Source organism: Sus scrofa, chromosome 3 (genome assembly GCF_054392235.1).
Source record: "Sus scrofa isolate SSC_HxYL_T2T_F1_AM1 chromosome 3, Sscrofa_HxYL_maternal_Yorkshire_Landrace_v2.0, whole genome shotgun sequence".
Classification (NCBI taxonomy): Eukaryota; Metazoa; Chordata; class Mammalia; order Artiodactyla; family Suidae; genus Sus; species Sus scrofa.
Window position 1 is genome coordinate 26550093 of NC_139385.1, and position 60948 is coordinate 26611040.

The 60948-nt window shown below is 45.0% G+C and overlaps 1 protein-coding gene, 1 long non-coding RNA gene and 1 pseudogene across 2 annotated transcripts; 1 reads left to right on the plus strand and 2 right to left on the minus strand.

Moving 5' to 3' along the window:
* Nucleotides 1–3054: 3054 nt before the first annotated feature.
* On the minus strand, nt 3055–17385 carry LOC146404490 (uncharacterized). The gene is made up of 4 exons (XR_014842592.1): nt 17210–17385; nt 13527–13650; nt 6570–7027; nt 3055–4972 (listed from the first exon to the last, which is right to left on the minus strand). It is a non-coding gene; the product is annotated as an uncharacterized LOC146404490 (long non-coding RNA).
* A 6569-nt stretch (nt 17386–23954) lies between these two features.
* Nucleotides 23955–26990, minus strand: LOC146404491 (thyroid receptor-interacting protein 11 pseudogene; annotated as a pseudogene).
* Nucleotides 26991–27001: 11 nt separating this feature from the next.
* Nucleotides 27002–57193, plus strand: LOC110258602 (uncharacterized). Its single transcript, XM_085020101.1, has 7 exons — nt 27002–27055; nt 28091–28214; nt 31576–32083; nt 40001–40092; nt 44190–44311; nt 49292–49368; nt 56432–57193. Exons 1-7 carry the CDS (start codon nt 27002–27004, stop codon nt 56439–56441), a joined length of 987 nt encoding a protein of 328 aa, XP_084876227.1. The 3' UTR covers nt 56442–57193.
* The last annotated feature ends 3755 nt before the right edge of the window (nt 57194–60948 follow it).

The following is a 60948-nucleotide window of genomic DNA, read 5'->3' on the forward strand; positions in this document are numbered from 1 at the left end:
TTTCTTTTTGTGGCAGTACGGTGCCATTTTGATTATTGTAGCTTTGTAGAATGGTCTGAAGTCTGGGGGGTTACACCTCCAGCATTTTTCTTTTCCTTCAGGATTGCTTTGGCAATTCTGGGTATTTTGTGGTTCCATATCATTTATAGGATTATTTATTCTAGTTCTGTGGAAAATGTCATGGGTAATTTCATAGGGCTCAAAAGAAATAATCCAAGAGCATGGGATAGTTTTCCATTTCTTTGAATCATCGTCAGTGTCCCTTATAAAATGAGGGAGAAAGGAAAAACCACAGAAAAACAGCTAAGCGAGGAGGAGATTCTCAGCCTCCAGGAAAAAGTCTGTTGATGCTGAAGATGATGCAAGACATTGGAAATAAGCTGGAGGCAAAGATGGATAATTTACAGGAAACACTGACCAAAGAGGTTTGCCGGTATTTTGTTGAGGAGGTTTTCCTCTATGTTCCTCAGTGACAGTGGCATGTAATTTTATTTTTTGTGGCATCTTTGTCTGGTTTTGGTATCAGGGTGATGGTGGCCTCATAGAGTGATTTGGGAGTATTCCTTCCTCGGCAGTTTTTCTTGGAAGAGTTTCAGAAAGATAGGTGTTAACTCTTCTCTAAATGTTTTTTCATTTGTTTTTGTCTTTTTAGGGCTGCACATAAAACCCCCCATCCTCATGGATACTGTGTTGAGTTCTTAACCTGCTGAGCCACAGTGGGAACTCCTGTAATCAGGTATGTACTAGAACATTTAATTGTTAACAATTTTATGCCTGCGTGAAAATCATGTGACTGGAAGGATGAACCTCCATGTGCCATCACCAACTTCATTGCCAGTGTCATTTCTTCTGTACCCATGGTTCTAAAAGTATAGTCCCAGGAGTTCCCATTGTGGATCAGTGGGTTAAGAATCCAACTACTGTCCAAGAGCATGTGGGTTCCATCCCTGGCCTCACTCAGTGGGTTAAGGCTCCAGCTTTGGCATGAGCCACATCATAGGGCACACAGGAAGGTTGGATCTGGAGCTATAGCTCCAATTCAGCCCCTAGTCTGGGAACTTCCAAATGCTGCAAGTGCTGCCATAAAGAGCAAAGAAAAAGGGGAAGGGGGGCAACATGACTACTCTGTACCCACATCTCAGCAAGGCAACAAGCATCTGGGGCTGCAAGCAAGTGTCCTCTTTACATGAACATGGACTCCCCAGTTCACTGCAGTGCTCACCTCAATCTCCCAGATACCAGTAGCACCCTTCCCCCAACCGAGTCACAAGATCAAAAAAAATCTCCAATTCATTACAGTACTATTTAAAAGAAGCAAGAAACACCAGTGATTCTAAGAAATAGATAAATAATGATGAGGCCAATGAGAACACCTCTATGGCCCCCAGGTGTGTAGTATGGGGCTGTGGTTTTTTCATTTGTCTTTTACTTTTTTTTTTTTTAAGGGCCACTCCTATGGCATGTGGAAGTTCCCCAGGCCAGGGGTTGAATTGGAGCTGCAAATGCTGGCCTACCCTGCAGCAACAGCAACACCAGCTCCGAGTAGCATCTGCAACCTGTACCACAGCTTGCAGCAATGCCAGATCTGTAACCCACTGAGTGAGGTCAGGGATTAAACCTTTGTCCTCAGAGATACTAGTTGGATTAATTATGCTGAGCCACAATGGGAACTCTGGGGCTGTGGTTTTAATAACTCACACATCCAGACCCTGGAAGGATGGAACAGGGCTTCGTAGCCTCAGCTGTCTCTGCATTTGGGACCAGGTATGTCTGGTGGTGAAGCTGTCAGCTGCATTGTGGGAGGTCCAGCAGCCTCCCTGACCTCAATCTACCCAGATGCCAGTAGCAACCCTCCCCCAACCAAGTCATCACAATCAAAAAAATGTCTCCAATTCATGACAGCACTCTTTAAAAGAGGCAAGACATGGAAATAGCCTAAATGTCCATTGACAAATGAATGGATTGAAGTCCTGCATATATACAGTGAAATGCTACTCAGCCAATAAAAAACAAATACCATTCACAGCAACATGACTGCAATTAGAGAGTCTCATCCTAAGTAAGTCAGAAAGAGAGAAACAAATATGATATGATATAACATATGGAATCTAAAAGAGGGCACAAAGGAAGCTATTCACAAAACCAGCAGACTCATGGACATACAGAAGAGGCTTGTGGTTGCCATGGGGTGGGGGGAGGAGGAAGAGGGATGGACAGGGGATTTGGGGTTGGTCAATGGAAACTCCTACATTTAGAATAGATAATCCATGAGGTCCTACTGTCCAGCACAGGGAACACTCTCCAGTCTCTTGGGCTAGAACCTGATGGAAGAGAGTATGAGAAAAAGAATATGTACTCTGACTGAGTCATATGCTGTCTAGCAAAAGTTGACCCAACACTGTAAATTCACTCCACTGCAAGAACAATGAAATTTAGAAACATGTCTCCTGACATTGTCACATGTTCCCTGGGGAGCAAAACCATACCTGGTTAGAGCCATTGGACTAGAGCCACATCCCCCTCTCAGCCTCCAGGATTTTATGAAGGCATCTGTCATGATTCCAGAGATTTCTCACAAGGAGTTGGACGCATGAAGGATGGATTTATAGCAGCTCTGGAATCAGAATTCTGTGTGTCTGAAACAACAGCTCTGTCATTGGCTTGATGGCTTCTTCTTAATTCCAGCTTCCTCAGTGTTAAATCAGGAACCAATAACATTTCCTCTTAGAGTTCCTGCAAAATGCACTGAAAAAAATGGTATGCAAAGCACTGAGCCTGGCAGCTTCATAAGCATGAAAGGTGTTTCATAACCCCTAATCCTTCCCTGGTGAAAATCAGCCCAGATTCTGTAGTTGGAAGCACATGGGATCCAGATTCAAAAGCCCCGAACCCAAGTCATACCTTGGCTGCTTAGCAGAACGGACAACTTGGCAAGTCATTTGTCCCTCTTTCTAAGACAGAAATGTGCCGAGGTCCAGCCCCAGCAGCCAGGGAGTGCCGAAGGAGAGGATGGGCTACAAATGGCGCGGAAAGAATTGGAGCCAACTCCTCAGCTGCATGCTGCAGATGACCCAATTTATTAAATGAAAATCATCAGTTTTTATACCATTTCACAATCAGATTTCGTGTAAGATTTAACATTAACATTTGATTTAAAGCCCTTTTGTTCCCTCCACCCGAGATACAAAAAAGAAGGTTAGTTAAAACATGTTCCTTTCAACTTCAGATTTTCCTACAAGATTACAAACTTAAAGTTTCACACTGTATTTTTCTTAAAAGGTCAACAACAGTAGCTATTCTATTCTATATTAAGAACAAAGCTTTAATAAGTAATAAACTATGATACCTAACATTCTTTAACTAAAGGTGTATGTGGTTAACAAAACGCATGAAAGCTTTGGGCTCATGGCATTCTTAAAACCACGATTTATTTGGCGCCAGCAAGCTAAGCATTTAACCTATTGTGCTGATTTACGTAAGTTCCAAACCACCAATTTCAATAGAAAGGAGTATTATACCCAAAAATTAACAAATGCCCCCACAAGGGATGAAAGTTACAAGTGACACTGTTAAAAAATATATCTATTATAGAAAATAGCAATTTATAGGCCACACAACATTTTCCCAGCCCCAAACTTCTTTTTAAGTAAAGGGACTGAAATCATAAGTTTCCCCTGAATACTCTCACAAAATAGGTGCCATAAATTGTTACTCCAAAACAAAGGCTTTTTCCATTACATTGTTTAAACAACTTCATTCTGTTTTGGTTCAAGTGTTTTACGTACCCAGGGCAAATCTTTAGCAGTAAGAAAGCTGTGAATAGAGATAGAAAAGGAAAGATAAACACAGAAAAATAGATTAACATATTTTTAGGGGATATCATTTTTATTTTCCTGGAACCGATGTCTTTCAAGGGATTGCTCTGCAATCCTTCTTTCTTCAGCTTGTCTGTAGCTCTGCTAACCAGACAAGCCTCACGCATCCGCAATCCTTCTTCTTTCTTCAGCTTGTCTGTAGCTCTGCTAACCAGACAAGCCTCATGCAGGTGCCGACTGTGGCTTTGCTTTCTTTACTGGAGCAGCCCTATGGCTCCCGACAGAAATGATTACCACCAGGAGGTGAGAAATAAGCTAAACAAACTAGAGGAAGGATGATGGTTAGGACTATGAAATCTTTGAAATATTCCTGGAAAGGAAAGTCAAACCTCTTTAACAAGTACAGAGAAGTGAGAATATAGCAAAGGCAGGGTAAGGTACAGGGAAGAAAAGAAACATAATACCAGGGGTCCTTAACCTCTAGTCCTGTACCAACCAACTGGTGACCCATAGGCCAGACCTGGCCACTCCTAACCTCTGTTGAGCCCCACATAGTGTCATGGTGATTGTTTCCTGTGCATTAAATGCCATCTAAGTGTCATTAAAATCCACATTTCAGGCCTTTCTGCAAACCTGCAAAGGCCAAATCATGCTGGGCTCCTATTCCCAAGGGCCCTTTGGGGAGGCAGTCCCCATGGGGAAAGGCAGAGGACCCTCCCCCAGCCCTTACCTGGCCTAAGTCCTTCATTTATTTTACTAGCCTTGCCCCTGGAGGCCCTGGAGTTTGTGACCTTGGCTTATGTCAAGAGAACTGTCTGGGAATGTCCTTCCGATTCCTTTTCTGCTGGACTCCTCCACCTCGCAACTCAGTGTTCCTTCATCATCACGTGTGTCCACTGGATAGACTGCCTCTAGGATTTTCAGAAACAACCTAGCTTTCTTTGTAGGAGGACTAGGAGGGATACAGCATGATGTTTCTTGTTTCCTGAACAGCACCCAGGTTTCCTTGGGGATTCAGGTGGGAGCCGGAGTTTGCCACCTGCTATCAGCCTCTCCATGGATGAACTCATGAACCTCTGCAGATGCCAACCCACAGCAACCCCTGAGTGAAGCTCAGGCTGGAGACCAGGAGTGAGGCATTCTGTGCTCTGGAAAAACTGGAAGAAAAGTTATTCAGGTAGATATTTTTAGGGGATTTTTCTGAGCCCAATTCTTGTACCTCCTCATATCTAGAAAACCTAAACTCCTGGATGGAGACTGATGTCTGTGGCTAGTAGTCTCCTTCACGAGGCCAGCAGCAAACTTCTATAAAGTGTGTGCCTGACTGCATGCACCTCCCCCTTCACCCTTATCACTTAGATCTAGATAGCACCCCGTTCCTCCTTGGGGCAGTATTTCAGGGCTCTTTGAAATACGGCCTCCTGGGCTGTAGTGAAGTGGACAAAAGATGTCACAGTCATCTGTGAGCACAGCCACTCCCAAGGGTGGGCCAGTGAGCCCTGAGGGAACTCAGGGAAGAAACAAGGAAAATGGGCACACAGTTGAGGTGTCTATCAAAGGAGTGGTTCCAGGAAGCCCAGACCTTCACATCTCCCCATAGAAACTGCTTTTCTGTAAATCTGGTTTTCTAAAATTTTTTGGTTCCTGCTACCTGCCTATATATCTTAGCTCCCCCCACCCCCTTCACCTCCTCAGAGCAATTTCTCAGTGCTTCCTGAGATGCTGTCTCCAAAGTTCAAGTCCTGCTTTTGCCCCAAATGAAATTCAACTCTCAACTCTCAGGTTGTGTTTTTTTTTTTGTTTTTTTTTTTTAGGTGCCTGTGGTTTAGGGAGGGTTGAGTCCATACCCATTTCCAGGGAAAAACTTGTGACCCAACCAGAAGCCCTTACAGTTGGTCTTGAGCCTTGGGCAACATTCACTGGGAAAAAAGTGTGCTCTCTCCATCTGGGACCAGAAGTGAGTGGAAGGCAGAAGGGGGTGCTCTTGTGCACACAGCCTGTTGAAAGAGTGGATCTGAGATCCAGCCAAGCCTGCAGCCCTAGTCCTTCAGGATTCTTTTGGTCTCATCTAAGCCAATTAATTCCCATCTTCTCTTGAGGCCGTTGAATTGGTTCTTCTTACAGCTAATCAATATAAGACAAATTTGAAAGAAGTGCTTGAAGATGGAAACAAAGCCAAAGGATACTTCCTGTTGTCACTCAGTGGGTTAAGAACATGACTGGTATCCATGAGGATGTGGGTTCAGTCCCTAACCTCATTCAGTGGGTTAAAGATACAGCATTGCCATGAGCTGTGGCATAGGTGACAGATGTGGTTTGGATCTGGTGTTGCTTTGGTGAAGGCTAGCAGCTGCAGCTTCCATTTGACCCCTAGCCTGGGAAATTCCTATGCCACTGGTGAGGGCTTTAAAAAGCCAAAGGCTTGGAGTTCCCATCGTGGCTCAGTGGTTAACAAATCCGACTGGGACCCATGAGGTTGCGGGTTCGATCCCTGGCCTTCTCAGTGGGTTAAGAATCTGGCATTGCCATGAGCTGTGGTGTAGGTCGCAGATGTGGCTTGGATCTCGAGTTGCTGTGGCTCTGGTGTAGGCTGGCGGCTACAGCTCTGATTCAACCCCTAGCCTGGGAACCTCCATATGCTGCGGGAGCGGCCCAAGAAATGGCAAAAAGACAAAAAAAAAAAAAAAAAAAAAAAAAAGTCAGGTCATGCTGAGTATGCAGCCCCTGTGTCAGTAAGAATATAAATGGGCTTACCTGCCCCAGTGAAGTCACCCTGGGGTCCAATGGAGCTGTAGACATGGGAGCCAGGGGCCCCGGCACACTCAGTCTTCTGCAGCCAGGCCAGGGAGGCTCAGCATGCTGAGGTTCGATGATTCCAGTCTCTCTGTAGGGAGGGATGTGGCCCTCCCCTGGGGGGTGGGCACAGTCAACCTTCAAGTTGCCGCTCTTGCCATGCTGTGCTGGGCCTGGAGGGGCCTTGGGACAGCTGTTTTTGTGAGGGAGCCTCCACTAAGCGAGGATGAAAGAGGGCAGTGTTTTCATCTAAGCCTTGTCCAGTGTCCTTTAGTTTTTCCTCGTTAACAGCTGGGCAGTCTACCTGATAGTCCCAGAGTGGATCCCGTCTAGGGACAGCTACTGCTCCAACTGGCTGGTGGTTATCTTGCTGGTGGAGGTGGTCAGCGTGGGCCTGAGCTGCTATCCAGACCCTTTTCCTGGGGGAAGAGGGTGGAGGATAATAGAGATGTCCTGCCAGGTAAGGTCACAGGACTGAGCGAGATTCTGGAATTCCTTGATGTAGGCGGAGGGGTCAGAGGAAAAGGAGCCTAGCCTTTCTCAACTTGAGAGACATCAGATGGAGAAAGAGACCGGGACCCGGCCCATCCCCCCTGCTCCTGCATCTTCCCATAAAGGGCGTAATGGAGCTGGTTGGGGATGTCTTTGGAGGCAGGAGGGTGGCTCCGGGACCATGTATGAGGAGAGAGAGAGGCGCCAGGGTCTGGATCAGGACCAGGAGGAGCTGAAGAAGTGGAGGGCAGAGGGGAGGGTTACTGGGAATTGGTGGGAGAGCTGGCAGCTTGGAGAGGTTTCCAAGGGGGAGGGGGAGAGTCTGCAGGATGAGAGGGGGAGACACAGAATCAGAGGGAGGTGGTTGTGAATCATTGGAGGGAAGGAGGGGGGTTTGAGAAGTAGCGCAAGATAAGCAGAGGGAGACTTGGGATCAGAAACCAAAACAGGTCTGAATGTGGGGAACGTCAGACTACGTGCCATTATGGTGACAAAAGATATCAAGGTCATATAAGATATTACACTTGAAAGTGCATTTTCATGCCTCCAAGACCCATTCTCCAATGTATATTGTGTCCAGGCGACATCGCAAAGAATTCCAGATGCTTGTGCCTGATGTCTCCTCTTAGTCCAAGAGTATTTAAAGTTTGTAAGATGCAGCCCTGGGGTGTCTCCCTGGAGGAGTGAAGGAAATTTTCCCCACAATGAGAAGGAAAGAGAGGACTAAGAGGGGACAGAGGGTAAGTAAGGGACCGCCCCTGGGAGGGCCACTCCTCAGGCTGAGCATCCCCAAGGTCTGAGTAGTAGACCCAAGAAGACAGGGGGTTGTGCTCTGTTGTGGATGTCCCCAGGTCAGGGGAACCGGGGCACAGTGGCCGGGCTGACAGAGGCCTGGGAAAAGTGGCAGTTACTCACCCGAGAATTAACAGACCAGTGGCAGATGGGGAGTGGATAATGGAAAGGTGACTTTCCCACTTCAGCATTCCTGCCTGGCTTGGGTTCCAGAGGGTTGGTGGGAGGAGCCTAAGTCAGGGACCCAAACCTGGTTGGGATCAGGAGGTGAGCCCAGGAGGAGCTGCTGCTTCCTGCTCTCCGGACAGCAAACCCAGGAGATTTGGGCACCTCTGACAGGCTTCCTATCCCCTTGCCATTTTCTCCTGGGTTTGGGCCCCAAATGTTAGATTTGCCAAGGGAGGAATGTTGCAAGGCTCAGTCAGCAAAGCAAGAGAAATTGATTACGGCATCTGAAACGAATGGGCTGAGCTCAGCATGGGGCCAGCAGCACCTGCAAGGCAATGTGAGGATTCTGAAGGCTCCCTGGCAGGAATCCTTAGTGGGACTTTATGGCAAGAACAAGGAGAAGGTAGCAGAATTCAGAGGAGGGGTAGGAGGTCTGCTCCTATGACCTAGCAATGGTGGCACCAGGAATTGACCTAGAGAGAAGGTGACCTCTGTAGGTGGTTCATCAATGCAGGCAGTTATTTTCTGAAGGCCATTGTTTCTCACTGCCCAACTGGAGCAGCCACATCTTGGGGTTGGGGGGTTCTGTCATCATCCCCATGGGAACCTATCCAATACCTTGCATGAGAGCACAGAGTTTGGGCCAAACAAGTGTCTGTTGAATGGGTGAATCAGCCAATGGCAGGGAGACAAAAGGCACCCTCCGAATTCTCTTCTTTGGGATGCTCATGGCAGGAGACCACCCCCTAAGCCTTTCCCCTGTGGGACATAAACCATCTTCTGAGACAGACACATCCACCCATCATATGCAGACTGCATCCTGAGAACTCACTCTTTCCAGCCATTAGGAATTCCCCCCAATGTCCACCCCATGGACCCTCACGGTGGGGTTCCTCACAAGGTCCTCCTTCTGGAAGAGAATACTCCATTGCAAGCCACCACTTAGAACCCTGTGAACAGAGAGTGTGCACTCTGGGCAAACCATGCACACAGGTAACTTCATTCATTAGCATGTATGCTTGTGTGCCTTTGTGGGGACTTTGTTTTTTAACTTTTAATTTTGTTTTCATTCAAGTTTAGTTGAATTATAATGTTGTGCCCATTTCTGTCATACAGCAAAGTAACGCAGTCACACACATGTGTACATTCTTTTCCTCAGACAATGTTCCATTATGATCTATTCTAAGAGACAGGAGATAGTTCCCTGTGCTTTACAGGAGGACCTCATTTCTTATCCATTCGAAATGGAACTGTTTGCACCCACCAACCCCAAAGCCCCATCAAGCCTTTGTTTGGACTCAAATACAGCCAGAAGCCCGATTCCATTGCCCACCAACCATCTCCTTCTGCCCAATAACAATTCTAGTCTCTCTTCTGCTTCAGTTTTACTGCCCTAGCCTTTTATAATCACTTAAGTGGGGAAAAATACATATATATCCAGGAAATCAACAGCAGTAAAGCAACCATTTCCCCAGTAACAACAATTTTGACTTTAGGGGCACAATGGCCACAACCTTAATAGCTCTGAAGTAAATGCAGCTTCCAGTGCATCTTGCCAGAAAGATTTTCACCCAGAGTCCAGGGTCAGGGCCAGAATTTCTAGTCCTAGGATGAATCACACCATTTCCTCTATCCAAACATCACTTTCCCATACCTGGGCCCACACCACCAGCACAATCTAGTGAGAACTGGATGGACATTAGTTTAAGAATATTTGTTGAGTATCTACTGTGTGAGGGGAACTATAGCAGAGCCTGGGAATCAAAGGAGAAGGAGCAGAAAGTCTCTGAGCACTTAGTCCCATGGAGAACCTGGCCAGTGAAGAGGCAGTTACATTAGGAAAAACACAGGTGCTCTGTGGACTTGTGACAGCACCAAGAAGGGACATCCAATCTTTGCTGGACCAGAGGCAGAGAGCAGCTTTACAGGAAGGCCTATGGAATGCATAGGAGGTGACCAAGGGCAGATGTGATGACAGAGGCTTCCCAGGGTTGCAGGTAGAGACAAGAAAGCATCCCCTCCTCCGGAGACTGAACATAGGGGAGTATGGCTAGAATTTAAAAGTGTAAAGAGAAAAGCTGCTCTGGAAGAAGCAGGGGCCAAAGAGACCCTGAAAGGCTTTGTAGCTTTTAAAGCCTCAGAACTTTGGGACACCCTGTGTATGGTGTCCAACAGCCTCCCAAACTCATCTGTGGGACTAGACACCCAAGTGGGACAGCGTGGGGGAGGAGGGCTGAGGAGGAACTGGAGAGGAGCTCTGGGATGACGGAAATAGTCACAGTCTTTATCAGGGTCGTGCTGATGCTCAGGTGTAGACATTTGCCAAAAGCACAGATTTGTACTCTTTGGAGGGTGGAGGGATGGGGACACTATGAGCATTTTACCTCCGTTTAGAAAAAACTTGTTGCATGAGATTCACAAGCTGCAGGATAGTGTGTGCTGTGTGATACCACTTAGTAAAAAAGTGCAAGGCAGTGTGTGCTGGATTAACATATACACAGTATTCTACCTAAAATGCCCAACGAGGACCTGCTGTGAAGCACAGGGAAATATACTCATTTGGTAATATCCTGTATGAAAATATAATCTGAAAAATAATATTTATAAGGAACTGAATCAGTGTGCAGTACATCCCAAGCTAACCCAACCTTGTAATTTACTGTTTTCTCACTTTTTCTAAAACATTAAAAGTTAAAGAAAACAAAGGCAAGGTATGTTTTCTACCAACACACACTCAGAGATGGCACCTTCAGTGCAGATATGTTGCTGGCTGTGGGTCCAGGGCATCCGAGTGGCACAGTGGCACTGGGAAAATCCCATAGGTGGGTTTGCTAGCAAGGCCTGGGGATGAGCCTGGTGGGTGGGGACATGCCACATTAGAAAGAAACTCTGTTCAGTGCCAGGCCAGGCCTGGGTGCATCCAGGCGGGCCCTTCTGGCCCACAATGACTAGAAACCCCTCATTGGGTTTCAATTCTTAGCCTCACCCACAGTTCAGGGACACATGGTGGGATTGTCCAAGTACACGGGACACTTTTCACGGAGCATACCAGGTCAGTTTTATGACCCACAGCGATGGCCCCCTGGTTTGGGAGCCTTGGCTCTGGCTTCGGCAGGTCCCTGGGGCAGGTGGATGGTAGTGTGGCCTCCTTCACAGGCCACATCTTGAATGTCACGGAAGCTGTGATGAGGAAGGGAGATGAACAGGGACCTGAAGGTGCATATGATGCTGGCCTTGGGTCCAGGGCATCCGAGTGGCACAGTGGCACTGGGAAAATCCCACAGGTGGGTTTGCTAGCAAGGCCTGGGGATGAGCCTGATGTGTGGGGAAAGGTCACATTAGACAGAAACTCTGTTAGGTGCCAGGCCTGGGTGCATCCAGGCAGGCCCTCCTGGCCCACATTGACTAGAAACTCCTCACTGGGTTTGGATTCTTAGCCTCACCCTGGCAGCAGTTCAGGGACACATGGCAGGATTGTCCAACTACATGGGATGCTTTTCACAGAGTGGACCACGTCAGTTCTATGAGCCACAGTGATAGCCCCCTGGTTTGGGAGCCTCAGCTCTGGCTTAGGCAGGTGCCTGGGGCAGGTGGGTGGTCCTTCACAGGCCACATCTCGAATGTCACAGAAGCTGTGCTGAGGAAGGGAGATGAACAGGGATCTGAGGATGTACCTGAATCCACATCAAAAGAAGATGAAGACTCTCAGGCTGTCTTCAAATCAGGGAATGAGAGGTTGAAACCCTCTGTTAGGAAAGAGAATGATACAGTAAGAGACAAGGAAAAGGTTCTTAAACAGAGAGCATCATTGGAAGAGCTGCCTGAACAGCAACAAGCAGGGTCTGATGCTGACAATGAAGTCATGAGATTGAGCAGCTTATATCTGAACAACAGTCTTATTAAAGCAAACCCAATACTTCACAAATGACTCCAGTTTGGGAAGAAAGAAAATGCATTCGTACATCAGGACAAGGAAGAACTTCAAGTGTCACTGTCAAATTGCACCATGAACACAGAGTCATTAAAAATACAACTGCAAGAGTTGTGACTCCAGATTCAGACAATCATTTAAGATGTGATTTGGGAGTTCCCGTCGTGGCGCAGTGGTTAACGAATCTGACTAGGAACCATGAGGTTGCGGGTTCGGTCCCTGCCCTTGCTCAGTGGGTTAACGATCCAGCGTTGCCGTGAGCTGTGGTGTAGGTTGCAGACGCGGCTCGGATCCCGCGTTGCTGTGGCTCTGGCATAGGCCGGTGGCTACAGCTCCGATTCAACCCCTAGCCTGGGAACCTCCATATGCTGCGGGAGCGGCCCAAGAAATAGCAACAACAACAACAACAAAAGACAAAAAGACAAAAAAATAAAAAAAAATAAGATGTGATTTGAAGAGAGTTCCCATTGTGGCTCAGTGGGTTAGGAAGCTGACTCATATCTATGAAAATTCAGGTTCCATCCCTGACCTTGCACAGTGGGTTAAGGAGCAGACATACCATGAGCTGGGGTGTAGATCTCAGACATGGGTTGGATCCCTCATTTCTGTGGCTGGGCCTAGGGTCTGTTAAAATGGATATGTCTAAACTAAAAGAGGATATTGAAAACCTAGTAGAGGCCTCGAGGGAAATGTAAACTGAAAAGTAAGCATTGCAGGAGACAAATATCCACCTTTCTATGATGCAGAGAAAGAAGGAATTGGAGAATGTCACAGGGACGGAAAAGGTTCTTGCTTTTGAGCATCTGATGAAAGAGAAAGAACAAGGCAAAATAGGAATTAAGTCAGCTTTGAGATGCCTTGACCTCCATGCGGGCGAAGACAGTTCTGAGTCCAAAGGAGAGCAACAGCATGATGTTGGCATTGAAACAGAAACAAATGGAAAGCTGTGCCCTCCAGGGTGAGGGTCCACATTTATGCCACAAAGAACTCCATTTAAAGCAGGAGCTGGAGAGGTTGAGTAACCAGGCTTTCCAATCTGAAGATCCTATAACCTCAAAGCTTTGTTTGCAGAGGAAAGAGCAGCGAAACTAAGAATGAAAGAAGCCACCTTGGAGGAAAAGCTCCTTCTATGCTTCAGTGCAGTGGGAACTACAAGCCATCAAGTGAGTATGCAGATAGAGTCACTGAAGGAACACCATAAAGTCACCACCAAGCATAGAGAGGACACTTCTCTGGAGCTTTCATTGTCCCACTTCCTCTCCTGTGAAAAAAATTTTTTAAAAACAGAAAAGCAGGACTTCGTGTTGTGGATGAGTGATTAGCGAACCCGACTAGCATCCATGAGAATGAGGGTTTGATCCCTTGCCTTGCTCCTTGGTCTAAGGATCTGGCATTGCCGTGAGCTCTGGTGTAGGTCTCAGATATGGCTCGGATCCTGCATTGCTGTGGCTCTCGTGTAGTCTGGAGGCTACAGTTCTGATTGGACCCCTAGCCTGGGACAAAAAGACCAAAAATGAAAGAAAAGCAGTGCTGACCTGAGGGGCTGGCCTAGTGCTTTATGCAGGATTCATGCTGTTAGATGCTGCCTGGTGCTCACGAAGGCCAGGCTGTCCTCCTCTGGCACAGAAACAATCTCTCAGGACATCTGCCCGAAGCACACTGCAACAGATGAAGTGGGATAAAACAGGACCACTTTATGCTTTTGCCTGTACATATACAAACAAGGGCATCTTGCCAGTCATGGAATAGTAAACTTTCCTCTCTTGCAGCTCCTTTGAGTGCCCGGGGCTTCTTAAAGAATGACAACCTGTTGGACTCTGCTTATACCTTCTTCAAGGAACTGCTGAGCTCCCCAATCACAGAACCACCCCTCCTCCTGTCAGCACCCCATCCAGAGCACACCCCTGCCTCCTTGAGCCCTCCCCCAAATCATCCACCCAAAGCCCACATCCTGGAAGTCCTATTATCCTTTACTGAGAGGCTCCAAAGCCCCCCATGAGGTCAGCTCTCCCCCATGAAAATGAGTCATTCGGCTCATGTCACAACAGCTGTGTTTCTTCTGGTCTTTTCTGAAGGACAGTGACAGCACAGACAGCAGGACAGGAGGGGGAGGATTCTGGAGGGGAGTGAATGGAGTGCTGATGTGAAGGCTTCCATTTTTCTAGGTTCTGAAACACCCAGACCGTCACCCCTGTGACCTTGAAGATGAAGAGAGGGGGGACTAAGTCAGAAGGTTGAGGAAAGTAGGAAATATCTGCTCTAAGTCTTCTGGAGATGGGGAGGGAGCTGACCAGAGGGTTGTACTGGAAGGAGCTGGCCCTGTAAGGGCACAGGTGCACCTGGCTGGCCACTTCAGGGTGATGATGGAGATGACAAGGAGGGGGACAAAGGAGGTGGGGATGATAACAATGACCAATTCTGAACACCTACTATGTGCTAAGCACGGTTGGAAGAGCTTCACATTTCATCTCACAACTACAATCTGAGACAGATCATGGCATTTATCTTGCACAGAAGGGCTCTGTACCAAAGGATGCAGCAAATTCCAGCAGAAATAACCAAACTGTAGGAGCCCTGGGGAGCAAACTGGCTTTTTAACCATGACTGTATGGATCTTTCAGCTGCAACTCATGGTGGCAGGAACCAGCCTGACTTAAAGCTATTTTTGGTAACTTCAAACAAATAATATTCAGGCTGGTGGCAAATTAAAACTAGCAACAAGTGGAATTCTTGTTGTGGTGCAGTGGTTCAGAGGTGTCTCTTCAGTGCCAAGACACAGGTTCAATCCCCAGCCCCTCACAGTGTTAAAATTTCTGGCACTGTCACAGCTGAGGCTCAACTTGCAACTATGGCTCAGATCTGGTCCCTGGCCCGGGAACTAAGTATACCTCATGGCAGCCACAGAAAATTAGTGTAATTTTTTTTGAAAATGAGCAGCAAGAAGACTTCTCATTGTGTCTCAGTAGAAATGGAGGTGACTAGTATGAGGATGAAGGTTCAATCCCTGACCTCACTCCAGTGGGTTAAGGATCTGGTGTTGCCATGAGCTGTGGTGTAGGTTACCTTGGCTCTGGCATTGCTGTTGCTGTGGCATAGGCTAGCCTCTATAGCTCCAATTCAACCCCTAGCCTGGGAACCTCCATATGCCATGCGCACAGCCCTAAAAAAAAAACAAACAATAACACCAAAAAACTAGCAACCACAACAAAAAATCTTATTGAAGATTTCACTTAGTGCCAGAGCTGGTGCTGAACTTCGCATGGATTATCTGTCACTCCTCACAAAAGGCAGGTCACCATCACTATACGCATTTATTTTGGCCCCACCCATGGCATGCAGAAATTCCCAGGCCAAGGATCACAGCTGAGCCACAGCAGTGACAGCACCTGATCCTTAATGGTTAGGCCCCCAGGGAACTCCTGTATCCCCATTTGAAAGATGAAGAACCTGAGGCAGAGAGTCATGTGTCCACAGTCATGCAAGGAATCCCTACTGAACAAGATGACTTTTTGACAAGATGAAGGGTTTACTATGGTACAGAGAAGATGCAGATGTCATTGAGTCCTGAAAAACATCTTGAAACATTAAATTATGGTTTCTCACCATCACTTTGCATGTTTTCTTCAGATGAGAGAAAACCCAGTGCAAAAAAAGCTTGGATGAAATGCATCCAGGTGGTAAACCTATCCAGTATTTGTGGGCCTGGAACCTATTCCAAATGGTTCTGATTCAGCAGATCTAGAGCAGGCCCTGAGCATCTGCCTTTCTTTTGAAAGTTCCACAGGCTATGATGATGGCACTTAGGGCTGAGCACTAGATTCTCTGCAGGTCCAAACCCAAACTTCCTCCTGGATGCCAGTCAGGTTGGTTACCGCCAAGCCACAAGGGGCACTCCTAACATGGGTATTAGTATCATCCCCATTCTACAGATCAGGAAACTGAGGCACAGAGAGGTTTAGTCCTTTGCCCAAGTTAACACAGCTAGCAAATGGCAGAGCTGGGACCAGCGTGACAGTCTGGCTCCAAAATCCATGTTCGGACTCGCTCTGCTTGATCTCCAAGAATCTTCAAAAATGCAAGCCTTAACCCAAAACTTTTCTCCCCACCCCCAGTCCCTCTGGGTCTCCAGCTTCAGGGCACTCATTCAGTTCCTCTAACCATCCATCCTCCTTCCTTGCTCTTTCAGAACACTTTCTCACATCGCTGTTTTCTTTCTTTTTTTTTAAGTCCTCTGTTCTCTTAAACATTTTCAACTAAATGACAGACTCTAATGGCATGCTGTATTTCTCAGCCCTCAACACACCTGTAATTAGGGTACTTCCTAGGTAATTATTTGCTTCCTGTCTTTTCCAGCTGGAGGTGCATTCAGACACCACCTCAATCTTGTTCATCACATGATCTCAGTCATGGAAAACCCACCAAACCAGCCAAAAGGAAGGTCCTGGCACAAAGTAAGCTCTTAATTTGTTGTTCAATGACTGGATGAGTGGAATACACTCAAGCCTCATGCTTTCTTTTTCTTGCTTTCAGTACATGACACACCCCTGTGCTCAGAACACCCCCCATATAGGCCCCACTACACTCCCATAGCACAGGCAAGGGCTATGGAAAATAAAGGCTCTGCAGGCAAATATGTGGCCCTGGACAAGTCATTTCCCTCTTAACTATCCTGGGTTTCAGAAGTGTGATGGGGATCCTAACAAGTCCCAGGGGGATGTAACTTGTAAAAGAGGAACTACCTGCACTTCTAACCCATCAAGGCTGTCATTATTACTTGCTTTACATGTGTTTCCAGCAAGGCTTTGGCTCTGGAAAGCCAAGATCCATGTCTACCTGGTCCAGTGCCGCATCTCAGGCATGGTATCCTCAGGCTCATACTGGGCCATGTACAGAGCAAAAGTTAGGTAATTAAGAGTTAAGTAAATGAGTCCCTGCTCTGAGCAGGGATTCACAGATATCCCATGAGTTGATGGGTCACTTTTGGTGTAAAAGCACACTCCTGAGACACAGGCCCGCCTCCCACCTAGGCCCTGGTCCCCAGGGGAAGCAGGCCCCTAACTCCACCATGGGCAGGTACCGCTGGCACAGAGAAGCATCTTCACAAGTGCCCCACAAGCCCTTGTCTTCTGCCTTGGCAGGGGAGGAAGAACAGGTGTTGAAAGAGGGCTTCCTCAGGCTAGTGGCCAAGGCCGTGGAGGTTTTGGGGTTCTGCATTCACCAAGACCATGGAAGCGGGGTTGATTGACTTCAGGGGAAGGAGTGAGCCCCACAGAAGGCAGGAGAACCGGCGCTGGGCTCCACAGGCTGTTCTCCTACTGCTCTCAGATGCAGCCATGGCGGCTGCCCCAGTAACCGACCAAAGTACTGGTGCCTCCGTGGGGAGGCTCCTTTGACAGTTTCCCCGCCCCCTCAGCCGGCAGAGGTGCCCATTGGAGAATACCTTTGGCCCCGCCCCACACTGACCGCTCCCTGTGAGGGGCAGGGCGTCAACTGAAACTGACTCACTTGACCCCGCAAGTCCTTCTGGGAATTGTGTTCCTAGGTGCTTTGGGAGACCACCTGGTTTCTTGCTGTAGGTCTTGGATTTAATTAACTCAGGACTGAAGAGCTGGCAGGATCCTCAGCATTAGGGCGAAGGACAGAGAAGTCATCCGGAAAAACAAGTGTCAGTGGTATAGCCAGTTGTGGCTCCGTCTCATTCAGCAATGGAACAAGTATTTATTGAGCTCTGAGTCTGTGGCAGGAACTAGGGGAAGAGCTTTGCACACTAAATCGCCTTGAAAATGTGAAGAAAGGAATGTGTGGGAAAGGTATACAATAGGAAACAATGTGGCAGTGAAATGAATGAACTCAAGCAACCGCTTAAAACCATCAGTAGTGGAAGTTCAAAAATATGATACTGAGTGCAAGAAGAGAGAGAACTTTTATTGTAACATTCAATTAAGCAGAACTAATGTTACTTAGAAAACACACATGGTCATAAAATAGACTAGTAAAGATATGAGGGGGGAAATCCAAGCAAAACAATGTTATTTAGAAAAACACATATGGCATAAATAAATTTTATTTTAAAATTATCTTTGATTAATAATGCAACAGAAAGGAAGGAGGGGGAAAACAAGAAGTGAGGCTATTTGTGCACCTTAGGGACTGGAGAGGGTAGGACACTGGAGGGAAAGAGAATGGGGAAGAAGTCCATAGACAGGTCCATAATTTCTCAAGCTGAGGTAGGTTCCCATGGGTTTGTTTCACTCATATGCATATTCAAGAAGGTCATTCCATAGACTTTGTACTAGACTTATTAAAAAACTGTTTCTAAATAAAATTCTTAAATGTGTTTGTGTTCTGCATGTCATTATCTGTTAGGAGCAAGGAATGGAGGTACTCAAAGTTTAAGAAGCAAGGGTCTCTCACACACACAAGCAAGATAAAGGAAGGATGATGAAAACCCAGTACACATAGCTTGGGTCAAGTTCAGGTATCAGATGCTGGCTGAGTCTTCAGTGGAGGAACAAGCCCTCATTGATACCCAAAATAGAAATGACAGTGGGGAAGGCTGAGGTTCCGGAATTGTACCAGGCCAGCTCTTGCCATTTAGGCTCCTGGTCAAAGGGCTGGAACTTTATGATAAAGCAGTGGAGTCTGGAAATGGTCACCTTCACCATCTCAAGCTGTGTAATGCCTCCAACTATGAGACTGCCCTCGGGGTAGCCATGAACCATGTCCCAGACAGAGAAAGGTCTATATAGACAAGATTGTCAATATAGACAAGATTATGGTAACATTTCTATGGAAATATAGGGGAACTAGAATCCCTCAATTTTGAAAAAAGTAAAAAACTGGCCCAAGTCAGTCTACCAAGGGCATGGAGACAGAGATTCTTCTTGATAAACTCTAATCTGCATCCTCTGATAAAGTCAGGAAAAGAGAAACCAGATTAAAATTCCTGCTAAAGTTTGATTCACATTGAAGCCAAGATCTTGGCTTTAAACCATGAAATGTCCCTTTGAGAGGTTAAACTGGACATTTGCTGCTTTGACCATTTGGTATTTCTTTCTCCTATCACAGCAGCCAGAATTTATCAAGAAGAATCCTCATCTCCATGCCCTTAGCAGACTGATCTTGGCCCCTTTTTTACTTTTTTCAAAATTGAGGGATTCTAGTTCCCCTCTGTTTCCATATAAATGTTACAATAATCTTGTCTATATCAACCAAAAACCCCCAAAAAATCTTACTGGGTTGTGGAGTCCTCTCTGTGGTGAAATGAGAATGGTGGCCTTTTGAGAGTGCTGGGATGCGGGTTCAATACCCAGCCTGGTGTTGCCGCAGCTGTGGCTTAGGTTGTGACTGGTACTTATATCTGATCCCTGGTCTGGAACTCAATTTGTGGCAGGGTGGCCAAAAAAAAAATACAGTTATTGGGTTTGATAAGAATTTCATTAAATCTATCAATTTGGGGAGAATTGACATCTTGATTCTATTTAGTCTTGGCATTTACAGAGCTTTTTGATTTATCAGTGTGGTAACTTTTCTAGTATATGAGTCCTAGACAAGTTTGTTAGATTTTCAGTTAAGTACTTTCATTAGTGATTGTAAATGTATTTTAAATTTTGGTGCCCATGTGTTCATTGCTAGCACCTGGAAATACAGTTGATTTTGTGTTTACTGTGTATCCTCTGACATAACTGAACTCAATGATTCATTCTGGGAAGATTTTTTAATACCTTCTTAAACTATAAAGGCTGAAGATAAGTTTCAGTATTGAGAGCTGTGTAGTGTCCTCCCCTGGGCTGTGAGTCCATGTGACTTGTAAGCTGCTGTCCATCCCATCTTTTGGTGTCGAGGGTCCGGTGTTCAGCTGACCCCACAACTCTAAGTCGGAATCTCTCTCTGATAGACTGAAGGAGATATGAGGAAAGCAATTGGCATCACAAACAGGATGCCCTGACCTCAATTGAGGACACATGGTCAGCTTTAACTACCAGCTCTTTTGCTAGTTATTGGGTTTGCAGTGCAGGTGTTACTATCTGGGATGTGAGTGCCATTTGCTGGCCAGCTTGGGATTTAGCTCATGATCTCTTGCCTCCAATGGCTGTTGCCATCTGTCCCACCCAAATAGCTCATTCTTGCCAACTGAGCAAAACCTATGCTGTTTTGTTCTGTTTGGCCAGGCCTGCAGCACATGGAAATTCCTGGGCCAGAGATGGAACCCCCACCACAGCAGTGACCAAAGCCACTGCAGTGACAATGACTGATTCTGAATCCACTGAAACTCCTGGGAACTCCAGAAGCTTCTCTCAATTCACTTTGTCCCAAAGCAAGGTGACATCAGTGTGCCTTGTGTCTAACAGGAGGTCCCCTGAGGATCCTGCCTGAGACCAGTGACAACCCAACATCCTAAGTCATGGGTGCTTGAGTTCCATTTCCCAGGTGTGACGCTAGGACTTTGGTCACTGCATCTATCCTGATCTCCATCACTGGCTGCATGGGGTAAGCAGGTGGACTCTCTTTAGGAAGGTACCCCCAACACAGTCCTGGAAGTGACCCCTCATGCTGTTCCTGCAAAGGCAGGAGGTCACAAACCCAAGAAGACTGAAGAATGGCCCCCTGGTTGCTTCCTGAACCACTGCAGTGAAGGCAAGTTAGTGACCTTGCCTGTGTCACGTGTGGCTGACATCTCATGGCACCGTCATAGTGACACTATATACAAGCTGCATCTGCAGCCTACTCTGCACCTTGAAGCAATACCAGATGCATAACCCACTAAGCATGTCCAGGGATTAAACCCACATTCTCAAGGAGACTATGTCAGGTTCATGGCTCACATGGGCACAATGGGAACTCCTATGCTATTACTTTAAATTAGCCCCCCTTGGGTGGGCCCTCTCTGACAATTGGCCCTGGAATCCACCTAGATTGAAATCAACAGGGGCTCCTCTTAGTGGCTTTGGAGATGCCTTCCATGAAGAGGTATTAACAGCTTCCTCTCCTGCTTCCTGGATTCTCTGGACCACCTGTGATGTCCATCCAATGTCCATGGGCTACTCATGCAAGAATCTGCCCCTCTTGGCCCTGCATTACATACCAACAGAGCAGGAATTGCTGGCCATGCCCTGGGCTTTGCTAGAAATAGAGTCTCTCACAGATCCTGAGCTTCCAATACCCAGCTGCCCAGTATTCCTTGAGTCATGGAAGCCACACCCCGCAAGTGTGGTGTTAAGGACTTCTTGCTAGAGGATAGAGCTGAATCAAGGTCCTCTGGCACATCCTAGCTGTAGGTGGCCTGGCTTCCCATGTCTTCAGTCCATGGTCAGGTGCCACTGAGCCTGATGATGTCAGCCCTCCCCCAGACCCTCTGGAATACACAGAGTGAACATCACTTAGGGCTCAGACACTTCATGTGGTTGAGGACCCCCTCTCCCTCTTGGTCAAGTGCCAGCTTCGCTGCTTGGGGCAGGACTTCACCTCCTGCCTATAGGCTGTATCATCACCAAGGTTCACATTGGTGTCAAGGTATCTCAGAGTCTTTGGGGTATAACCCCTGAAATCCAGATTCAAAAGGAAGTCTTTCCTTGACACTTAGTAAAAGCAGAGGGCCTCAAATGGCCAAAACTCCCTCCCTCTGCTCCCACAGGTAAGGGCCCCTAGTCCAACCACCCTCTGTATCCCAGAGACAAGGCACAACTTATCCCCAAGTCCCCAAGTAGGACCACCAATTCCCTGCCAGATTGGGAAATTATTCAAACAAGCCAACCACGCCCTCCTGCTGGGAACCAGAGTCACCTCCACTGTCTTATGACTCCAAAGTCTGTCCACTCCAGGACCTGCTTGTTCACTCCAGGCCCAAGGGAAAACTCCATGTGACCCAGGCTAGTGTCACCATGTCCTCCCCTGGACTATGAAAATGCTATGGGGTTCATCCATTTAGTGTTTGGCCCTCCCCAGAAGTTTTGTGTGGAAATCCTCCTGCCCCAATAGGTGAAGAGGAGGGAAATTACACATTCCTGATCCTCACTTTTTGGAAGGCATGGTCCTGATATGATTCAACTGGCAATTATTGGGGTAAGAGTCTGTTTGAGTTTGTGAGAAGTCACATGTGGCCGGAGGGTGGGCTGTGTGGGGATGACAAGCAGGCAGAAAGGCTCCAAAAGTCCTGGTTACTGGATTCAAGTTTGGACTTGAGGCAGTGGGGACCCGACAACCACTCCAAGCAGGGAAGTAACATCAGATCTTCATGTGAGCAGTTTCACTCTCATAGCAGTGAGCAATGTGGACCCAGGGAAGCCCAGGGATGGAACGAGCCAGAGCAGGGAGGAGTCCACTCTTCTGGTCCATGGAAGAGGCAGGAAGGGAAGGAAATGAAGTGGACTTGATGGTTGATGGGATATAGAATGGGGGAGAGAGAGAGCCATTATGGGTCTGAGGGCTCTTGCTTGGGTGACAAGATGGACAGAGGTTTTGAGATGACAAAAGGATGAAGGAGGAGGAAGCAAGTTCCAAGGGAGGGTCCTGAGCTCCCTTAGGCCATGGGATTTTGAGAAACCTGAGGAGAACCTGGTAGAGCATCCAGAAGACACTCTGATAAATCAGTGTGGAGTCAGGGGAAGGGTGAGGTGGGAGGTGGGCATTCAGGTCATTGGCATCCAGGTGAAAGTCAAGTCAGGGGAGTGGAGGAGCTTCCCCTGAGACCACAGGGTGCAGGAGAAGACACATATCAGACCATGGCCCCTGAGAGAACATATCCATTATGAAGGGGTCCAAAGACATCTCAGAGAAAGCTGAGAAAGAAGGGTCAGATGTTAGGAAGGGAGCCTCTGGAGGGGCATCCCCATAAGAGGGACAAGGGAGGGAATTCTAAAGAATGACAATGTGATGAACATTGACCAGACACTGCAGAGATTTTAATGAAAAGACTAATCTTGAATGCTTTAGAAAATGCCCAAGACATTAATGAGAGAATATTTGGGGGAGCTCTCATAAGACGTGAATGACAGGGGTGCTGGTGACAAGGCATAAAGAAGATTTTCAGAAGCTTAGCTGTGAAAGGTGGAGAGAAGGAGGGGGCTGAAGGAGGAGAATGAGAAATGTTTGCTCGTAGAGATGTGGGCAGACTCTTCCATCTAGGAAAGAGGCTAAAAGCAGGATGGAAAATAAATGGAATGAGGTCTTGGAAAAAGGCTGAATGGATAGTTTCCAGCACCCATCTTGTACCTTGTGCTTTTCATCTCTTCTTGTACAAGGAGTGCACACGTGTGTATTTTATCATTTGAAACATTAACACAAGTTAGAGTTTTTATTCCCTATGGTATACGTCAATACCTACCCGTTTTAAACAATGAAGGCATGGAGTTCCCTGGTGGCTCAGCAAGTTAAGGAACTTGCGTTGTCATTGCAGTGGGTGGCATGGATGAGCTCTCTGGCCTGGGTGCAGTCCAAACACAAAATTATAGGATTAGAAATGCTATGGGAAGTACCCTTTGCTCACAGCCTCGAATCCCACCATCACCCTCTCACAGAAGAAGAAACCACTGTATGGGGAGTTCCTGCTGTAGCTCAGTGGTAACAAACCCAACCAGTACCCAGGAGGATGCAGGTGTGATCTCTGGCCTCGCTCAGTGGGTTAAGAGATCCAGCGTTGCTGTCCGCTGTGGTGTAGGGCTCAGACCCAGCTCACATCCCATGTTGCTGTGCTGTGGCATAGGCCGGCAGCGGTAGCTCTGATTAGACCCCTGGCCTGGGAACATCCATACACTTTGGGTGTGGCCCTAAATGCCAAAATAAATGAATAAAGAAATAAATACCCACTGTGTTAATTGGGGTGACGGTGTCGAAGTCCTTAAAACACACTTTTTGAAGGAATTTATGTTTATTTAACAGAGAAAAACTGAAGGGGGGGGGAACAGTGCATGGCTTTTCTAAAAGGCCATGTTGTGGTTTCTTTGAAGGGCTGTCTTCCTCTCTGGCTAGAGAACCATCCGTTGCTTGGAAAGGTCTTTCAACCCAGCTCCAGCATTCTTGCCAGGTGGCAGCAGCAAAGGTGGGTATGTGGGCACCACATCGGTAATAGCATTTAAAAGAAGATGCCCGGACCCACCAGGCTCAGGTCCTGGAGGGTTAACCAGAGAAAGAGACAGAGAGCCAACTTTCACCTCTGGTTTTTTGGGTGTGGATCCAAAGGTAGTTTGAAGATGGAGTTGGATGTTCTGAGCTGTTTGTTTCCTTCCTGCTGCATTTGAAGGTTTCACACCAGAAGCAGAGGGTTTGAGTAGTGGCAAAGTGTGATGAGATTCTGTGTCCAGATATTTAACAAAAAGTTCTGAGAATGACATCTTGGGCATTGCTGATTGCTGATTTGGTTCCAGAGGTGTCCCAGGGCTACTTTTGGATCCCAGCCACCTGGTCATCCATCTGGGACCACTGACTTGCTCTTCATTCAGAAGCACCTGCATGGCTTCCCTTTCGATGCCCAGAGTGCTTCCAATTATTTGGAACACTTCAGGGCGCTGTGGTTTGGGTGTTTGAAAATAGCCCATGAAGAGATTCTTCATGAGGCTTTTATCGACTTTGCCTTCTGCGTCACTTCTTAAGTTCATCAGTTTCTCTTGGAGGTCATCCAGCACTTCCTGTTGGACAGCAGTTTGCTTCTTCAGATCTTTAATTTGGTCTTCCTTCCCATGCAAAGCTGCCTGTGCTTTCTCCTGAAGTTTGTGAGCTGATAGGAGTTGGCCTTCGAGGTGGTCTGCCTTTGCCATCCATTCAGCCAGGACCGTCTTCATGTTCGCTAGTGCTTGTACAGCCTGCTTCTCTTGCTGTTGGGAGAGAGAAAGCTGCAGCCGAGTGTCCTCGCTCTGCTTGCAGATGACATGCAGTTGCTCCTTCAGGGATTCTCTCTGCCAGCTCGCTTGCTGGCTGGCCTCTTCCAGGGCCCTGGAGGACAGAAGGAGCTTTTCCTCCAAGGTGCTGACTCTCATACCCAGTTGAGCGGCTCTCTCCTCGGCCATCAATGTTTGGAGTTTATAGGACTCTTCTGAGTGGGCAGCCTGGTGATGCAACCTCTCCAGGTCCTTCTTGAAACTGAGTTCTTTTTCATGAAAATGTTGAACCTGGCTCTGGAGGGCAGAATTCTCTATTTGTTTCCTTTTCAACAGCAATGTGGCTTCGTCTCTTTCTCTTTGAGTCAAAATGGTCTTCTCCTGTGTGGCTGTCAGGGCATTTAAAATCTGGCTCAGTTGCTCTGTGTTGCCATGCTCTTGCTCTTTCAGGAGATGCTCCAGAGCAAGGGCCTTCTCCTTGATGGTGACAATCTCTGAGTCCTTTTCTCTCAGCATCATGGAGAGCTGCACATTGGTCTCTTGCAGTGCTTGAGTTTCCATTTCCCTCTCCTTACACTTTTCTACTCTTTTTTCCTTTTCCTCTTGTAGTGTACACACATCGGCTTCCAAATGGACAACCCTTTCCCTGAGGTTGATCACGGCCTGCCTCAAAAGTTCATTTTCATGCACTTCACTCGTGAACCTGTCGCTTAAAGAAAGGACATCATTGGTTTTTGCTTGGATGATGAGCTCTTTTTCCTTCAGTAAAGTTTGGAATTCATCCTGTTTATTCCAGAGCTGCTTCATTTCTGAATCTGTCTCTTCTCGTCGTTTCCTTTCGAGGTCGGCACTGGCTGCAATGGAATCAGACAGTCTCTGCTTATCTTCCTGGAGGGTTCTAATCATGGCATCTTTCTCCTCCAATACTTTTCCTAAGTCTCCTCCGTCTTGTTCGAGCAATTGAGAAGACTCAGTCAACACACCGGATTTCCTGTCCTTGAGAGAGTCAGCTGACTCGGAAGGGAGAAATTGGGTGGAGGGCTGTGGTACAATAAAGTCAAACACCCCTACAGAAAGATCTCTGGAATGGCAGAGCTGCTCTAGGCTGAGCTGAAGTTGTGCTACTTGCTTCCCCATGTTTTTCAGTCTGATTTCATTGCCTTCCCAGTCTTGGATCGGGTCCGTGTACCTGGCTTGTTGTTTAGCATTCTTATCCTTGTGAATTAAATCCTGCACGTGAAGTTGTTGCAGCTCTCTCTGGAGATGGGTTGCCTCCTGCTGCATATTCTGCACCGAGGTCATCACGTGCTCTTTCCACTCTTGCATCCTTTTCACTTGTTGTTGGAACTGATCCCGTTGCCGTAGCAGCTCCTCCACCTGACTCCTACCAACTCTGGTCACCTCATCCCCGTCCTTGGAGGTTTGCAGGATTGTCAGCAACGTCTGACATTTCTGATTTAAAGCATCGATTTCAATGTCTTTTTCTCGAATGAGGTGGGATAAATGCTGAAGCGTATCTTGAAACATGTCCTGACCACTGCTCTCAAAATGAGTGCAGAGTTTTGTATTTGCCTCTTGAAGTCTGACCAGGTCTACTTCTTTGGCAACAAGTACATCCATCATGTGGAAGTTTTCTCTCTTCAGGTTGCTGTTTTCCCGAGTTTTCTCCTCTAAAACAGCTAAGATTTGGTCTCTTTCCCAAGCACATGCTTGTACTTGGAGATGAACCTGTGTGTTCTCTTGGCTGGAGGCATCAGAGGATAAGTTCCTCCGAAGACATTGTATCTCCAAGTCGATACCTTGGGCTGATTTTTCAGGGTTCAAGTTCTCTTCCATAGCGCTATTGTTCTTATTAAAACTGCCTAATGTTATGATCTCATTGTCAGCAGCAGACTGTGCTGGCTGATCTTTGGCTATGTCTTTCCATGATGTTGTCTGTGGAAGAACCTTGTTCTCGACACTTACAATAGCACCCTCTTTCCCCTCATCCCCCGATTTCAAGGAAGAAGACGTACCTTCCTTCTTCATGGATTGAGGTACGTCTTGAGGTCCCCGCTCACTTCCCTTGCCCAACACCACTTTTGTCGCATTTAAGATGTGGCCTGTGAGGGAGGCCACACTACCACCCAGCTGCCCCAGGGAACTCCTCCCTAAGCTGGAGCCAAGGGTCCCAAACAAGGTGGCCATTACAGCGAGTCATGGAACAGACCTGGTCCACTCATACGAAGTGTCCCGTGCTGTCGGACAGTCCCGCAAAATGTCCCTGCACTGTTGCCAGAGCAAGGCTAAGAATCCAGTCACAATGAGTGGTTTCTAGGCAACAAGGTTCTGGCCTGAGACCTCATCAAGGGCCTGACTCCAGGGACCTGTCCCCCCCCGACCCCTGCCCCCGGGCTCACCCCCATGACTTTCTAGCCCAGGGCCTGGGCCTTTTCCCCACCTGTGTGATTTTCCAGGTGCCACTGTGCTGCTTGGATTCCCTGGACCTGCAGCCAGCATCCCAGCCCTGATGAAGGCACCATCTCTGAGTGTGTGTTCACAGAAAATACTCCTTGCCTTTGTTTTTTTAAGTTTTACTTAATTAGATAAAACAGGAGTCCAGTTGATTTAGAATGTTGTGTTAGTTTCAGGTGTACAGAAATGTGATTTGTGTTCTATACATAGATATATATCCCCACACACTCAGGTAGAAATCCTGTTTCAGGGTATTTTCTCTTACAGGTTACTACTGAGTATAGTTCCCTGTTCTGTAGAGTAGGAACTTGTTGTTTCTCTATTTTATACAGTATACTCTGTAGCTATTAATTCCCAGACATGCTGCCTTTCCCTTTTTTACTAAGTAGAATCATATGGCCCTCCCTGTCCTGCAGCTTGTGAGTCTCACACCACAGCGTTTTTTAAGTCAATGTAAAAGGCACACAGTGACCTGCATCCCTGTAAAGAGTAAAGTCAGTGCATTTTGACAGAAGTCTACACCTGCGCATCAGTGTGGACCCTTATAAAGACATTGACTCTTTCCATCACCCAAAAGCGCCTCTCCACTTCCAAGTCTGACCTCCTCCCCCATCTGACCCTACTTGGGTGTCTACTCCCACAGAGGAGTTTTGGCGGTTCTTGGGCATCATGTACGGGTTTCCCACTATCTACATATTAGTGTCTGCTTTTTTCACTTTGTGTTTGAGATGTCATCTGGGAAGTGAGTTAAATATCACTGGAACAGGTGATTGCTGCGTGAAAGGATATGGAGGTCATCTAGTGAGTGGCCCATTGGGCTTTGATCCTCTAAGCTCCGGGAGTCAAGCAAACCTAATGGGGGGATTGAGAGGCTCCAGGGTGAGGGCCGGGCTTGCAGTAGCCTGGCTAGTGGCCTCACAGTGCCAGTTTCTCCTGGTCAGATGGTCAGTGCAAGAGGTGAGCTGCAAATGAACTGACAAGGTTTGGACCATGTGCTGGGGAGCCCCCACTGCCACCTTGGCCAGTGATTGATGTAGGAGATCCAGGCACTAACCCCACCTCCCGCATGCCCCTATTCTGCACAGCAGAGGCCTGGTGGGCCTCAGCCAAGAAGAAGCATTTCCACCACATGAAGCTGCTGGCCAACCAGAATGTGGGCAGGGGAGTTCACTGAGCCAGAGGGTCCCAGGCTGGGATAAAGGATAAGGCCGGGCACCTGGCTCTGGGCCATTTCTTGGTCCCTGAGACCCTCTGGATGAAGAGGGGCCACACCTCCCCACTCCCAACATTTGGAGGCCCCAGTGACCCACAGAGCATTGCCCTCCTTGGACTGGACCTGCTCTCTGTACTCTCCAGCCCCATCTAGCAGGGATCTCTGATGGACAAAGACCTTCTTATCCAGTGAGCTGATGAGGGACAGAATAGCTACTGCAGGGCAAGTTATGCCTACATGCCTCTACACTATACCATTTTTCTTGGTCTAAGTCTGCAAGAAATCTGGAGAAGTGCATGTAGCCATTATGGTCAAGTGTCTAAGCTGATAGAAGGACTAAGAAAAGTCTATAGAAAGAGAGAAAGAAAGAGAGAAAGGAGGAAGGAAGGGAAAATGCAGTCAGTATGATACCTGTAAGGAAAAATTTCGGCCATAAACTTCCAGCCCAGGAAGCAAACACCAGAACCTTGGTGTTTGGCTTCTGCTACTAATTACCCCCAGGTTTTCTTTCCTGTGAGGGTCATTACACCTGCCCTTGAACCCTAATGGTGCAGTGGAGGAAAGCCATGAGAGAATGACTCCAAAGGGGCTTTGCATCATACAACCATTACCCAGCCCTGCAAATCACCAAATCTTACCGAAGACTGTTATGAGGACAATAAAACCTTGCATTATAGTACGCATGACAAATGCACATGTTCCTTGTGTCAGCAGTTCCTTCACTGGTAGAACTTTTTGTCCTGTTATATTGCCACAGACACAGAGAAAAACGTGCCCAAAGATTTTGACTTGAACCCTGGTTGTAGCAGCAAAAGGTGGAAACAACCCTCATGTCTCCACTAGGGCCCTGGTGAGTTCAAGGACAGGGCTGAGGAGTGGTGTGTTGGGGGTGGGTGGCCTCAAACAGGGGTGGGAGACAGGCTGACATGCACCATGTTTATATATATATAAAAGTTTCTGAGCCAGGTAATTTCAAAATCTTAAACTACTTGGGAGAGAAGAGGAGAAATTTAAGCTCCAGAAGGTGGTATCCATGCCAGCCCCAAGGTTTAGAATTTGACAGTTGCATCCTGTCTTTAGCAGAAACACCTTGATAAGCTGACTGACGCTGTGGATGTGAGCAAAATATCTTAGAAACAGAGAAGCAAACGATCACTTGGTGACACCGGAAGTAATCCCTCAGAGCCCACTGTGCTAGGAGAGCAAGACGACACTTTGCCCTTCTTCAGGGTCAGCATTTATCTGGAGGCTTTCCAGGAAAATTAATGACTTTGAAATTCCCTCCCTTTCTATTATTGGGAAAAAAAAAAGCAGGTGCCCTAACCAAAATGAGTACAAGTTCCTTAAGACTGGAACTAATGAGCTTAAGAAAAATACAATGTCCTATACTGCTACTTAGGAAAACACAATGGTTTCTGTGAAAATATCTGATCTAGATGTGCCTCTTGGAGATGTACTTTTTTGAGGCTTTAGTGAAATCTACTCAGTATTTTAGGCAAAATCAAAATTGCAGTTCTAATCATGACTCAGTGGTAATGAACCCGACTAGTATCCATGAGGACTGGAGTTCAATCCTTGGCCTCACTCAGTGGGTTAAGAGCTGGCATGGACTTGAGCTGTGGTGTAAATCACAGATATGTCTCAGGTCCCATGTTGGTGTGGCTGTGGTGTAGGCTGGCAGCTGTAGCTCTGATTCCTCCCCTAGCCTGGGAACTTCAGAATGCTCAGGTGTGACCCTCAAAAGCAATAAATAAATACATAAATAAATGGAACTCGACATCATGAGAGCACTTGAAAAAATACTATTTGGGGATCTCAGAAATCAGGCAAACAGATGTCAGAGCAAAGAAAGCCACACTTCTTACCATGTTCCCCTCACTCCCACCCGTTCTGGCTTAGAGCCTCTGTGTGGGTAACGTGGCATCACAGGGGGAGGGGAGACACAAGCCAGTGGTGGCCTAATGACTGACCTTGTTAAGCTCTGGAGTCAGGGGAGCTGGGATAGAGGAGCTGGGAAACACTGAAGGGGGACAGGAAGACAGAGTCTGTCTGTTTTGAAGGCCTGCTGCTCAACGGTGACCATTTGTAGAATGACATTTGAGAGTAGCATTTGGACACTTTTATTGCAAGTGGACAGAGGGATTTTATGTCTGGTGAATCTACTAAAAAGTTAAGTTGGGCTTGGGGTTGCTCACATGGCTCAGAAAAAATGAATCCCATTAGTATCCATGAGGACATAGGTTTGATCCCTGGCCTTGCTCAGTGGGTTCAGGATCTGGCATTGCATAAGCTGTGGCAAAGGTCAAAGATGAGGCTGGGATCTGGCATTGCTATGGCTGTGGTGTAAGCCCAGGAGGTGTATCTACAATTCAATCTAAAGCCTGGGAACTTCCATATGCAGAGGGTGAGGCCCTTAAAAGGTGAAAAAAAAAAAGGAAAAATCAAAAAATCCCCCCCCCCAAAAGTCAGTATTGTATTCTGCATGTCTTTTCCATGTTATTTTTCTATCAAATCATTTTTTTTCCTTTTTTTCTTCATATGACCACAGGTGTGGTGTCTGGAAGTGCCTGTGCTAGGGGGTCTAACTGGAGCTGCAGCTGAAGCATATGCCACAGCCACACCAGAACCTAACAACATCTGTGACTTTTGCCATGGCTTATGACAATGGAGGATCTGTCACCTACTGAGTGAGGCCAGTGATCAAACCCGCAGCCACCAAGTTCTTCATCCGTTGAGCCACATCAGGAACTCTGCAAAGCATCTTTTATTGTATTTTACAGAATGTCATCCACAAAGGATTCAGTTTGGGGAAAATAATATGTCCTCCCAGCAGAGGTTTGGGAAGCCCTCTTCTGCTGGGCTGCAGGTCCCCTGCCTTCTTCCTGCTGAATGAGCCAGCTCTTACTGAATCTATCACTGTACTTGTTTTTCCGGATGGCTTCTCTGCCCTTTGCCCCAACGCTGAGGATCCTGCCAGCTTTTCCGCCCTGAGTTAATTACACTTCTAAAAGTTCATAACCTGCCCTGAGTAACCCGCTGGCTTCCCAAAGGGCTAGGACTTCAATTCCCAGAAAGGCTTGCGGTGCTCCCTTGCGTCCATTTCAGGTCCCGCCCCCTCGCCGCCTGACCTTCCGGGTTGTGTAGGCGGGGCCAAGGGAGTTCTCCAATGGGCGCCTCCTTGGGCTGAGAGGGCGGGAAAATTGTCCAAGGAGCCCCTCCGTGGAGAAGCCGAGACGCTGGAAGGTTGCTGGCGCAGTTTTGGAGGGCGGCGTCAGGCTGGAAGTTTGCTGGCGCAGCCGTGGAGGGCGGCGTCACTGAGCCGCGCCAGCGGAGCCGGGTACAGCCCCGCTCCTCTCGCCTGCCTTCTCTGGGGCTTGCTTCTTCACCAGGCATCCGTCGAGCCTTTTCCATGTCCCCGGTGGACGCAGCCCTTCGCAACGTCCACTCCCATGGCCGCTAGCCTGAGGAGGCCGTCTTTCACCGCCTGTTCTTCCTCCCCTCCGGACGCGGACGACGAGGGTGTGCGCGGCTCTTGCGGAGATGCTTCTGTGTGCAAGCGGTACCTGCCCGGCGTGGGGTTAGGGGCCGGCTTCCCCTGGGTGCTGGGGCCTAGGTGAGAGGCGGGCCTGTGTCTGAGGAGTGCGCTTTTACCCAAAAGGTACGCATTCCTTTGTGGGCCATCTGTGAACCCCTGCTCATAGCGGGAACTCATTTACTTAACTAATAATGTGTAACGTTTGTTGTGTGCCTGGCACAGCGCAAGCCTGGGGATACCTTGACTGAGATAAGGCACTGAACAAGGTAGACGCGGACTTGGCATGGACACACACTTGAAGCAAATCATAACTGCGGCCTTGATGGGGTCCGGAGGAGAAATGCAGGTTCTTGCTCTTGTATAAGTTAGATTCCCCTGGGACTTGTCACGTTCCCGTCGTGCTCCTGAAACCCAGGCTAGTTAAAGGGGGGGGGGGGTGGAAATGGCCTGTCCAGGGCCACGTATTTGCATGCCGAGCCTGTATTGTCCAGAGCTCTTGGTTTTGCTAAGGGAGTCTAGAATTAGGAGTGTAGTGGAGGCTATGTGGGGGGGGGGGGGGGGTGCGTGGTGAGCACAGGTGTGTGTCATGGACCTGAAGGCGTGAAAAAGAAAGCATGACGCTTGAGTGTCCTCCACTCGTCCTGTCGTTCAACAACAGTTCAGAGTTTAATTTGTTCCAGGCCCTTCCTTTTGGCGAGTTGGTGGTGTTTTGTGATGGAGAACCCATAATGAGCAAGTTTAAGGTGGTGTCCGAACTCACTCCAGTTGGAAAGGACAGGAAGCAAACAATTACCCAGGTAGCAACATAGTTACAGTTTTGTGCTGACTGCTGAGAAAAACAACCTGCTCTTGGAGTTTGTAATTGAGTGGATGTTTGAGGTGAGAAGAGAAGACAGCAAAGAAAGGGTGAAAGGAAACAAGGATGTAGGAGGGTGTTGTGGCAGAGCCAGGAGGGAGTGTGGACTGTTAGAGCCACTGAATGACCTTCCTGGAAGCTGGGGCCACCTAGGGACTGCCGTTTGTGTTGGTAATATTGGTTTATGTAATATTTGTTGGTAGAGTTCCCCGGGGGTGCAGTGGGTTAAGAATATGGCCTTGTCACTGCTGTGGTTCGGGTCACTGCTGTGACACGGGTTCAGTCCCTGGCCTGGGAACTCCCACATGCTGCTGGCTTAGCGAAAAAAGAGAAAAAAAAAATTGTGGGTAACAGTTTTGGCTACGTTGCTTACTTTAAAACAGGGCAAGTTCGGTATAAAATAGTTCAGACTCAACAGTGCAGAGAAATAGTGTAATGCGGGCCTGCCTTTCCTTGACCCTCTGTTGGATAGTTGTCATAATTTGAGCTCTTCTCTGCCTCAGTTTGCAAGGCCCATGTGTCCTGAGACTGCTTCACACTGTGGGGAAGGTAGGGTTTGGCACTGCGGGGAATCTGGTTCCCAGGCCTGAGTGCCCATCAGCATAGCCTGTGGGACTTTGAAAAGTAATGCAGATGCTCAGGGCCTACTCTGGATCCTGAAGATGCTGAATCAGAATCTTCTGAAATAGGTTCTGGGGTCATAAAACCCGGACCTGTTTGCCCCTTGAATGCATTTCATCCAAGCTTTATTTGCACCGGGCTTTCTCTTATGCGAACAAACCAGGCAAAGAGATGGTGAGAGTCCTCAAGTGAATGACTGTGGACATTGTCCAGGACCAGTGACATTGAAGTTCTGTGGTTCTTCTGCATCTTCAGGGGAACATATTAAACCGTTAAGTCTTGTCACAGAGTCATCTTGTTGACTAGGGAATCCTTGCAGAATGGTAGGCCCATTATTCTCTTTCTGCCTCTGTTTCCTCATCTGTAAAATGGCTCTAAGAGGAGTTCTGTGGTGGCCCAGCTGTTAAGGATCTGGAGTTGTCACAGCTGTAGCTCAGGTTTGATCCCCAGCCTGGGAATTTCTGCATGCCACAGGTGTGGACAAAATAAAATAACATGAGATAAAATAAAACAAAATAAACTGGGGATAATAATGGTAACGTGCCCTTTGCGTGTGAGAATCGAATGAGATAATCCATGCAAAGGTTAGCACAGTATCTGGCACTAAGTGAAGCCTTCGATAAATGCTTATTGCTAGTTTTTTAAAATAATTAATCAATGAGTTATTTTTGGTTGCCCTGCGGCCCATGGAGTTCTTAAGCCTAGGATCAGATCAGATGGTTGTGACCACAGCTTTGGCAACGCCAGTTCCTTTAACACACTGTGTGGGGTTGGGGATTAAACCTGCCTCCTGGAACTGTGGAGACGTCCCTTATCCCATTGCGCCACAGCGGGAACTCCTCTTATGGCTAGTTTTGATTTCCCTGCAGCCTGAATATTATTTGTTTGAAGTTACTGATATAGCTGAGATTCAGGTGGTTCCTGCTCCCTGAGTTATAGCTGTCTAAGGTCCCTACAAATCATGTTTCAAAAACCAGTTAGCTCCTGAGTTAGGTCTGTAATTTCTGCTTGAATTTGCTGCATCCTTTAGTAAGGAGCCTTTCTGTGCAAGATAAATACCGTTATCTGTCTCAGAGGGTAGTTGTGAGATTAAATGTGGAGCCCTTCCCATAGTGCTTGGCACATAGTAGGTGTTCAGAATGAGTCATTGTTATCATCCCCACCCCCTTTGTCCTCTTCCTCCTCATCCCCATCATCCCTCCTACAATCCAGTAGTTAGAACTCTTCTGATTGGCTGTACTGCTTTTATGTGTAATAATACTGGCAGGTGGATGATAATTTTTTAATAAGTATAGTTGATTTACGATGTACCCATTTCTACCATCCAGTCCAGTGACCCCAGTCCTACATATGTTGCCTTTCTCATACTATCTTCCATCATGGTCTGTGCCAAGAGCCTGGACAGAGTTCCCTGTGTTACACAGCAGGACCGCATTGCTGATCTACTTTAAGTGTACGAGTGTGCATCTACTAACTCCAAACTCCCAGTCCATCCCACTCCCTCCCGCCTTCCCTTGGCAACCACAAAGCATCTGTTTTATAGATGGGTTCATTTGTGCCGCATTGTAGATTCTACACAGAAGTGGTATCTGTGGTATTTGTCTGTCTCTTTCTGATTTCACTTGGTATGGTAATTCCTGGTTGCATCCATGTTGCTGCGGATGGCATTATTTTGTTCTTTTCTATGGCTACGTAGTATTCTATTGTGTATATGTACCATGCCTTTTTGATACATCCATCTGTCAGTGGACCTCTGGGTGGTTTCCATATGTTGGCTGGTGGGAATAGGGCTGCAGTGAGCATAGGGGTGCATGGATCTTTTTGAATGCAGGTTTTGTGAGTAGAATTGCTGGAGCATATGGTAGTTCTGCATTTAGTTTTCTGAGGACCCGCCCTACTGCTCACACCAGTTTACATTCCCACCAACAGGGTAGGAGGCTTTTCTCCAGACTTTCCCTAGCATTCATTATTTGAAGACATTCATAATGGCCATTCTTTTTTAAAAAATTTTTCTTATCATAGTTGATTTACAATGTTCGGTCAACTTCTGCTGTACAGCAAAATGACCCAGTCAGTGACGGCCGTTCTGACTAGTATGAGGTGGAAGATGATTTGTTTTTCTAAATCAGGAGTGAGACCGAGTATTTTTTGTCTGGTCACATGCTTTTTTTTTTTTGGAGGCGGGGCACACTCATGGCATGCTCCAGTGCCTGGTCCAGGGCTCTAACAGGAGACACAGCAGTGACCGTGCTGAATCCTTAACCTGCTGTGGCACCAGGGAACTCCACCGTCTGAAAATTTCTGATTAGAAAGTTGCTCCATTGTGAATTGATTCAAGGCTCCGCAAGCTTGCTTCGCAGGTTAAAAACAGATTTGTTGCAGGGATGTCAGAATTGTTTTCGTCTGTGCTTCCTGGAGCACCGTGTGAGCAGCTGCGCTCCAGGAGGAAAGCAAAGGAAGGGATACTAGCAAGAGGCGTGTGTGTCTGAGTGTGCCCCTTTTCATCAGGAGAGCAGGAGCTTTCTGGGGAGCTCTGCTCTGAAGACTTCTGTGAACTAACTGCTCTTTAGCCAGAGTTAGGACAAACGGCCCCACTCCTGAGTGCAGCACAGCATGGGGAGGTAGGACTTTCTCCTAGTGCACATGGATGCCTCAGACAAAATCGGGGCCCTACTAGGAAGAAGGACTGGGACCTGGAAAGGGACCTGGGAGGATTTGCTACAGCCCTCACCTTCCCCCCCTCCCCCCCTTCCCCCCCCCCCCCCCCCGCCTAGAATGCCTCAGGTTTTTTTGTTTTTTGGTTTTTTTTAGGTCATACCTGTGGCATGTGGAAATTCCTAGGCTGGGGGTAAAAATCAGCTGCATCACCTGAGGCCTATGCCACCCCCATAGCGATATTGGATCCAAGCCACATCTGCCTCCTATGCCAAGGCTTGTGGCAATGCCAGATCCTTAACTCACTGAACAATGTCAGGGATCAAACAGGCATCCTTACAGAGACAAGGTCAAGCTCTCTTTCCTTTTTTTTCTTTTTAGGTCTTTTGAGGGTCACACTTATGGCATATGGAAGTTCCCAGGCTAGGGGTGGAATGGGAGCTATAGCTGCCAGCCTGTGCCACAGCCAAAGCCAAGCCAGATCTGAGCCGAGTCTGTGACCTACACTGCAGCTCATGGCAAGGCCGCATCCTTAATCTTCTGAGCCAGGCCAGGGATTGAACCCCTGTCCGCATGGGTCCTAGTCGGGTTTGTTACCACAGTGCCATAACAGGAACTCCCCGACCTCAAGTTCTTAACCCACTGAGCCACAATGGGAACTCCTGCTCAGGTATTCGTAAGACAGCAGAGCGAGAGGGAGAGGTGGCAGGTGTGAGGGAGAGAGGGGGAGATAATTTATACAGAATATGAAAGTTCAGTTTGATGAGTGTTGACAGTTGAATGTATTTGTCTATCACTGCCCAAAATAGGATATAAAATATTTCAAAACCCAGGAAGTTCCCTTTTACCTCTAGTTAGTCTCCTTACCCTTATTTAGCAAATATTTTCTGATTCTGGTTACCCTGATTAGATTTGCCCATTCTTGAGTATAAGATAAATGGAATCATGCAGCATGCATTCTTTTTGTGTCTCTTTCACTCAACATGTTCTTGGGGATTCATTCATGTTTCACATGTTGTCAAAGATGAAACACCCTTTGTCACAGGTAAACAAAGCTGGATACTCATTAAAGTGGTAAGGTTAGATTTTAGTCTGTAATAACGATTGCAGTGTGGCAAAGAATCCAGCATGAACTCAACTCAACTCCAGTTTGTACAGAGGGTGTTTTAAAGGAGAATGAGAGAGGAAGGAGGTAGAAGCAGGGATTCATTGGAGTCAGAGAAAAAGCACGGAACGTGGGGAAGAGGGGGTTGGTTCCCGTGAAAGCATCTGGCTTTGCTAACTGGGGGACAGGGTGTTACCTGGAGCAAAGAGTAAGTTCTTTTGACAGCCTGGAGTTTTCTCAAGGAAGCAAGCCCTCTAAGGGGAACTGGAGTCATCCTGGTGATGTGGCCTTGAGCTGTTCGCACCTGAGTTCAAGTTTGCTCAGGCCTTTATGTTCTTTTTTTTTTTTTTGGTCTTTTTGCCTTTTCTGGGGCCAATCCCGTGGCATATGGAGATTCCCAGTCTAGGGGTCTAATTGGAGCTGTAGCCACTGGCCTATGCCAGAGCCACAGCAATGCAGAATCCGAGCTGCATCTGCAACCTACACCACAGCTCATGGCAATGCCAGATCCTTAACCCACTGAGCAAGGCCAGGAATTGAACCTGCAACCTCATGGTTTCTAGTCGGATTCGTTAACCACTGTGCCGCAGTGGGAACTCCAGGCCTTTATATTCTAAGCCCAGGTGGAGGTCTAGTCGAGGAGCAGCTCAGAGGAGGCAGGTGACAGGTTGGTCAAGGAGAGAATCATGGTCAGTGTCAAATCATGTGCTCCTTTTTGTGTTGTTGTGTGAATATAACACGATTTGTTCTGTTCACCTGGTGGTACAGATTTGAGTTGGATCTGTGTTTGACCATCATGAACAGGCTGCAGGGAACACTGTTGTAGCAGTCTGAAATGTCTCTTGGATAGCTATCTAGGAGTGGAATTGCTTAGTCATATTGTGGGTATGTATTTAACTGCCAGATGAATTTCCACAGTGGTTTATCAGTTTGCACTTCTCACTCGCCATGTATCCAAACTGCAGTGGCTCCATATCCTTGTTAAACATTCATTGTTGTTAGTGGATGTGAACTAGCGTCTCATTTTCATCTTAAATGATACTCCCCTGGTGACAAATGCGTACTTCTCAGGTGCTTATTGGCCATTTCTGCAACTTCTTTTGTGAATGGTCTGTTGGAGTCCTTTGCCCATTGTTGCTGCTGGTGATCACGTTGGTTCCACCTTATTAGAGGTCATGATACATTCTGGATAGGACTCCTTTGTCAGACACCTGTGTTGTGAATAGATATGCATGCACAGGAAAATGAGAACTTAAAATATCATTTACAATATAGCATTACAAAAGACCAGCTGTTTAAGTCCCAGTCAAAACTCTAGCCATCTTTTCTTTTTCTGTAAGAAATTAGCAAATTGAATCTAAATGTGTGTGGAAATGCAAAGAATCTGGACTAGCCAAATAAAATATCTTCAAAAGAAGAGGGACTTAGGGGAATTTACACGCTTCTACTAATTGTAAAGCTACAGTTAAGCTACTGGGATTTTAGGATATGAATGAGTCCCAGCTCCTTGTTTAAAAAGCACTATTTCAGACCAGGGAGCAGGTGTGCTCTGTTCTCCTTGGACAGTCTGGGCTTGTAGTGAATTTTGTCCCTTAGCGAGTCCTTTGTGTGTTGCTGTGTTGAGTTGCTGCCTTGAGCAGCTTCACTTGCATGCTTCCTCCTGGGTGTGTATGGATGTGCAAGCATGGATGCGAGAGGCTGGGGTGGGGAGGGGTTGACATGTTTGTACCAAATTCAGCACCTCTTGCAGTCAAGGCAGCAGGAAGCCTTGTTGCTGGATGTGAAGAAAAGGAAGGATGTGATATGTGCATCGAGGAGCTGACAACCTAATGGGTGACATCCAGCATATCCCCCCCTCCTGCCCCACATCTTCAGTTTGGACTTACTTAGCAAACAATGTGGAAGTGGTTGTGTTATTAGGATATCACTTAGGATGCTTTAAGCTGCAAGTAACAGAAGCCCGACTCAATTTGGCTTAAGTTGTAAAGACCTATATCATCTCACTGGTACCTCACTCATATTCCTAGGGACGTAGAGAAGGCTCCAGGCCATGGGGCATGATGGAGCCTTAGGGATCCAGGTTCCTTCTATGACTTGTCATTTGTCCTCAGGCTGGTTCCACTCATGGTGGCAGGAGACTTTCAGGGGTCAGCTGGGCTTCAGCTCCCCAAGTTGGAACACTCTCGCTTTAAATCCTGGTAGTGTAGGTGAGGATAGAGTTTTGGCTTCCTTAGCATTTCCCAAGTTGTAGCTGTTTTGTGTATGTGTTCCTGGTTTCCCTCCTTAGACCTGACTAAGGGACAGGAAATGACAGGTGTATATGAATCCAGAGAAATTCCTTGGTAGTTATTAGTGATGTGGGCCCACTATTTTGGGATCTCCTTTCCCCTGGACCCAACTCTCTTGGTGGATGAAATGGCTCTGATCAGCTCTGGCCAGTGAGTTTGCTGACTGAATACATGGTTGCAGGTCTTCTGAATGGTATAGGACATGGGGTTACTTGATGTTCCGGGCCTGGGAATGGAATGTGTGATCTGAGGGAAGAGTGAGCATGGTGGGCACTGTGATGGGCAGCGTCTGGGAATAGAAAGGTGGATGGAGAAGCCTGTTTATGCTGGTGCTGGGTCACTAGATGGGACTTGGCCTTTGAGGTCAATACATTATTTCTTGTGGCTCCTTTACTTGGGTCCTGGGAACTTGGCCATGGAACCTGGCCTGACTTACTCTCCTCACCTGTTTCCTTTTCCATTGCTTCCAGATGTGCAGTGAGCAGTGGCTACTGGCAGGACCCTTGCATCCCGCATTTGGTGAGACTGTCTAAAGAGAGGAAGGCCCCCAAAATTAACAGAGGCAAGTGACCCTCTCCCTCCCCAGCATCTGCTCATCAACTGAGAGGTCTGAGGTTTTAGGGATTAGGGATTCCTTCTTGGTTTTTATTTTGTTGTTGTTTTGTAATTGACTGCACCCTCAGCATGTGGAAGGTCCTAGGCTAGGCATCAAACCTTTACCACAGCAGTGACAGATCCTTGTGACAGGATAATGCCAGATCCTTAACCTGCTGAGCCACCAGGGAGCTCCTAGGGATTCATTCTAAAAAAGAGAGTGCTTTTGTGCACACTTTCCAACTTCCTCACCAGCACAGTGTCTTAGGAAATTTTATTTTTTGGCCATACCTGGGCCCCTCTGTCTTATGAAACGTAATCTTTGTTCATCTGATATATGATACATGTGCACTCTTTTTATTTTCTATTTCTCTTGGGGTGACGTTGAAAATGATTTTTATATGCTTAGAAGCCATTGATCTGTCTTTTACTCTGAACTGTCCACATTAGGGATTATTGCTGTTGTTGTTGCCCTGTTAAAATGTTCATAACACTCTTAGGTTCTGCAAGTAATTTCTTTCTTTTTCCTTTTCTAGGGCCATACCTGCCATATGGGAGTTCCTGGCTAGGGGTCAAATCAGAGCTGTAGCTGCCAGCCTATACCCCAGCCACAGCTATGCCGGATCTGAGCCTTGTTTGCAGTATACCCTGCAGCTCTCAGCAGTGCCAGATCCTTAACCCACTGAGTGTGGCCAGGAATCCAATCTGCATCCTCATGGATCCTAGTCAGTTTCTTAACCTGCTGAGCCACAACAGGAACTCCTCAGCAAGTAATTTTCATCAATGAAATGGAAGGATTTGAGACAGGAGTGTGGCTTCATTTCAGCCATATTGGGAAACTGAATGGTCCAGAGGCAGGGACCCTCCATGGCCAGTGGCTCAGTGCCCCCTTCCTTCTTCCTCTCCTGGGTTTGCATCTGGAGATTGGGCACCTGCAGCCCAGCAGGAGAGGGCTTCCCAAACGTCTCCCCTGAGGACATATTCTTGTCCCCAGAGGGAATCCACTGTGGATGAGGTTCTGTAAAATACAGTGAGAGATGCTTTGCAGAGTTCCCATTGTGGCTCAGTGGATTAAGGACCTGATGTAGACTCTAGGAGGATGTGGGTTCAGTCCCTGGCCTCACTCAGTGGGTTATGGATTGGGTATTGCCCACAGCTGGAGTGTAGGTCACACATGTGTCAGGGTTGCAGTGTGGCAGTGGCTGTGGCATAGGTTGGCAGCTTCATCTCTGATTTGATCCCTAGCCTGGGAACTTCTAGATGCCACACATTCAGCTACAGAAAGAAAAAAGAAGAAGAAAAAAAAAAAAAAAGACTTGCTAGCAAAATGTCATGAAAAGACATGCAGAATAGAAGCCTAACAGCCTAACTTATTAGTAGCTTCACCAACATAAAATTTCTCTGTCAAACTGCAATACAAGTTTCCAAATGCTGCTCTCAAGTTTTATTCTTGAAGTGGTCACAGTTGAGCAGCAGGCCTTCCGAACAGACAGACTCCATCTTCCTGTCCCCCTTTGGTGTTTCCCAGCTCCTCTGTCACAGCTCCCCCTACCCCAGAGCTGAACAAGGCCAGTCATTAGGCCGCCACTGGCTTGTGTCCCCCCTCCCGCCTGTGATGCCACGTTATCCACACGGAGGCTCTAAGCCAGACAGGGCAGGAGCGAGGGGACCGCGATAAGAAGTGTGGCTTTCTGTGCTCTGACATCCATCTGCCCAATTTCCTGACCCCAAAACATTATCTTCCATGTGCTCTCACCAAGTTTGATTTTTTTTTATTTTAAAATTATACAGTTTGTTGTACATCAATTATACCCCAAGAATCTTTTCAAATGTGTGAGATGCACCCAAACACACACCTAAAGAAAACTTCCCACATTAAATACAACAGAAAAAATGCTGGAAAATTCAGGATTTGATTATTCCTTCCATGACTTTGGGAAAAAATTGTAATGTAAAAGGCAGAAAGTAAAACAAATGATAAAATTAAAATTTAATGAGTTTTTCAAAGTACAAGAGAATATCAGCAAAACCAAGAGTTCTTTTCTGAAAAGCTTAATAAAATTGATAAACATCTAGCAAGATGAATATAGAATAAAGTGAAAGCACACATAACCCATATTAGGAATATAAAAGGGGTTATGACTACAGACATAGACAGAAAATTATAAGTACTTTTATCCAATAAATTTAACACGAGATGAAATGACAATGTTCCAAGAAAAATACACTTTAAAAAGAAAACTTAGGAAATCTGATCTTGCACTACCTCTTTCCAGAAAATAAAAACAGTGAAAATCTTCCAAAAAGGTTTAATTTGACCCATTTGAAATTTATATCAAACCAACAAGGACCTTATGGGAAATGAAAATCAAAAGTCTCTTTCATGATCAAAAAAAAAGGGGGTCAGGGGGATGCTTAACAAACTTTATCCAAGATACATCAAATGTAATACACACAAACAATGTTTAATTCAAGAATAAATCAGTTTTGTATCATTTGGAAATCAAAGTTAACAAAGGAACAAAATAATAGGGTTATCCCAAAATATGCAAAAATGCCATTAGACAGGAGTTCCTTGGTGGCTCAGTGGGTTAAAAGTCTGACATTGTCACCACTGTGGCTCGAGTCACTGCTATGGTGTGGGTTCAATCCTTGGCCATGAAACTTCTGCATGCCACAGGCACGATCAAAAAAACATTTTATTTTTTTAAATGCCATTGGACAAAATTTACCACAATTAAAAGGAAAAATATCTCAGAAACCTGAAGCAAATATAATAACTAGTGGTGAAATACTCAAAACTCACCCTCTTGAGATCAAGAACAAGTATACTGATTATCACATTTTATTCAACATTTTAGGGAGGCTTTAGCCAGGGCAATAAAGCAAGAAAAAGATAAAAACAAAGGCATAAGGATTGAAAAATAAGCATCACAAACTGCCATCTTTCACAGACTGCATCATTACGTATTTATGCTGTCCGAGAGAAATCTATTGCTAGTGTATTAGAATAAATTAGTCAATTTAGCAAGATCACTAGGTACAAACTCAAGAAAAAATCAAGTGTAATTCTAGATGCCAAGAACAATGGCATCCAGAACATCAAATGCTGAAATACTTATTTTTTTTGTCTTTTTGCTATTTCTTTGGGCCGTTCCCGCGGCATATGGAGGTTCCCAGGCTAGGGGTCCAGTCGGAGCTGCAGCCACTGGCCTACTCCAGAGCCATAGCAACGTGGGATCCGAGCCGTGTCTGCAACCTACACCACAGCTCACGGCAACGCCAGATCCTTAACCCACTGAGCAAGGGCAGGGACCAAACCCGCAACCTCATGGTTCCCAGTCGGATTCGTTAACCACTGCACCATGATGGGAACTCCCAAATGCTGAAATATAAGTTCAATGAAAGATGTGCAAGATCTGTATGCAGAAAACTGAAAAATTGTTAATATTAATGAAGGCATGTGCAGTTGGACTGGTATAATACTTTTATGGATTAGGAGATTCAAAACTTTTAATCCTCTCACACTGAGTAACAGATTTGGCAAAATCCCAATTAAAATCTCATCATTTCTAATGATTTTTAAATTTCTTCTTCTGCATGCTGTCACATGGGTGTTTTGTTTTTTGTTTGTTTTGGCCACACATGCGGAATGTGGACGATCTGGTCAGGGATCAAACCTGCACAATTTTTATTTTTATCAGAGTACTGAGTACCTTTCACTAGAGCCAGAAAAAGCACATTTCCAAGAGGACCTTTTAGATCAGACGTTTTGACAGAGACATTCATTTTTCCTAAGTAACGGTATAGGCCATCTTATTTTTCTTAAGCTGGTTAATTCCACCCTTCAAGAGCTCATATTTGTTTTGGTTCCAGTAGTTTTTTTTGTTCTTTTTTTTAGTAAAAAAGGAAGGAGATTTGAACATCATTTCTCCTGGAAAGTCTCCAGATAAATGCTGACCCTGAAGGAGGATAGCGTGTGTCTTGCTCTCCTAGCACAGTGGGCTCTGCAGGGATTACTTCTGGTGTCACCAAGTGATCGTTTGCTTCTCTGTCTGTCTCTAGGATATTTTGCTTGTGTCCACGGCGTCAGTCAGCTTATCAAGACGTTTCTATGGAAGACAGGATGCAACTGTCAAATTCTAAACCTTGGGGCTGGGGTGGATACCACCTTCTGGAGCTTAAAGGTACATGAAAATGTCCCCTCTTCTCTCTCCAGGGGATTAAACTTCATTTTGTGAAATTACCTGGTTAGGAAACTTGAAAAATATGTATATATATTGAAATCTATATATAAAAAGGATGCAGTGTCACCCTGTCTCCACCCTATTTGAGGTTCCCCACCCCCAACACCACCCATCAACCTGGTACTGGATCCCACCAGGGCCCTAGTGGAGACATGTGGGTTGCTTCTCACCTTTTGCTCTTAAGCCGCCCTGTTAAACGGGGTTATAATACAAATCTTTGGGTACATTTCCCTCGGTGTCTGGGGCACTACATCAAGAGAAAAAATTCTGTTCCAGTGGAAGGAACTGCTGAGACAAGGAATGTGTGTTTGTACTTTGGACAGTAATGTAAGGTTTTTGGTCATCATAACAGTCTTCCCTAATATTTGGCCCCTTGCAGGACTGGGTAATGATTTCACGATGCAGAGCCCCTTTGGAGTCATTTGGCAATTTGTTTCCTCCACTGCACCATTAGGGTTGAAGGGCAGGTGTAATGACACTCCCAGGAAAGCAACCCTGGGGCCAGTTAGTGGCAGAACCAGGATAAGGTTCTGGTGTTTGATTCCTGGGCTGGAATAGTATCACCAAACCTTTTCCTACAGATATCTCACTGATTGCATTTTCTTTCTTTCTCTGTCCTTCTTCCTTCCTGTGTGTGTGTGTGTGTGTGTGTGTGTGTGTGTGTGTGTACAGATTTTTCTTGTTCTGTCAGGTCGGTCACGTAACAGTAACAGCCATGTGCATTTCCCCAGATTTCTTGCAGACTTAGACCAAGAGAAGCTGTAGAGTGGAGAGGCATGTAGGCATAACTCACCCTGCAGTAGCTATTCTGTCCTTCTATCAGCTTAGACACTTGACCATAATGGCTACATGCACTTCTCCAGATTTCATGCAGACTTAGACCAAGAGAAACTGTAGAGTGGAGAGGCATGTAGGCATAACCTGACCTGCAGTATCTATTTTGTCCCTCATGAGATCACTGGATAAGAAGGTCTTTGGTCATCAGCGCTTCCAACCTTTTCCTTCCTTGAGAATCCGTAGCCTCAATGTGGCCCTAGTGTTTACAGTTTGCCTCTGTATTCTTCCTTCTGGAGACGATAACTAGCATGTAGGAAGTGCTTTTACACAGATGACCTCATGAATTAACAGGAGAGCTGTTGTGCAGAGGCGGGGCAGCGGCCAGGCGCTTACACATATGCAGGAAGTGGGGCTTTGAAGGTTTGTGTCTTCCCCCAAATTAGACAGCCCACGGTACTGGGACATGAAGCAAATGCTGCCCTCTGCCCATCAAACTGCGGATTTCCTCCTCTTTCCTCTGCCCTCAGCCCTGGTGTTGTTAGGGGTGGGTGGGGTGGGGTTGTCTTGTGTGTGTGTCAGTTGTGTCTCTATGTCGTGCCCCTGGTGCTGTGGAAGCATCTGGAACAGAATGCAGTGTAAGTGTGTGTGCACTGCTGGTGTTAAGAGGGGCTGCTGGAGAAATCCTGCCTATGGCCTGACACCCTTTGGAGGTGTTCATGTGGTTTGCTTTCCTACACCCATCTTGGAGGTGGATTAATAACTCTAAGTGTGAGACCTTAATTTCCGAGCAAGGTACATTGGGACAAAGGTGACCCTTCCAAGAAAAAGGTTGTCTGTCAGAGAAAAGAAGGGGAATGGCTTAGGGCCTCAAAGTCCTTTGTGGAAGTTTTTTCCTTTGATGATTATATGAATCTGAGTGGGTTTTTTGCGTTTTTTGTTTTGGTTTGGTTTTTTTTAGGACCCTATCCATAGCCTATGGAAATTCCCAGGCTAGGGGTCAAATTGGAGCTACAGATGCTGGTCTACACCACAGCCACAGCAACGCCAATCCAAGCCACTTCTGTGATCTGCACCACAGCTCATGGCAACTCCAGATCCTTAACCCACTGAGGGAGGCTAGGAATTGAACCCGTGTCCTCATGATTCCTAGTTGGGTTTGGTAGCCACTGAGCCACCAAGGGAACTCCTGAGTTTTATTTTATTTTATTTTTTTAATTTAAAATTTCTCCCTTTCTCTCTCTCTCTGTGCATGTGTGTGTTTGTGTGTGTCTTTTTAAAATATTATGCCGCTTGCTCTTTGAGAGGAGAGGCTGTACAGGACAAATCCAGCCCGCCATGTATTTTTGTAAATCAAGTTTCATTGGAATGTGGCCACTCCCATTTATGTACACCTTATCTGTGGCTGCTTTAGCACTCGGACTGTAGGGCTGAGTAGCTTCCACAGAGACCCCCTAGCCTACACAGCTGAAATGCTTCCTTTCTGGTTCTTTCCAGAACATTTGCTAAGCCGTCTTAGAGCTTTATATCTCTGAAAAAGGGCAGGGAAAGTCTGTCCGTCGGTCCAGTTGCCTCACACTTCTTCCCCTGGGGTGGCTCCCCAGCCGCGCCTGGAGAGGCTTAGCCGAGAGTCACAGGCTTTCAGGGACCATGGCCTTGAGAGCTCACTCCATCAGATCCCAGGGGCCCAAGACTGACAGTCCAAGACCCCCATCTCCAGGCAGCAGCAAGAATGGGGCAAAGAATAAAGGGTGAGTGAAACCCTTTAAGGGGCCTCAGTTCTCATGTCCCTTGAAGAACGTTTCTGTGCAGCCAAAGGATCCAGAGCCCAGGGGACGCAGTCTCGGTTTGGGGGCCTTTGAAGCGGGTGACCACCTCGGGTCTTTGCCTCAGGGCCACCCTTCCTTGTGGCTGTTCCTGGCCGCCCCCTGGTGGCTGTGCTCAGCCTTGGCTGCCTTCCCTGCCTCAGGTGCCCTGCCAGCTCCTCAGAGGGTAGAGTCAGAGGAGCCGGAGAGAATCACTGAATCAAATGTTGAGGCATCCCTTGCCACAGCCTTTTTGCCCCTTTCTCAAGGCTGACAAAGAGGATGTGTGCTTCTGAGCAGCTCCAAGGGTGCCTTTTGGAGGCTTCCTTCCCCAGGGATTCCCTCCCTCAGAGCTCTGATGAGGAGCAAGAGTGCGCATGCCCGGGCAGGCCCCTCAAACTGTCAGACGTCCTGTGCGGGATGTAGGACGTTGTGCTGTCCTTCTTGGGGTCCTCGGGGTCTCCTGGAGTTTTAGAGTCTTAGTCTTAAAGGGGTGGGGGCTGCTGTAGGCTGAAAGGGGTGGTGTTTTAGTCTCCACGGCTGGTGAGGGAGCTGAGGAGGAGAGGATGCCTTCAAGAATAGGCAGTGGGGCTGAGCAATTTGTTGAAAATTGATTTGTGTGTGTGGTGTAACTTTTTACTGAACTATAATTGATTTACAGTGTTGTGTTAGTTTTGGGTTTATAGGACAGAGATTCAGTTATTTATCTGTGTGTGTGTGTCTCTCTCCCCATATATGTATATATGTATGTATGTATATATATATATACACACTTTTTGGTTTTTGCCTTTAGCTTTTTACAAAATATTCAGTATACGTCCTTGTGCTATACAGGAGGTCCCTGTTGGTTATCTGTTTTATAGGTAGTGGAGGGTATCTGTTAATCCCAAACTCCTAATTTGTCCCTCGCCATCCCCTTTCCCCCTTGGTAAACATAGGTGTTTCTGCTCTGTCTGTGGGTCTACTCCTGTGTTATGTTTAAGGCCATTTGTATCTTTTGTGTTTTTAGCTTCCACAGAGAAGCAGTAGCCTATGATGGGATGTATTGTGTTAGTTTCAGGTGTATTACACAGGGATCTGACATTTGCATATGCTCAGGGCTGAGTGACTGATTGGACAGGGAGGAGATGGGAGAGTTCGGTCATGACCAGCAGGGGACTAGATGTGGGTGTGGCCAACGACCAAGCTAGGAAAAGAAGAAGGGGAAGCATTGCCATGTGTGTGTCTGTGTATGTGTTACTGGGTGTGTGTTAGTGTCACACTTTTGTAAACTGAGGTCACAGGGGAAAATTACTGTGCGTCCCTAGCCAGGACCTGCGTCTGTGTACCTGTGTCTGGAAATGGTAGAGGCACACACATGATGCCCTCATCTGCGTGTCCCTCCTGTATTTCCTCATTAATCCTCACAACCCCATGAGGTGTTATCAGTTTCTCTCCTTTTCCAATGAGGAAACTCTGGCCCAGGGAGTTCGTGACTTTCCCAAGGCCTCCCAGCAAACAAGCGGTGGACCTTGGATTTGAACCCTGTCTCCCCAGACCCAGCGAGCCTGCTCTTTCCTGCCCCTCTGTTCTCTACCATTCTGGAAAGAAATCCATACATCACAAAATATTACTTACCTCATTCCATGGGATGCTTTCGGATATGTGCCATTTATCTGTTATCCCCAACTGCTGGTCGCAATCCCCCACATTGATGTCTTGACTCTCTCTAATAGGTCTCAAGCTGCCTTCTGGGAAATCCTGTGATGTCCTGCTTCCAAACCAGCTTTTAGCCCCTCCCTTCATCCCTCCCAATTGCCACTCACCTGATTGAGGCTCGTCATCATTTCTTTTTTTTTGTTTTCCTCATCATTTCTTAGCTGGACAACTCCAATAACCTCGTTTCCCCCTCCATCCCTTCTTTATACTGATACCAAAGTACTTTGGAAAGTACATTTCTTTTTCTTCTTTTTGTTTTTAGAGCCGAACCTGTGGTATAGGAAGTTCCGAGGCTAGGGCTTGAATCTGAGTTATAGCTGCCAGCCTGGACCACAGCCACAGCAATGCAGGATCCAAGCTGCATCTGCGATCTCCACGGCAACTCACAGCAACAACAGATGCTTAACCCACTGAGTGAGGCCAGGGATCAAACCCGCATCCTCACGGATTCTAGTCGGATTCATTACCACTGAGCCGAAATGTGAACTCTTGAAAAGTACATTTCTAACCATATTGTTCCCCTGATTGAAAATCCTTAAGTCCCGCCATTGCTCTTCGGGGCCTAGTACTTGGTTCATGAAGATGACGGCTGAAGGTGTGAGTAATAAATAACTGTGTAAGATTTTTATGTGTGTTTTCTCAGGATGAGGATCTTCTATCAAGTACATCTTGGAAAGTCGATGTTTCAGGGATCGTCATGAGGAAGCTGCACAGCATCAAGTAAGTGCGGCTTTGGCCGGAAGCCAGAGCCCAGTGGCATCAGAACCAGCTCCTGGCAGACGGCAGGGCTGACTGCCGGAGACCTCACTGTAGGCACTGCCTTCCTTTCCTGGCCTCCTCCCTCTCTCCCTGGCCCTGGACCCTCACTGCAGTGTGTCCTGCAGTCTTCAAAATGAAATAGACCCTCTCCTGTGACCTTTCTGTCCAAGAATGTGATTTCTCTAACATTGAAACAAATGATCTATTGTCGTTTAGTGATCTGAATTTTCATGTGTATTTGGCTTATGTCTTCACCCCCAGGATACAGAAAAGTGCCTGGCTCAGACTAGATGTGTTGTAAATATTTTTGAATGAACCCATGGGGGGCTGAGCTGAATCAGTGATCATATCTGAGATATTGGGGGGATTTGCATTCTGAGTCTAGTCTTCATGGAATTTGTCAAGCTCTAAGTGATGAGGTTGCTGCTCTTTGCCAAGAGCTTTCCTTTGCCAAGTCCCATGGTACATGCCTCATTTGCATTGTTTCATTCAGTCCTCGGAGGCCACTCCTGGATGAAGTGCTGTCATTAGCCCCTTTTGACAGATGAGAAACCTTAGGCTCAAAGAAGTGCAGTGAATTTGCCTCCGGTCACCTGGCTAGAAAGAGGATGGAGCAGGGATTTAAACGCTGACCTCCAGACCAAGGTTAAGGTATCCCAATGGTTTTAACCTACAGTCCCTCCCTCCTTTTTATATTAGTCATGTCAATCAAGTCCTAATTCTTATATTTCACAAAAATTTTTATTTATTTATTTTTCTGCTGTACAGCATGGGGGACAAGATACACTTACATGAATGTTTTTTTTCTCCACCCTTTGTTATGTTACAATATGAGTATCTAGACATAGTTCTCATGCTACTCAGCAGGATCTCATTGTAAATCCATTCCAAGTTGTATCTGATAACCCCAAGCTCCCGATCCCTCCCACTCCCTCCCTCACCCCCCGGGCTGCCACAAGTCTATTCTCCAGGTCCATGATTTTCTTTTCTGTGGAAATGTTCATTTCTGCTGTATATTAGATTCCAGTTACAAGTGAAATCATATAATATTTGTCTTTGTCTTTATGGCTCATTTCACTCAGTATGAGAGTCTCTAGTTCCACCCATGTTGCTATAAATGGTATTATGTCAATCTTTTTTATGGCTGAGTAGCATTCCATTGTGTATATATACCACATCTTCCTAATCCAATCATCTGTCAATGGACATTGGGTTGTTTCCATGTCCTGGCTATTGTGAATAGTGCTGCAATGAACATGCGGGTGCATGTGTCTCTTTTAAGTAGAGTTTTGTCTGGATGTATGCTCAAGAGTGGGATTGAAGGATCATATGGAAGTTCTATGTATACATTTCTAAGGTGTCTCCAAACTGTTCTCCATAGTGACTGTACCAGTTTATATCCCCACCAGCAGTGCAGGAGGGTTCCCTTTTCTGCACAACCCCTCTAGCACTTGTTATTTGTGGACTTATTAATGATGGCCATTCTGACTGGTGTGAGGTGGTATCTCATGGTAGTTTTGATTTGCATTTCTCTTATAATCAGAGATGTTGAACATTTTTGCATGTGCTTGTTGGCCATCTGTATATCTTCCTTGGAGAAATGTCTATTCAGCTCTTTTGCCCATTTTTTCCATTGTGTGATTGGCTTTTTTGCTGTTGAGTTGTATAAGTTGCTTGTATATTCTAGAGATTAAGCCCTTGTCCATTGCATCATTTGAAACTATTTTCTCCCATTCTGTAAGTTGTCTTTTTGTTTTCTTTTGGGTTTCCTTTGCTGTGCAAAAGCTTTTCAGTTTGATTAGGTCTCACTGGTTTATTTCTGCTCTTACTTCTGTTGCTTTGGGAGACTGACCTGAGAAAATATTCATGAGGTTGATGTCAGAGAATGTTTTGCCTATGTTCTCTTCCAGGAGTTTGATGGTGTCTTGTCTTCTATTTAAGTCTTTCAGCCATTTTGAGTTTATTTTTGTGCATGGTGTGAGGGTGTGTTCTAGTTTCATTGCTTTGCATGCAGCTGTCCAGGTTTCCCAGCAATGCTTGCTGAATAGACTTTCTTTTTCCCATTTTATGTTCTTGCCTCCCTTGTCAAAGATTAATTGACCATAGGTGTCAGGGTTTATTTCCGAGTTCTCTCTTCTGTTCCATTGGTCTGTCTGTCTGTTTTGATCCCAGTACCACACTGTTTTGATGGCTGTGGCTTTGTAATGTTGCTTGAAGTCTGGGAGAGTTATGCCCCCTGCTTGATTTTTGTTTCTCAGGATTGCTTTGGCGATTCTGGGTCTTTTGTGGTTCCATATACATGTTTGGATTGTTTGTTCTAGTTCTGTGAAGAATGTCCTGGGTCATTTGATAGGGATTGCATTGAATCTGTAGATTGCTTTGGGAAGTATGGCCATTTTTACAATACTGTTTTTTCCAATCCATGAATGTGGAATGTCTTTCCATTTCTTTACCTCTTCTTTAATTTCTTTGATTAAAGTTTTATGGTTCTTGGCATATAAGTCCTTTACCTCCTTGGTCAGGTGTATTCCAAGGTATTTGATTTTGTGAGGTGCAATTTTAAAAGGTATCGTATTTTTGTATTCCTTTTCTAATATTTCATTGCTGGTATACAGAAATGTGACTGACTTCTGAATGTTAATCTTATATCCTGCTACTTTGCTGAATTTATTAATCAGTTCAAGTAGTTTTGGGGTTGAGTCCTTAGGGTTTTCTGTGTTTAGTATCATGTCATCTGCATACAGTGACAGTTTTCTCTCTTCTCTTCCTCTTTGTATCCTTTTATTTCTTTTGTTTGTTTAATCACTGTGGCTAGGACTTCCAAAACTATGTTGAACAGCAGTGATGGGAGTGGGCATCCCTGTCTTGTTCCAGATTTGAGTGAGAAGACTTTCAGTTTTTCTCCATTGAGTATTATATTTGCTGTGGGTTTGTCATAAATGGCTTTGATCATGTTCAGGAATGTTCCCTCTATACCCACTTTGGCAAGAGTCTTGATCATGAATGGATGTTGGACTTTGTCACATGCTTTTTCTGCATCTGTTGAGATGATCATATGATTTTTGACTTTTTTTTTTGTTAATGTGGAGTATGACGTTTATTGATTTGGATATGTTGACCCATCCTTGTGAACCTGGGATGAACCCCACCTGGTCATTTTGTATGATCCTTTTGATATGTTGTTGGATTTGGTTGGCTAAGATTTTGTTGAGAATTTTTGCATCTATATTCATCAAAGATACTGGCTTCTAGTTTACTTTTTTGGCGGTATCTTTTTCTGGTTTTGGAACTAGGGTGATGGTGGCATCATAGAATGTCTTTGGGAGTGTTCTTCTTCATCCTTTTGAAAAAGGTTAAGGAGGATGGGCACCAGATCCTCTTTGTATCTTTGGTAGAATTCACCTGTGTAGCCATCTGGTCCTGGGGTTTTATTTGTAGGGAGTGTTTTTATGATGTATTCAATTTCATTTCTGTTCAGTTGGTCTGTTTCTTCTTGATTTACTTTTGGAAGGCTATAAGATTCTAGAAAGTTGTCCATTTTTTCCAGATTGTCAAATTTGTTGGCATATAGTTGTTCATAGTATTCTGGTTTTTTTTTGTTTGTTTGTTTGTTTGTTTGTTTTTTGTATTTCTTCAGTATCCATTGTGATTTCTCCTTTTTCATTTCCAATTTTATTTGGGTTCTTTCTCTCCTTTTCTTAGTGAGTCTACCAGGGGGTTGTCAATTTTGTTTACCTTTTCAAAGAACCAGCTCTTGGTTTTATTAACTTTATTGTTTTTTGAATCTCTATTTTATTGATTTCCTCTTTGATCTTTATAATTTCCTTCCTTCGGCTGACTTTAGGTCTTTTTTGTTCTTCTTTTTCTAATTTGTTTAGGTGGAGGGTTAAGTTGTCAATTTGAGATCTTCTTTTTTGAGGAAGGCGTGTATTGCTATGAATTTCCCTCTGAGCACTGCTTTTGCAGTGTCCCATAGATTTTGAGAGGTTGTGTCTTCATTATGATTTGTCTCCAGGTATTTTTAAATTTCCTTCTCGACTCTCTCATCCACCCATTGGTTTTTTAGTAGCATGTTGTTTAGTCCCCATGTAGTAGGTTTTTTCTCATTTCTTTTCCTGTGGTTGATTTCTAGTTTCATGCCATTGTGGTCGGAGGAGATACTTGAAATAACTTCTGTGCTTCTAAATTTGTTGAGGTTAGCTTTGTGTCCCAATATGTGGTTGACTCTTGAGAATGTTCCATGTGCACTTGAGAAGAATGTGTATTCTGATTTTTTTGGATGTAGTGTCCTGAAGATGTCAATTAAGTCTATCTTTTCTATTGTTTCCTTTAAGATTTCTGTTGCTTTTTGGTTTTCTGTCTAGAGGATCTGTCCATTGATGTGAGCAGGGTACTAAAGTCTCCTACTATGATTGTATTCCCATCAGTTTCTCCCTTTATGTCTGTTAATATTTGTTGTATGTATTGGAAACTCTCTAAATGCTTCTCCTGAGTAGAAGAGAGAAACCAGTTATAGTTTATTCAGATAATGGAATACTATACAGCAATGAGGTTTTACAAACTTGGTATGAAACCAGATTGATAAATCTCAAAAATACAGTGTTGAGTGAAAGAAGTCAAATACAAAGAAAGCATATTCTTCACAAAGCCATTACCTAAAGTTCCAAGACAGGCAGAACAAATTTGTGTTGACTGAATCCAGGATTGTTGTCTTCCTTGGGAGATATTAACTAGTAGGAGACCTAATTTAGGGTCTTTTGAGGTGTATTGATGTTAATCTTTGCATCTGTGTTCTGATGATGCAAGGGTGGGTTTATTTTATGAAATTTCAACATGTCCTCATCTTTTGGATTGTGCACTTTTGGGATTGAATGAGTCTCAACAAATATTGATACTGGTTATCTCATTGCTGGGTTTGCAGAGTTCTTTTCTTCTTGTACTTCATTTATTGCTTGAATCTTACTATGAGCATACATTGTCTTTTCACAAAATATATATTATCCATCTCACAATTTATGACATTGTTTTTCTTGAAGTTTATCTATAAAATCAAGATGTTGGCTGTTTGCTTGAAGACCCTTCCACATGTATTCAATTAATCAAAATTAGGAGTTCTAGTGTACACCCCTAGTGGATAGATTGCCATTAGTTGGTTAATGTATCAGCAATGATATATAGTGTATGTTTACAGACATTTTGTCTTTTGATTTCAGTTAATGAACACAAATGAGAAACAATCATGGGAGTATATATGGAAAAATTAAAAGTGATGCTTTTGTATAATGACACTTTCTATGAATTGAGGATATAATCTAACTGATCATATATACTTGCTTCTGATGTATGGACAAAAGTATTTTTCAGTGACATTGTCTTTACAATAAGGAATATCAAATAAGTATTACTTCATACAATAAGTGCTTGAAATATAGTTGTGAAAAAGTAAGCAGTGGATGGTATGGATATATCTATAATTTTAACAACATTCTACAGAAACAACAGTGTGGGCAGGAAACTGCAAAAAAAATTTTAGAAGATTCATGTTGAAACTAGACTAATATTTAAACAGTTTTAAATAAACAAGGAAGTCAACAAACTGTTTATAGAGTCAAATAATAGTTTTGGCTTTGTGGATCAGTCTATGTGACAACTAATAACTTCAATATTTGTAGCACAAAATCAGCCACAGATGATACAGAGACATGTAAACAAATGCGAAAGTTTGTGTCACAATAAACTTTAACAAAAGAACAGGTGGCAGACAAGATTTGGTCCACAGGACCCCATTTTCAAATTCCTAAAATAGATTACTATGGGACTTAGATTCTGAGCTTTTTTGATTCTGATATGAAAGAGTCATTTATATTATGAATTTTAAATTCATCACACAATTCTTTTGAATCTATGAACCTATTTAAGTATTTTCATTTCAATAAAAATTTCCTAACTTTGAGTGTTTTCCCCCATGTTTAACTGATAACTCAAGATTCTGTGGCTTAATTAACATGGAATTTTTTTCTTCCAGCTAATCAGGAAAACAAAATCAGTTTTGTGCCATTTTGTATATGCCATTGATATTTACTAAATGGATAATTAAACTACATAGACAAATATTTTGGCAAAAATTTATGATGAATTTAAAAATGAATAATTTTACCGTACATGAAATATCTCTTGTCATTTTTTTCCATTTATTTTCCTCCCACTTTCCTTTTCCTTACCTTTTATACTTTGTCTCTCTTTTCATCTAACTTCTCCTCCTGAGAAGTTTGCACTTCACTGAATGTGATCTTTAAAAGAGCTTATCACAGAACAAACTAGGCAGCAAATTATCCTGGTCTTCATGAAACAAATTCAGATTCTTCTATCAAATCAGCCAAACACATACGTAAGGAGGAGTGGTGAAGATGAGTGTACAGTCTGAAAGAATTTATGCCAACACTAAGAGACTAAAAGAAACCAAGGCATCAACAGTTTCTTTTCCTTCTTGCTTCTAATCACATATGATCCATGATACATCACCATGCTCCTCAAAATCCATTAATAGTTCTCAATATGTTTCTATTGGAAAAGGGCCATGTTCCTAGCTGAAGAATATTAATCAAATTTCAGCAAAAGTCATACAGAAAGTTCTGCTTAAGAAGTGGTATTAAATACAAAAATGCATTATGTTATTGTAGACAAAAGATATTAGTAACATATTTATACAAACCATGGAGAAAACCACAGAAATAATCTTTAAACCATACCAAAGTAAATTATTTTTAATAGGATCACCTAAACATCAATAAACTCCTATAACAAAACCATGAAAATGTGATACGCTATGAGGAATTTTCTTCCAAAAATATGATTTAGTGATAGGCAAGATTTGATGAAAGGACAGTAATCGTAAATATATGTTTCTATTGTAAGGTTTATTAACCTTGAGAAAGAAGGGTTTTATTTTCTTTACTTAATATTTTTCAGTCCTTGGAAAGTTTATGATAGGAAGCAAAAATGAGGCTTGTGATGACTGTTACAGGATTTACTAGGAGTCCGGAGAAAGCAAGAGAAAACCCGTGTGGACCAAGTGCTCCTTGTTTTCTCTGAACACAGTCCTTCAGGACAGATGTTAAAACTCAGCCCTGAGGACAAGTGGCCCATGCCTTTTTGCTACAAGAGTAGAGGGAAAGGTTAAAAGTCATATGCCAAGTACGTCAGTAGTGAAGACATTGAGGATTGTGGGAATCACAGGGCAGAGTGAAGTATAACTAACCATGAGAGACAGAAATGAGGCCCTGCCACAACTGATGAGAGCAAGATCCAGGCAAAGCAGGCTGCTCACCCCTAATGCCCACCGAGAAGTGGAGAAGTGCTGCCAAGATGCCAAACGTTGGTGGCAAGACATACATCAACAGAGCTATGACTTTTAATATATCAATGGATACCTTTCTCAAAAAGGCATTAGATCACAGGCCAAACAAACAACACCCTTAAAGAATGAAAATCATGGACTTGGAGAAAAGACTTGTGGCTGCCTGATGGGAGAGGGAGGGAGTGGGAGGGATTGGGAGCTTGGGCTTATCAGACACAGAATAGATTTACAAGGAGATCCTGCTGAGTAGCACTGAGAACTTTGTCTAGATACTCATGTTGCAACAGAACAAAGGGTGGGGGAAAAAATGTAATTGTAATGTATGCATGTAAGGATAACTTGATCCCCTTGCTGTACAGTGGGAAAATAAAATAAAAACTACCTGTAAAAAATAAAAATAAATAAAAAATTTTAAAAAAATAAAAAAAAGAATGTCTCTGCATTCATGGTTATAACCCATTCCAGATAGGTAGAGCATCTTTACACTCACACATACACATCGCCCCTCCCAGAAGAACTTAGTGTAACCTTACATTAAGGAGGTAGTCATCTCAGTCAGTACTAAAATCATCACACATACAGCTTTAACAGTAGTTTTAGTCAATCACTGAGAGGAAAATTTGAAGGCTTTACTAAATACAGTCCAAAAATTACTCACAATTTTTTTATCTATGTACATTTTGTGTATATTTTGTATTTCTTCTTTGAAAATGTCCACATCAGCTTGGGTAACAAGATGACAATACAGTTCATTGTCAAGAAGTCTGCAAATCTGGGAGTTCCCTTTGTGGCTCAGTGGTTAACAAATCCAACTAGGAACCATGAGGTTGCAGGTTTGATCCCTGGCCTCAGTGGGTTAAGCATCTGGCCTTGCCATGAGGTATGATGTAAGTTGCAGACTTGGCTCAGATCCCATATTGCTGTGGCTGTGGCATACGCTGGAGGCTACAGCTTATTGGACCCCTAGCTTGGGAATCTCCCTATGTCTTGGGTGCAGCCCAGCAAAAGACAAAAAAAAAAAAAAAAAGAAAAAAAGTCTGCAAATCAGTTATATCTGAGCAAATACAATTTCCTTGGCATCAGCCATACAAATTAAGTATTTTTTCTTCAAAGAAGAAAGAGTCGGAATGAACACATAATTATAGATTTTCCTTGGGATTAAATCTCAGATATTGGGGAAAAATCCTCTTCCCACCAAACCCTAGAGCAATCTCTTTTTCTTCTTGGGACAAATAAGTGTTTCTTTTCTGCCATTGCAGAAGAGATGTAACCAGGAAGAACAAACCTGACTCTCTGTTAAATCTATTCCTTTAGCCCTAACCTGTGTGCTCACTTGTCTGTGTTTAGTCATGCTGGCCCTGCACCTCTTGTAAAAGTATGTTGCTGAAAATGAGAAATACACAGGATAGCCCATTCTCAAGGCTCTGATCTGTGAAGTATGTAACACTTTTCCATTCACATAGAAAATGTTGCAGAGCAGAGAATAACCTTTGTCTTTCCGGATGTTCACAGAACCATTGTGACCATACCTATATGGACCGGTGCAAGAACAAAGGATTCTGGCACTAAGAAGTTGGCCACAACTAGCCACACCTTCACCCCTTTTAGAAGAAAGTCTCTGGGACCCTTTTCCACTGGCTTCTTGGTCTGCTAGCTTTCTGAATAAAGCTGCTATTTCTTCAGCCAACATTTGTGTATCATCTCTCGCTTTATTGTCCTGTTGTATGATGAGCCATTTGAGCCTGGACTTGGTAATAAAATCTGCCCTTTTATGCATTCCCACAAGTCCTGTCTCTCTTCTCTGCATTCCAGCCTTTGTCGCCACAATTGAGTCCATAACACGGAGATAAGTTTGCTTCGTAATGCAAATGATTTTATTAAAATTTCTTTTATACTCTTTATATGTGTTCCATTCAGTGTCACATGAAATAATTCACTCTTACAGAAAATACTACTCTAGAGATAGCAATTATAATCACCAAAAGTTAACAAAAAGGAATTTTAAGAACTTATTTCTAGATACTGCAAATGGATTGGGAGAAAACAGGCATCCTAAAAATTTTTCTGCCTTTAACAAACCTAGTATCACTAAAGAAAAAAATCCCTCATATCTGCAGCATGCGGTGAAATGCAGTAGGAAGCATTATCAAGTAATATCTTAATATACTTTAAATATGGAGTTTCCCAAACAAATTGAAAGTAGAAATTTCAGAAAATCCAACAATTCCACCTCTGGGTATTTTCTCAAAGCATCTATGAATAAATGAATGCATGAGAACATGTGATTCACACACACACACACACACACACACACAAAACCAGCCATGCTCCTGTGATATACACACATATGTATATATATCACAGATGGACTATTAGCCATAAAAATGAATGCAGTCTTACCATTTGTGACAAGATGGATGGACCTACAGGGTATTATGCTCAGTTAAATGTCAGAAAAAGACAAACAGTGTGATGTCACCTATATGTGGAAACTAACAAAACAAGTGAACAAACCTAACAAAAATACATAATGCAGTCATAGATACAGAAAACAAAGAGGTGGTTGCCAGAGGGGTGCACTGATGAGAGAAATATGCCAGGGAAATTAATAAGACAAAAATCTAGGTAAAAAATGAGTTATGGGGATGAAACATATAGCATAGATAACATAGTGACCTTGTAACAACATTGGCTTTTGACAGATGGTTACTGTACTAATTGTGATGATCATTTTGGAATGAACAGCAATATCAAAAATAGATTTTTGCATCTGGAACTCTTAGTGTTATAGGTCAATTATACTTCAATTAAAAAAAAAAAAGGGAGTTCCCGTCGTGGCGCAGTGGTTAACGAATCCGACTAGGAACCATGAGGTTGCGGGTTCGGTCCCTGCCCTTGCTCAGTGGGTTAACGATCCGGCGTTGCCGTGAGCTGTGGTGTAGGTTGCAGATGAGGCTCGGATCCCGCGTTGCTGTGGCTCTGGCGTAGGCCGGTGGCTACAGCTCCGATTCAACCCCTAGCCTGGGAACCTCCATATGCCATGGGAGCGGCCCAAGAAATAGCAACAACAACAACAACAAAAAAGACAAAAAGACAAAAAAAAAAAAAAAAAAAAAAAAAAAAAGGACTTCCCTTGAGGCTCAGCACGTTAATGATCTGGCATTGTCACTGCAGCTGCTTGGGTCACTCTTTTAGTGCTAGTTTGATATCTGGCCCAGGAAACTCCACATGCCATAGGCATGGCCAAATAAAATTAAATAAAAATAAACAAAAAACCCAAAAAATTCTGGGATAAGTAAGCCCAATCCAAATGCTTATCCACTTCTCCATGGATATGATGATCCTCTTGTCATGCATGATGATGTGATTAATAATAAAGACCAAACACTGTAAAGAAAAAGAAATGCAGAAGAAAATGAAAATAATCCAAGTGCCTCAGAGATCAGAATTTTAAAAATTCAGCAATTAGGATATAGGTCTCAAAAAAGAATTAAGAACATACTGAAAAATCACTTTGTAAATGAAGTTAAAACTAGGAGAAACACAGTGAGAAATAAGACCTTATCAGAAATGGTGGATGAAAAGGAAGAAATTCTTAGTAACTATTAACAAAAACAACTCCTGGAACATAAATCAAGCAAGACATTGTAAAATATCTGATGAATGTGTTGAAATAAAAGACAATCATTAGATATCTGAAAGATGAATGGTTGATGGACCTGAAAGAGAAAAACCAATGATACAAAGCAAATTTTAAACAGTATTATGCAGGTTTTTCTGAAAATTAAAAAGGTTGGTCTTGAAATTGTTTTCCAAAGAACACTGATCATTTACTTGCAGTGACTAATAAGAGATGCTGCTGCAGTGAAAGGCTTAAAAAAATTCCTCTGGGCATCTAGAATAAAAAGGAGATCTATGAGGAAATAACATTAAAATTTCAGAAACATTGTTGCCAATAAATGCTGGAAGAAAATAGAGAAACATATTTAAGATTCACAAGGGGATAGATGATGAATCATGAACTTTTTACAAGCCAGGCTGAGTGGATATCAAGAGTCCTGATGTCCAAGCCATCACGAAAGATCCTGGGTCTTTTGTCCCCATGACCACTGGAATGAACAGGCTTCAGACAACAGACTCCCTAGAAAGACACTGACATGGGGAGTTCCCATCGTGGCTCAGCA

Bases quoted from the DNA above. Each gene is read 5' to 3' on its own strand.
- LOC110258602 (XM_085020101.1), top strand. From the start codon at position 27,002: ATGGAACAGACCTGGTCCACTCATACGAAGTGTCCCGTGCTGTCGGAC. The intron at 32,084-40,000 runs GTGAGAGGCGGG...CATTGCTTCCAG, and splicing joins CCCTGGGTGCTGGGGCCTAG to ATGTGCAGTGAGCAGTGGCT. The intron at 40,093-44,189 runs GCAAGTGACCCT...GTCTGTCTCTAG, and splicing joins GGCCCCCAAAATTAACAGAG to GATATTTTGCTTGTGTCCAC.